We start from the raw sequence: 72089 nt of genomic DNA on the forward strand, positions 1-72089 counted from the left end.
TGATGCCAGTCTACTTATATGGCCCAAAGCCACGAACAGTAGGGGAAGATTCCCTGTTGTTCTGGTTTCTTTCAGAAAGGAAAAAAAAATATGGCTGGCCTTGACTGTAGCATCTGTCAAGCATTTCAGCTCTTCTGTTTTCAGCATTTGTATTTGCAATGCACTTTCAGCCTAGCTGGAAATGCTATTAATAACAAATCGGCAGAGAAACAAAATATAATGAGAATGCAAAAAAATAAAATCAAAAGATAAACCACTCCAACAAACTTCCACCAGAAGGAGATGCTGTTTCAAGCATTGACATGTCTTCTAACACACAGGTTTTATAATCATTCCACATGAAAGGCAATAATAACCAAAGAAATCCTCTATACCTGGTATTTTTGGGAGCCTGGGTTTCCTTATATTAAGGATCTGACTTATAAAAAGTCAGGTATGACTCCAAAAATATGCCTGGATAATGAACCACCATCAAAACAGAAATAACAAAATGAGTGTTGTGTAAATTTAAAGTCAAATATATAGACAATTGTCGAAGTTCGTTTTAATACACCCATGAATTTTAGGCAACAGAAATAAATAATCATGAACTTTGGATCAGCTTTCTCTTCTCTTTAAATATGCAGGCTTATTTGGTCTAAATTTTTGTAGAGAGAGTTTTAAGAAAAAAAAAGGAAAGAAGTGGAAGAGGGGTATAAGTAAATGAGAGAAGATATATTTTAGTCAAAATGTAAAATATGAGGGAAAGTGGGTGAGATGCAGAATAGAGATGTTTGACTTCTGTAAATTTTCAGTTTTTTCAACAAGTCATTCCAAGTTGAGACAGAAGAACCTTTTTTCTCACCAAAATAAAATACTGAAGAAATATTTAATTATGGGTTAAACAATACGTTCAGTCTCGAATAAAATAGGGAGTTCCTCATCCTTTTGCATTAAAAATAAGTTAAGTTCATTTCTAAGCCAAACATCATTTTGAAAATTGAAAACATTTTATTTGGCAAATGTTTAAATGAAATGTTGATATTAAATTAACACCCTTCATAATTGCTTCACTCCTTTCTTCTCCTTTTGTATGGCTGATGTAGACATGGAACAGCAACTATAATTTTTCATTTAAGTGCTTGAGTCAGAGTATTGCATCATGAGCAGTAGAGTGTATCGCTGCTTCTTCTCATGACCTTGGGATACCTCCTTCATATTTGTGGACTGAGCACTGAGTCATTATGTGCTCCCTGTTCTGTTCTGGGTGAGCACGCTTGCACGCTGGAGAGTTTTTAACTTTCTATGTGTGCATCTTTCCTTCCTTCTTGCTAACATATACTTAAGAGCTTCTCATATCCTTTTATATTTACCCCCTTATATCTGTGGTTTTTCCAGGACACTGCCATGAATCTTTACTTCATGTCACCTATTATAATCTAATGTTGCAACCAAGAAAAGAGTGCTTTAAGAAGAACAGTTAACTTTTATATATCGCTTATTGTGTGCATAGGGAGCAAGTATGTTATATCCCATATTTATCCAAATCCAAAATGACTTAAATTTAAGATGGACCTCCCAATAATTAGATTCTAAATATAGAAATCATAAATTTGTTATAATTTTTCATGTATAAAATATAGTGATTGGAGGGTTGTCTTAAATTCGTCCTGTTCCCTCCCCCTTTCTTTGCAGCTGTGGCATAGAAAGCAGTGGCAAGGGGACAAGTAGTGGGCAGGCAGGTAGCCTGACCTCAACCTCTTACTGTCACTCCCAGCTGCTTCTCACCACTTGTTGCGGATTGCCTGCATCCCTCGAAACCTGCCTCCTTCTCACCACCCCTGATTATTTGCCCAGCCTACCACTCACCCCACTACCTGCCCCCTCTAATGTTTACCCTATGTGGTAGTCTGGCTCCAGCTCTGGCTCCTGCTGCAGCCTGGGGCATGGAGCACATGGTGTCTCCAGCCCTGGCCCAAGGCCCAGCCAGGCAACAATGGAGACAGCAGCCCTGACTCTCTTTATATACAACCCACACCACTGGCACCAGACCCACTGCATTGAAGCTGACTCCATGGCTGCTGGCACCAAACAATAGTGATAGTGACAGCTCCAGCCGTGACCCCTGCCCAGGGCAGACAGCAGCTTTGGCCACAGGCATAGGTTTGGGGTAGAAGCCAGAGCCTGACCTAAAGCAACTACCTGCCCCAGACTAGTACTTTAATCAAAGATGAGGCTCCCTGCCCCACTCCCCTGCCAGTTTGCATGTGGGAAAAAGCCTCATCTTGTATTTGAGTAAATATGGGAAGGCAAATAAAATACTATGGCCCATATATGCAGCTGAATATCAGACCTCATTCAGTGGTTAATAGTAGAAGGATAAGGAATATATGAGTTAATAATAATATTCCAGAAGGAATGTCATTGGTAAGCACCAATTTTATTTCTGTTTTAATTTGAAACCTCTCAGATTCATTGAGAGGGTTTTCTGATTCTCAGTCAGTAGTGGCTGCATCTAATACCATTAATATCAATTTCATGATTCCCCTTGGCTTTGCTGAAACAGGGCTGAGCCCCCAAAGGGCCAACCACAGGTATGCTGTTTTGTACACTGCTTTCTGCTTGTCTTTCCTGACTGTGGTAGGGCTGGAGGCAGTTGTCATGGTCCTGAAGAAAAGCTTGCCTAATTTTTCTGTCAACAATGCAGTTGGTCCACTAAATGATATCACCAAAATACCCTTATTGTTTAATCGGAACTTCCTATTGGTTTTTTCCCAACTAGGATCACCAGCCTGAAATGGCTTCGTCTCCTCCAGAATTCATTTCCAGGAAAAACCTTTAAAAAGGTTTTCATGCCTTATTTGTTTTTAACGTATTAACTCTAATTTCACCTCAGCATATTCCTAAACATGCAGGAGTAAATGGGTTTAAATAAATAAACAAACAAACGCATTTGCCAGGTGGGTTTTCCCAGTACTAATTATGATACAATACTGTTGCACAGTCTGCTCAACAACTTGTGCTTGTAAGCAAATGGAAGAAAAATCTGCTTAATTTGCCCTATTGCATTAACTTCGCTCTCTCCTATATTTATTCTTGCTGTATAGACAAAAAAGAACAAGTTTTGCAGATCAATGGAAAATGCAAAACCAACATAGCTTCTCATGTGGAAGGTGCTGCAGGGAAAAAGAACTGGGGGTTCATGGGTAGCATCTACTAATTTGCCTGAGAGAGAAAATCAATTATTTCTCCTTATAGTTTGCACCCTTAGGGAGAGAAAACTGCAGTGTCTGAATGGCATTCTAGTTTCTGTATTCTATTACCTCTTGCATACAAGGCTACTGTTGATTGCACCTCCAACTTTTTGTCTCATGTGTCCAGCTGTTTTGTAACTCTTATCACTGTGTGAAGTGTAGAGAAACCTTTTAAACACAGAAGCTTATTGAACTAGAGCAGGCATAGTTTTTAAAAAACGCTATCTATTTACAAAATACTTTGCCAATCAGTAGAGCTTTTAGGTGTAAAGTATACTCTTAACAAATGCTTCTTGCTGCCCAGTTTCTCATTATATTTTACCATCATTTTTAGTTCTCCAAGAAAGTTTTACTATTTCTCTGTCTGCTCTGTCTTATTCAGATGGCTGTCCTTTTCAATATAGCATTTTACACAGGTCTCATCTCAAGTGATACGTGAACCTCAGAAGATTTGGAAGTTGTTTTCAATCTTTCAATGCCAGTCCAAATTCCCTACCTCTGCAGATTTCAACACAAGAAGCTTTGAATCCTGATTTAGACTCGAAAATATAGGAGGATAACTTTTCTTACAGTAAACTGGTACTTCTGCTTTTCATCCCAGCAAGAACCTGACAATACATACAGTAAACTCCGGTTAATTCACCCATGTCAAAATTTGCCACTATGGTTTAATTTGCAGCGGCTATGATTCTTCTTCCTCCCTCCCCCACCCAGGGTTAGCACCATAGTGAATTCACCAGTATTTCCCTTCCCCTAGGAGCGGTCAGTTAGCCAATTTATTATATATATGCAAAACTGAAAAACAGTGTAAGTGGGAAGTAAGTCAAAAGCTTTCAAGAGGTTAAGAATTTTGGGTTTGTTCAGGAGCTATAAGAGTGAGGATCTAAAGTTTATATTGCTAGCCTAATTCAGTCTTTTCTGATTCTGGCTCCTTTTATTTAATATGATGAGCAACAAAAGTGAGAACACACAATTCTTAAAGCCCTTATCATGCAAAGATAAAACAGTTTTTAAAAACTGATTAATGCAGTAGAGGGGGAGTCAAGAGTAAAATCATATGAGAAGGGGTTGAAATGAGACAATGTGGCTGAGTAAAATCAGATTTTGAACTGGGTGGTTTCACAATGATTAACGTTTTCCTATGTCAGCTAGGTGGATGAGATGGAAAACATGTAACAGTTGTTGCTTTTGACCACTGGAAATTGAAATGTTGATGGGGAGACTAAAATACAATGTGGCCAATAGCATATTACTTGTACAGTATTGTTGTCCGTGGGCAGTGAAGGATGAGACCCGCTAATATTGTAGAATTTTGGAGAAGCATGCAGGATGAAATGATTTCTTTATCGTCAAATATATTTAGTCAAGCAACAAAATGTGTTAGTCCAGTAACAAACTGTCTAGCAACAATAACAAAAAACAGCATAAATGAAGAGTTCTCCTTCCCTGTTTACCCTTTTTGCCTTTACTTTTTCAGCTCTAAGCTGCCTCTATGAGTTCTGGTGTCAGGAGACATCTATGCAGAGATGCACTTATTCAAAGGGGTCTTCCTTTCTAATGCAGACTCATTTAGTATAGTCTGTACCTCTAAGGCTTGTAGAATATATAACACTCTTCCGTATTAATTTGGGTGATATAAATTAAAACACTGAACATTAGCATAAATCAATTTATGGGGTCTCTTCATAAATATGAAGATCTGTCTGGGTGGAGCTAATTGCACAATTTAGGGTTTACACTAATTCAAAGCAGAACATAGAAATGCTGTCAAATAACTAAAGGAATTAGAAGCGACTGGCAGAGGAAGGCTCCGGAAATGTTTTGGCCTGTATTTTTTAAGTATATCCTTTTTTTATTTTTCACTATTTAACTGATGGCCATATATTTTGAGAAGAAATATTACTAACTAGCTGTAAAAATTTACTGTAAGCACTTTATAGGATTATAAGATTTGTATTTCATATTTTAAAAGTTATGGTTGTATATTTGCTTTATTTTTATAGAGAAGAATGGATTAGACCAGAACATAAATCATTACCACATTATGGCTTTAAGATTTTTAGAAGCAATAGGTTGTGATTTGCAAAAGTTGTGATCCAGAGCTAAGCAAGGTCAGGTGTGAGATTATCCCTCATCCCCTGTTAAGAGTGTTAGAAGTCCCTAGAAATTACTTTAAATATTCATTTAAAAAATCTTCCTGGTAGTTGTTCTAGAGGGCAAGTCAAATTGTATATAGGTTCCTGAACTGTTATATAGTAATCTCTACCAAGGGTAATATTTAGAAATGTATAAAAAACTCACCAAAGATTAATTTGCAAAAATCTTCCCTTACACTGGACTCATTAAGAGTGAAAAATATACCATTTGCATCTGGTTATCTTCCTAATCCCACAGTAGAATTACAATCTGGTCTACAGTTTCCAGCAGTGACTGGTATTGAACTACAGTGCCTGTGAACATTGAACAAGTGGGTTCTCTGTTTGAAAAAAGCTTACCCAATGGATGGTTGCCACTGCTGCACTTAGTTGTTGGTTTGGTTAGTCAAGGTAAGTACTAGGGATAAGAATCCTTATGTGAATTGGAAAGATATTTTTGTCTAGGGCTCTGTTGCAGCTTACACTGTGTCCTGCACACGTGTTGATGGGTGTTAGTGCTGGCTTGAGTTTGTCGCAGTCACAGTGCAGGCCAGCAGGGGCCTAGAGCAGTGTAACATCAGTGGCCAGTCCTGACCCAGTGCCCCTGCTGTCCCCCACCCCCAGACCCCCTCGTGTGGGGCACTGGGGATGTTGTGCGGGTCATGGGGGTGGGGAGCCCGCACAGACTAGAACTCTGCCAACCTTCAAGGGATGAGCCACTGTTTCCCCTGTTTTTCTCCTTCAAAGGAGAATCCATTTTTAAAGTTTGTTTGTGACTCTATTAATACATTCTTGCAACCCACTTTGGGCTGTGACCCAAGGTTTGAGATACACTGGCCTAGAGGGCTGAAAAGTAAGAATCCCCACCCCCCACCCCACATTCTAGGCTTCCCCTCTGCTCCGTGGGGTGTTCCCTGCCTCCACCCCTGCCCCCTCCAAGGGTATTACTTGTGGCTGCACATGCTGTCTGTCCCAGGGATCAGGCAGGGAAGCATTAACCTGCATGCCTGGCACCACCACTGCTGCCAGACTGCTGCTCTTCTGGCCTAGAAAGCATCAGTAGTGCCGGTGGCTGGGCAGACAATTTAACCCTTACCTGCCTTCTCCCCTGGGATAGACAGCACGGGCAGCCACAGTAAATGGTATGGGGAGGCAGTGAGTGGAGATTTAGGGTATCAGGAAGGGCAGGGGAGACAGTGGGCCTGAATCGGGCCAGAAGAGAAGGAGGTTGGGTGGCGGTGTTTATATTAAGGTATAGCCTAACATAGCTGCACCTTTAATGCAACATGAGCTGGGTAACATGGATCAAAGATAATCCTACCCGGGAGTGGCATAATTTAGAGCTGCATAACAACTGCTTAAAACTAGCTTCAGGTGTTAATTTGCAGACAATCCAGGAGGTAAGAACTCCAGGGGCCACCCAAAATTACCGTGTAATGAGATTCTTTAGTTTAAAGCCTAATCTAGGCTTATGTCTACTAGGCAAGGAATTATCTGATAACATGGTGATGAGTAAGTATATTAAATGTAAATGGCCCTTGGTGCTCGAAATGTCACCATCCTACCTTCTGAAATATTCCGCAAGCAACTTTATCAGCATCACTACATTGCAGCGATGAATATCCCCTAGACCTACTCATGTTAGAACCAACTCATGTTGCGGTAGGAGCAGATGCGGTACGTAGAGGGAATGACACGCAGATAAATTGTCCGTCAGATGGCATAGTAACATTTTTCAAAAAAAAATTCCAAAATATAACTACAAAGCAGAAAACATCCTACAATTCATCTGCCCAATGTAAAACTGAGGCAACTGTTTGCAGTCCTTCTTGTGCATAGATGTGCTCTTCTGTATATGACAATGATGATCTACTTAATCTGTAGAACAGAGGTGGCCTACCTGTGGCATGGGCATCACAACTGGAATGCAGAGGGGACAGGCAGCACAGTAGCACATTGAGCAGGAAGCAGAAAGCAAAGCAATAAATCATGAAGGGACCACAGGGCAGGGAGAAATTAAAAATAAAGGTAGAGATTTGACAAAGAAGGATACAAAAGGATAAATTAAACAAAGATGTGGGGAAGTACACCTGCATCCCTGTTTAACTGGGCATTGTCTAGCCTACTGGGTTTGGAGTAATGACTCTATCCAGGATGAATTTTGTTATGCCAGCAGGTGACCTACCATTTTCTAGCCACCTTAATAATTTCAACCTGAACATACTCTGAATTACAGCATTCATTCAGTGTATTATGCGAGCCCTCCTTTGCTGTCTGAATAAACACTGAGAACAGGACACTAAGACTTAGGAACTTTAGAGGTTTCTTTTCAGAAATTAACTTTTGTGTGTGTGCTATTTATCACAGAAAATAGTAGTATTTTTCTCTCAGAAACAAGTAATAAAAAGCTTATTTAGATTAGAATAGCAATGCATTTATTAGCTGAGAACTTTGAAGGTACTGCACAGGAATTTACCATGTGGTTTAATGTAATGAATATATATATGCTGTGTTATTACTGGGCTCCTCTAGAATATAGAGACTGCCAGTTGTGCCTAATTCTGGCACAGGATGTGGAACTGTGATGTAGATGAATTTCCATTACAGAGTGGAGTGATGTCAACAGCATTTATTTTACTTGCTCTAAAATAAAATTTTACAGATTTAAATCTAGATTTAAACCCAGTTCTGTATGTTGCCTTTGGAGAATTGGGTCCTTTCTGGTGAAAATAAGCTGCCATACAACTAATTATATTAACTTAATTTTAAGGCAAGGTATGTGTCTCAGTCTCAAAACTGAGACCTACTTTATTCAGGATATTTGGGTTTGATTTTTTTTTCTCTGGTGACTCAAAATATATTAAAATAAAAGTGTTTAATACAACTGTACCCTGGATATCTGCCAAATCTGGTAAAATGATTAATATGTTGGAAATGAAGCTTGCTAAATCAAGGCACATTTGAACCCTTTGATTTAAGTAGATAAACATCAGTCTGGTTATTTGTAGTTAGCTAGTCCATAGGTTGAAACTACAGAAGCCCTTTTCCACCTCTTTTGCTTCCCCCAAATAAATCCATATTTGCCACTGTAATTCATTTTTATTGTACAGTACTACTTGTTACTGCTCTAGGTGAACAACTCAATTCACCTAGGTTCTGTCTTAGAACAGGCCATCCGTGACAACACTAATAAATTGTGCATGAAATTGATTTAATCTATATCAGAGACATAATTTGTCCTGCAGTATGTCCAGTGTATAGTTCACTCACATTTTTATTTCGCTTGCTAGTGTGTATTTTGCTTTAGTATATAACCAAATACTTACTGATATGATTTTATCTTCATTATTTCTGTCCTTCTAAGAGCTCCGACACATGGTATATCACAATTTATTGTGATATTGACTGGCTAATTGCACAATATAGTTAGACATGCTACATGTTCAAAGTAATTATCACACACTAAACATGACCAACTAGTCACAAAGGCCAGGTACAGAAGTTACTCTGATTGTGCAGTAGGTGTGCAGAAAGCGCTCTACAGCTATAACCAAACCAAATGGTCAGGGGACCTAGAATACTGTAAAAATGGTAGATCCTGTTCTAAAGTTAACCCTGGATGGGTGTGGTATCAGACTTCAGTGCTGTAGGTTAAAGCACTGCCAGCAACCCATGGGGCCTTGTAGCATCCTGCTCACCCCACTACCTCCCCAGGTGGTGATCTAGCCTCAGCCAGAGCTTGTGTGGTCTGCCTAAGCTCTGAGCTCGTCCCATCCTCAGGTTGTCACTGACAAGAGCCAGAGAAGCCTCTGCCCTCAAGCCCACCTGTGTCCTCCCCCTGGGCAGCATAGAACCAGCCACAAAAAAACTGCTTATTTCTGAATTTCTGTTACTGCATATTGTCATGGGTGAAAGTGAGCAAGTGCTGCTATTTTGCCTCTGCTCTGTTAACCTGTCTTAAGAACAGAATCATCTGCAGTGATTTCTGGCAATGGGCAAGTTCCCCAATAGAAGTAAAAATGTACTTGAACGTGCCCAAAATGTGCATCAGCCCACCTATACATACTAATATGTAGCATAACAACTTTCCAACTTGTCTGGGGAAACTGCATGTGTAAAAAGTAGATTACGAGAAGCTCTTACATTACATGTGCTTAATACAGGATGCAGGACTAGAAAACTACGAGTCCAACTTACAGACCTGAAGAGCCAGATGTGTTCAATTCAGATGCAGTCCCAGAAGCATCTTGCATGCATTCGGTGACCCATAAAGAAGCAAAGAGTGTTTCTCTGTTCTCGTGTCTTAAAGCCAATTTCTACTAATTCTGGTTATTCAAGTAGTGGTTTGGAGCCATGAGCACATGATAAAAAGCTGCTTCAGGCAGTCTGTTACAGAGTATGAGGTATGCTGCTGGGAGTCTCACAAATACACGAGGCAGCTAGATCCTAGGTCCATTTTTGTCACGTTCCCCCGCTGTTTATTTTATTAGTTATCATTTTTCTGTTGTTGCTGTTCCTGGCTATATGAATAGTAATATCCAGTGGTCTTCCTAACCTTAGTATAGTGTTCATATTTTAGAGGAACACTATATCAGCAATCATGCAAAGACCCACTTGGACATTGTGGATGTGTCTATACATGCACAGTTACTGCACAGTAATTTAGGTTACTGTGCAGTAACCAAAAATTACTGTGTAGTATGGGTATGTATCTACACATGTGCACTCATACTGTGCAATAGGCCTGTGTGAATAGGCAACTATCCGATTTGGATTCAGCCAGTTTCATTTGGAGATTCAAATCGCTTTTTTCTGATTCTAGTCGGCCAAATAGATTTGGAAAAGATTCAGAGCTGATTCAGAGAGATTTGGAACGTGGCCACAGGGTATAATGGGAAATCAATTACATATCTATAATTTTGTAATATTTTGCCTGATTAGGATGAAACTTGAAGGGGTGGTAGTCTCTTTTTAGGGCATGAATTCTGACAAGTTTCAATGTGATAGCTGTAGGGGTTTCAGGGAAACTATACCTCAAATCCTGAAAACAAAATTCATATCACGTGTGTGTGTTAAGCCACAGTGGGGTAAAAATTGCAGGCATGGTAGCTCTTGCTAAGTCCACAAAGCCTGCCAAGTTTCAAGGAGATAGGTGCAAGGATTTGTGAGAAACAGCACCTCAAGCTGCTGACAAGCAAAACTCATGTTACGTGCGTGTTACACCACAGTGGGGTGAATACTGCTGGGGTGGTAGATCTTGCCGAGGCCACAAAACCAAGTTTCAAGGAGACAGGTGCAGGGGTTTCTGGGAAACTGCACCTCAAACTGCTGACAAGCAAAACTCATGACATTAGTGACACTGTGTGTGCGTTAAGGCACGGGGGTGAAAACTGCAGGCCTGATAGGGCCTGCTGTGGCCACAAAGCCTGACAGCTGTCAAGGAGATAGGTGCAGGGGGAGTCTGGGTTCTGGGGCCCTGCACCTCTGGTCACAGGCAGGCGAAACGCATGACGTGTGTGTTTGTGGGACTGTGTATGTTCAAGTGCACCCTTCCTGGTGCTGGGGCCTCTGTACAACATGTCAGTGTGCCCCTGTGAGTCTCCTCCTCCCCTACAGCCTTGGTCCTGTCCACCATTGTAAATGATGGAAGATCAAATAACTTGGCTGGCTCAACACCAATAGCACCAGGTACCCAGATGGAACTGTCACAGAACGTGCCTTTTTATAATGGAATAAAGGAATTGACAGCAAGAAGTAAAGATGTTGTGTTGGATATATGTTACTCGTGCTGTGTGATGGCTTATCTTGTGTTTTTATGCTTATATATTTATTACAAAAAAAACCAAAATAGTTAGAAAAATATAACTTAGGAAGCTTTTGAGTTGAAAAACCCTTCGTCAGGCTGAGGAAATATATGCAGTTGGTGTATCTCCTGGTCGTGGATGGTAGGAATAATAAAGAAGCCAGAGGCTGGCCTGGCATGCAATGCAGGCAAGAAAGCCAGTCAGTGAAAATGGAAATGGAGGTGTCATGGGGTCAGGGACAGGCTGGGGTGGGACAGGGTGGGGGAAAGGGGGATGTAGCAGAACAGGTAAAAGTGCAGAGGTTCCTGGGGTGTCAGATGTCCAGCAGGTTGCAATGTGTCAGAATTCCACTGTGTATTGATCCATAAGTTTCCTAGTGCTATAAGTGTTTAGCCAGCTAAGTTATTTTGACCTGCCGTCATTTACAGTGGTAGACTGGACCAAGGCTGTAGAGGAGGAGGAGGGCACACTGACATGTTGTGCAGAGGCCCCAGCACCAGGAAGGGTGCACCTGAACACACACAGTCCCACAAGCACACATGTCATGCGTTTCGCCTGCCTGTGACCAGAGGTGCAGGGCCCCAGAACCCAGACTCCCCCTGCACCTATCTCCTTGACAGCTGTCAGGCTTTGTGGCCACAGCAGGCCCTATCAGGCCTGCAGTTTTCACCCCCCTGTGCCTTAACACACACACAGTGTCACCTATGTCATGAATTTTGCTTGTCAGCAGTGTGAGGTGCAGTTTTCCAGAAACCCCTGCACCTATCTCCTTGAAACCTGGCAGGCATCATGCCCTCAGAAAGGGATACCATTCTTGCATCTTTCATCCAAATCAGCCAAAACCCAACAAAGTTATAGATATTTCTTTGATTCCCCATTATACCGTATGGCCAAATCTTTTCTGAATCTGTTCTGAATCAATTCACAAGGTCCAAATCAATTCGGAAAGCCTAAAGCTTCTAGTCATTCGATTCAGATTCAAATATTTGGCTTCCAAATTGTCTGAATCATCTCCAAATTTGAATCACAATCCGAAGCTTTGCACAGCCCTACTGCTCAGTATGTGTGGCAACTTATGCCAACTTGAGAATACGTAGGAAGTAGCAAATTTACTCCTGAGTAGTTACTGCACAATAAAACATGTATAGACTGTGCAGTAACCCTGTTTGCATGGACTGACTTGGGACTTACTTTAGTCCCAATTCAGTTCACACACAGTGTTACTGCTCTGTAATACCAGGTAGACACTGGTGTAAAAGCTGTGCAGTAAGTTGTTGAGCAGCAAATACTCATCTAGGAAACACCTCACATTCTTCAATGAGAAGAAAAGAAACTCTTTCCCTGACTTCCCAATTTGATGCCTGAAAAAGAAGCCATGACTTTACTTTCCCTTCTGAACCCAGTAGATTCCCTTAAATCTATATAGTATTTTAGAAGCCAAAAGACAAACAGGGTTACCGTCCTGAAGCCCTAATGAGTGAAGGTAGCTTGTCCCATTTTCCGGCTCTTGCCCCAGCAAAGATGCCTTAGGAACACCAGGTATTTGTTATTGTCAATATTCCATCCATTCTTGTTTAAATGCCAAATTCGCTGGTGCCCTAACATTGCCAGCTGATAGGAAGCATTGTGTGTCTGCAGGGCAGGCAGTGGAGCCCTGACCTGCCTTGCCAGGGCAATACACTGTTTACCAAGAACTTGTTTGAAGCTTTTCAAAGGCATTGTTTGTTTGCACTCAGGGCAATAACACCGCCATTGTGTGTTTTCTGATATGGGCTAATGGTAGTTCAGTGAACTTTGGAGGTGGTTGTTTTGTTTTGTTTTTTAAGCACTTAGTTCCATGAAAGTTGTTGAAATATAGTAACAACACTTAAATCTGAAATTGGGATAATTTTCTCTTGATTTCAAGTGGAACAGGATTGGGTCTTTGTACTGTATTGTTTACTCTATAAGGTACATCTGTAGCATGCCCTTGTTTTGTCTCCTAGCAGTGAATTAGAGAAATTGCCTAAGCTGGGGAAAATCACATCCCCAGCTGGGTAATCATTACGAGCAGTTACAAATATTCAAAAAATCTGCAGGATGGGGGAAGGGGGAGAGAGACTACAACATATTTAGCATTGAACCAACTAAGGCTTATCAGGTGAAGCTGCAGAGCTCTATACAGCTGTAAGGAAAGTATGAATAACAGCCAGGTAGGTATGTGGGTGTAAATTAGGTAGCAACATCTTGCCCAAAGTATTTTAATAGCACTCCACTTTCTTCATCTGAAGGCTTTTGTGGGGGGAAAACTTACCAGAAAGTAAACTGTATTTCTTGTGTTTGGTGTCTACAATCCATAATATCTTCTCTCTCCATCTTGTATTCTCAAAAGTGATTTCAGAGGCATCTGATACAGTAAGTGGCTGTTTATACTTAGAAGTATTTTGTAGTGTTCTGATACAAACAGTGGCTTGTTCAAACCAAGTTTGTGTTTGCCTGAGACATAGGTTTATTTTCAACTCTGAACCAAAAACTCTCTGGACTTCCTTTGTTCATTCAAAAATCACATTCATGTAGAGAAGAGATAAAGTTAGGTGCATAGGGGTGTGTTTGCATTAGTCTTGCATCTGAACTTGGCATATGGTTTTGGTTCCAACACTAGAACAGTTCTGCTTATGTCTGATCTTGAAGGGTTACAGCTCTGGAGGATGGAAAGTAATGAGAGGAAATGATCTCACAATCCCCTGGCCCTGCTTGTACCCCTCGATCCCCCTGACAGCCTCTCACATGGTGCCCCTTGCCCCCCACCCACAGCTACCTGTCCCCCCCAGCCCGGCCAGAGGGCCCCCCAGCTGCCAGGGCTGTGGAGCCAGGGACCCAGGTCCACAGCCCCCTGCCCCCAGCAGGAGGCAATGGCTGCTGCAGCAGACCACAGCCCAGCTCCCCCCACCTACTGCCTTCTGCCTGCCTACTTTCGGCTCAGGTGTGGGGCGGCAGCTCCATGCTGCCGCACACACTCCCAGGAGGAGGGGAGACCTGTGCCCCCCAGATCTGTGTGCAGGGTGGGGGTGGGCATGGCTGCCGGCTGAGGGCTTGGGCTCCCATTCCACTGTCCTTCCCCAGGGCCTCTACAGCCCAGCAAGTGTGACCTGACACTGCTGTGGGGAATCTCCTTGCCACTACAAGCTCTGTGTTGCCCTGGTGACATGTCACTTGCATGTGTGGCGTGGCAGCAGTAGGCATGGTGGTGTGGGGTTGTACCCCTCACTGCTGTTGCATGTGCAAGGTATGTCTCGCCAGGGCAGTGCAGAACTTGCAGCAGCAAGGAGATTCCCTGTTTGGCCCTGCTGTGCCCTGCAGCCCTGGGTCACACAGGGCTACGCAGGTCCTGGAGGAAAGCAGCAGGGTGGGGAGCCTGAGCCCACAGCAGGAAGCCCATGTGTGCCCCTACCCTATGGACAGATGTGGGAGGCACAGGTCCCTCTTCCTCCCCCAGGAGTCTGCACAGTGGCAGGACGCTGGCCCACCCTTTGCCCCACACACAAGCCACCCACAGTCCCACTTTGCTCCTCACCAGGGCCCTGCAGCCGTGCATTGCAGCCCCAGGCCCCAAACCCCATGCACTACCTGGTTGGACAGCAGCCCCAGCCCCTGCCCTAGCCCTGCTCAACTCCCTCCCTCCCCCTCTATAGGGGGCCTCAATCCTCCACCCCCACTTACCTATGGGAGCTGCTCTCCAGGCTTTCTGGTGACCACATGCATATACATGCACATGGCACCCCCTGTTTGACCCTCCCTCCTCCCACTCTCTCCTCACCCTTTCCAGACTGGAACTCTGCCAGCCTGGAGAGAGCTCTTTGCAAAACTGCAAAATCCATGGGTTCCTCTGTTAAAATGAGAAATCCATGTTTTCTTCGGGTAAAGGGGGAAATCCTCATTTTTCTCTGTTTCCCCATGGGAAATAGAAAACCCAGTCCCTGGTCATGATTTTCAAGCCTTCAGTGCTGCTTATTTAAGGAGCCATTAGTACCTCTTACCTGTGCAAAGCAGAATGTAAACAGATACTCCCCATGATTTTTTTTGCTAGCACACGTCTGAGAGAGGGGAAAGGAATTTTTTTAGAAATTACCAGTGAGGGAGGAAACAAAACCACATGCATAAAGGCACCTTATAAGATGCTCTGTCTTGGAGAGTTCCAGCCTTACCACTCTGATACCCCTCCTGCCCCCACCCCCTGCTCTTCGCATGGATCTCTCTGTCCTGAGCAAGGGTTAAAGGAGCAGCTCCACCCCAGGGGAGCTCAGAGCTCATGTCCAGTTAGCAGTACAGCCGAAAGTATGTGGGAAGGTGATTGACAGCCCTTGCCAGCATCTGTCCAGCAACACTTGTCAGCGAGTGGTGGCGGAGCAAGTTCTCAGAGTACTTCCCACCCCCTCTGATAGCTTGCCCTGTGAGTGTAACAGTTTCCATCAAGCAAGGTTACCTGTTGATTGCTGGAAATAATGTCTGCCAGAGGCCTAAGGATTCAAATATCAGAATTCAGGTTTCCTTTGGACTCCTTCCCATTCTGATCATTCAGACTATTTATTCTTCCTTCCACTTAAACTGTGGCTCCAGTGAATAATGCAAATAGTACTTGTAAGGTCCTGGAGTTCATCTAAGTTGCAGTATAATCAATGGAAGGATTCCTTTTGAGATCAGTGTACTTCAAGTCTGACAAGTCACTAACCAGTGAAACAGTTGTGATCTTGGGCCTAAAATAGAGTCTTACACCCCCACCCCCTCCCCACGTGCAGGTAAAGGCACAATGGGATCTAATTCATGATCCTCACAATTGTGCTTCCTGCCATGCCACCAGCATTCCCTTTCAGCTGCCCGACATGCGCAGCTGTACCGGTGCACTCATGCCATGTTGCCAGCTGTGTCTGTGTGGCTGTGCATGCCATGCAGCTTAGAGGGAATACTGCATGCCACACATGCATGGCAGGAGGGATGACTGTGGGATTGCTCATTAGCTCCCATCACACCTTATTGATGGTTCCTGGGTTCCCCCTGCACCGGCAAAAAGCAAACTCCTAAGGCAAGAAGCCCACTCAGTTGAGGGCATCCTAGCTACAGGGGCATCCCACATACCTCCTGGGGCAGGGAGATTATGGCAGCTGCTATCCTCCAGGCTCAGGGCTGTGTTCAACTTATAATGTGTATCTCTATAACCCTCTTAAGGTTCAGAAGATATTACATCTCCAACATCCATAGCTATTGTAAGCTAGAGAATATGAATTCCATACCCTGAGTGGCCATAAAACATTTCTTGAAATGAGAGATATTACTGAGTTGTATCAATATTTCCCATGTTAAACATAAGGATTATCTCTACAGCTGGCACTATCTTCCTTTAAAAATGTAGATATGACGTTCAAACTGCATTAATTCTAAAACAAAATTAATTAAAATAGCATTAGCATTTGAAAGTAAAATATTTATTTTATATGTTGCTTCTCTGCTTGTAATGGAAAATTAAGATCTTTAAAAATATATAGAGGGTTAGTGGGACTGGTACAAACCATGCATATTCAAATATACACACAGCCTTTGGTTCCTGTTGAAAGTCTAAGTATAGCCCACATGAGTAATGCTCAAAAGTCATTAGTGTTGCTGGAGGTTTGGTAATATATGTAAAATGGAAAACTTATTCTAGGCCCTGATGGACAGGAATCCACATATTTGACATTAGGGGTCCCTTAATGTACTAGAAAAAGGTAAAACAAGATTCAATGGATCGGCATTGAAGTTGAGGGAGCAGGGATTGGCAGTGTGATGTAGCTTGCTAACAGCAAGGCTAATGATGGGAACAGATTACCAAGAGATAAACACAGCTTTGGGACTTCAAACAGAGACAGAATATCTTTCTAAAAATATGCTGTAGTTTAGTGGCTTTCAGTTCCTAATATACTATGACTCCAAATTTCAGCAGAAGTTCATTCATATACACACCCCACCCCTGCTTTGGGCTTGATGGTGTTCTGTTATACAGCACGAAGTAAGACTTAGTCTGGAATTAGTAAGAATTATGTAAGGCAGTAAGAATTACTCTGTAAAGCTCCATTATCTGTGTTGCACAAAAAGTCATTCTAGCTGCTCCTATGAGTCTCAAAATCACCACCATGCACTAGCCTTCTTGTTGTTTGTCCTTGCAGTGACTTTCATGGGTATAGGACTCTGAAGGATCCTTGATCCTGTTTGCTTTGTTTAATAAGCAGTCAGTCAGGGAGTCTGACAGAGGTCTGGCTAATTCAGTGACTGAGTTCTAACTCAACAACTGATCAGTACAGTGTGTAACAGGGCCCCCTGCAAAACACAAAAAACAATTCCAACTGTGTTTATAAAGGTACAATTCCTTGAATCTTTCTCCAAGAGAAGAAGGAGCCATATTCATGGGGCAGCCTGGGGAAGTTGGCACATGCACTGCTTTTTCTGTAACTGTTTTGTACATGGAGAACTGCATCTAACTAGCACGCTACTTCAGATTTCCATGTGAATGTATTATTCCTAAAGCAGTTAAAGAAGATTGTGGATACGATATACAAAACCTGAAGTCTGTCACTGTCCTCCTCTATTGTTGATATATTCCAGGCAAAAACAAAACCTAAATGATACATTGAACATCCATATATCTGGCATTTGATTTAATTCTGACATTTTTATAGTGAGAAGCTGGCAGGAAAAGTTCCGGTGCCACTTGTCGCTATCCTCAATCCCATGCACTCAGGCTCTAGACCAGACTAGCTGCACGTACTGCTTTCTTGGATTACTTTTTTCTATCATTACACAAAAAAATCAGCCCTATCTGTACTTATTCTAATAGAACTCCCTGCTCCAGTTAATATGATTGTTTGCAAACATTTCTGCTGCATCTCTAAGGGTTTGTTTTTGCTATGGAATCATAGTGTGTTTGTGCATCATTATGGGAAGTGAAGATGCTGACAATGGTTGACTGATGAATGGGGTGACTAATGGAAAGTCATGTGCAACATGGTTAAAATTCTCCGCTTTTGTTCCTATATGAGGCCATGCAGCAATGGACTGGGACTCCAGTTAGTTCTGTCCCTGATTCTGTCAAAGACTTCCTGAGTAACATTGGTGCAGGTGCTCAAAGGAATTTATGGGCACTTGTACTTTTCTGTCCCACAACATGCCGGAGATCCAGCGCTTTCGAGCAGACTCAATTAATCGCATGTTAGCTGAGATGAACTGCTCTGTGCTGCGTGCAGTTGTATAAGCAGCGAAATGTATGTCATTGCACAGATACTGGCAGCAGTGCACTTTTGAACTAAGGCACCTCCAACGTGTGTTAGTTTAAAAGCACACCACAGCCATTTTCTCAGCACTGACTCACGTTTCCCGCTTATGCAACTGCAAGCATCGAAGCACCAAGCGTTCTTCCAAGCGCCCGGCACTGCCACACTTACATATGTAAAAATGCCCTAAATGCCTGCTGTTTTTTATAGTTATATATGGATTTCAGTGAAAGGTTAGGCACCTAAATGCCTTTGAGGATCTGGCCTAAGGGTCTCAATGCCTTAGTTCCCCAATTGTGGAATGGAAGTGGTAATTTTTCCTCTAACTTTCCAGTATTAAGTTAATTTAAAATATATAAAGGGTTACTCTTTTGGTCCCTGTTATTTGTTTCTTGAATACTTCTTCCCTGAATCTCAGGGAAGGAAAAGGGATGTAGGGCTAGAAGGAAGAAGTCATTATTTTTTCCTATATCATGTGTGCACGTTGGTCTCTGGATGTAGTGTTGCCTATAAACAGTAATTTGCCCCAATAGATCATGGTGGTGGTAGCTGGCATTTTTTTAAGTGAGCATAGCTGTTTTCCTGTAATAGTTTTAATTTAAATATATTTAGGCAATAAATTGTTCCTAGTGGGAACAACTACCTTTTACTTCAAAGAAAATATTGGACTTACTTACAGTAAATGAAAATGAAAAATCTGGTATTACTGGTCACCAAAGTCACTCTCAGGGAATTCTAAAGAAAATGAAAATGTTTAATTATGATCACCAGGAGCTTTGCTGTTTGCTTTGTGAAGCTATTTTTTTTTTCACTTTTTTTTTTTCTCCAAATGAAGTCAAACTTTACAGGAGCTAATGTGACTATCAGATTGTAAAATAAAGGAATAAATCTAATATAGAATATTATGGAGAAGAGATGGAAATATAGTAGCTTCTTGGCAAATAAAGTGATAATAGAAATGACACCCAAAACCCTAACAAAATTAACAGAGTAAAGTTTCCATTCAGTCATATTTTTCCTGCTATAACAAATAAAATTGGCCTCGAAACCATCTCACCTTTTGCTCCCTCCTCTCATATTCACAAAATTGACTCCCAGTCAGGGGGAGAAGGTGGAGAAGGTTTCACTGTGTCTGTTGCTCCTCCAACCTTGCACCCATGTATGTAACCCTTCAAGATCCCAACTGCTGTCTCATTAATACCTTCCATTTCTGTAGCAAATAAAATTTTTATTTGAGAGTGGAGGTACTGAGACCTGCTGCTAGTGAAAAAGCTGCCAGCTGCCTCATGAAAAAGAACAGCAACCAGGAGAGAAAAAGATAACCGTCTAGCTGCCTGCTTCCAAAATGCAGCTGATGGCAAAAGAGAACAGGAGGACCCCATGCTTACCTAGGCAGGAAGCCTCTGCCCAGAGTTAGAGAAGCAAAAAGCATGTGTCCTCCCCAGGTGAGGAAGAGCCATTTGGTCAGAAGAAAAGATTAGTTGTTTGAGGTGCTTTGGGGCTAGAGAAAGCTGGGAGCTCATAAATAAAAATAAAACATTTTGCATTCAATACATCACCACTTTTGAATTTGCAGCTCACTGCTCATTTTACAGGCCAGTAAAATTTGGGAAAACTAAAGGTGCTATACTCTTGTCCACTTACTCTTATCCAGTTACTCTTACTCTGCATTCTCTCTGTGTGTGTCTCTCTCTCTCTTTCTCTCTCAACCTGATACAGCATCAATATTGAACCCTCACAATTCATATTACCTGTGATTAAAGTTTTCAGGATTTGGTCTGTAGAAAATAATGAATATCTGTCTTAGTTCATTATAGCAAGCCTCATAAAGGGCCTAGGAATGTATCAGCTAAACCATAAAGAGATTGTGTAATCATATTTGTGTGTACATATGCACACAAACCATTACCCATTTTACACACACACACACACACACACACGTGCGCGCACACACGCGCACACACACGTGCATTTTATATAAATGTTAAACAGTCGTGACATCCCTCTAGGGCATGCTGCATCAGAATTAGAGATAGTGGAGTGAAGCATGGTCAGTAAAATTGTTCAAGTTTGTTTAAGCTCCATTTAATAAAGAGAATGAAATACAGTAGAGCATTAATTATCCAAACACCATTTATCTTAACTGCTCGGTTATCCAAACACAGGATGTTCTGCCAACATGAATCGGGTATGGCACAAGGGACAGCAGTGATGAGAAAGAAACAGAATTATTTTAACCATTTTTTTTTAAAACGAAATAATCCACAAACTAAAAAAGGTGAATCTGTTAGTGAACTTGCTTCAGAGTGTAAACATTGGAGTATATTTGTTAAATACGTGCCTCACAAACTGAACAGTTGCATGTTTTTGAGCAAGTTTTGGTCCCAAGGACACTCCGGAGTGCTAGGATGTTTTAGCCTTACTCTGTCAAACCCACACTCAAGAGATTTTAAATAGTGAGATCAACAAAAATGAGCTTAAAAATTATATTTCTTCATTTTCTGTTTAAGTCTTTGTTTAAGGTTTGTGTGTTTTGATATTTTGGTCAAGATATTTTAATTATACAACTAACTGTGCAATGTGATAAAAGTTAAAGAAAATTAAAGTAGGTGAAAAATTCAGAAAATTTCTGAGTGGTGAAGAATTTTAATAGACTCCAAAATATCTTTCCATGTAATCCTTAGTGAGGATCCTTTAGTAACTGAGTAGCCACAGCCAGGGACAATATCCAGTTCACTGCTCTGGTCCCTGTGAGTTGTGTGCAGATTTTTTTTTGGTTTTGCCAACAGCCATCAAAACCAGTTCTTGCCAAATTTCTTGCATATAATGTGTACTGTAAATACCAAGCATCTGGTTTGAGGGGGAGTGTGTATTTAATGTGAGAAAGTACAGTAATTCTTAAAGAGAAAGGGAATCTGTGGTTTATAGTTATTAAAGCACTTAACCACAAGCTTCTGTCCTATATACACTAATAAATGGGAATATACACTTCAACTAGTGTTGCACAGCTGTGAGTTGCCACTACCGGGCAATTTAGCTCAGACGGGCAGAGAGTTAATGGGACTGGGGTGGGGAATGAAATGGAAAGTGGGAAGGAAATGGTATGGGTGATAAAATGAAGGAATTTAGCCACTGAAGGATAAAATAAAAAGGAAGAAAAAGAATTCTAAAAGAAATGAAGGGGAAATAAGTTAAAGAAGCTCTCATCTTTCAATAAATTGGGATTTGGAATTGGGGTGTGGGGGGTGTTGGTCATGCCTCCCAAGGTGGCTGAGGGTTGGAAGCAGTGAGGAAAGGCACTATTGGGGGAACTACTGCCCCAGCCCCAGGAAATAAACCCCAGCTCATAGGGACTCAGTCTTCCCCCCTACCTTACTCCTCCCCCTCTCCACCTAGACCCTACTCCTGGACCCTGCAACCTAACTAGCTGGTTTGTCTTCTGCAGGCTGTTTGCATGAGGTTGCACCACTGCAGGAGGGAAGGTCACAACGCCAGGGGAGAGACCGGGGAGTTGGCTTGGTGCCAAAACCTGCCCTTGGGCACTAGAGTTCAGGGGGTGGAAAGTCTGTCCACACAGAACAGGGAGTGATGCTGCATCCTGGGATTCTGGAGGACTGCCACGTGGGTGGCTGATCTGTGAGGACTGGCCACACATTACTGAGACATGACCTGGGTAACACAGATCAGAGATCAATTTGCCCTGGAGTGGTATAACATTAAGCTGCCTAAAGTAAGCTCAAAACTAGTTTCTGGTGTTTGTGTGAACAATCAATGGGTTAAGAGCTCCAGGAGCTTCCTAAAATTAATGTGTAGCAGACCCTTATATAAAATTGCATGGTGCTATGCTAAATTACTATAACTGTGGATTTAGCTGAACCTAAAGGAGTTGGTTTGTAAACTCACCGCAATGCAAACTCTGCAGTGTTTACACAGAATATGAATGTTCAAGTTCTACCTTGAATCTCTGAAATTTAAAAGGAGCCTACACCTCTCAGTTCTGTTTCATTCTTGTTCCTCTTTCATAATTGTGTATTGTAAGCTATAGTTAGGAAGTCCATTTGGGTTTTTAGTTTTAAAGATACTCTGAACAAAGTAAGCTCAAATTTGATCATAAATATTATTATAGACTTCTGGAGCTGTTCCTTAATGACCCTCAAGCTACTACTGATTTTACCCTCTGCTCTCTTTACGCTAAAAAATTAAAGGATTAATTTCTAAATAAAGAAATAGTTCTCTTTTTAAAACAAAAACTTTGAAACTATCCAGAGGTTCAGTAAATTCAGAGGTTTTATTCAGTGAATAAAATTATATTTTAGAATATATTTGATATCTGGTGTATGTATTTGTGTATGCATGTGCGCACATGCATGCACATTATCTGTCCATAAGTTTTCCTTCAGAATTAGTATTGTCCAATAGAAAATTGATGTGTAGGAGGATGGATATTTTTGCATTTCATTTCCGCCTGAATTTTAAGACCCTTCATGCATGCGAGTAATAAAAAATAACCAATGGGGCCCGGTGTTAGATTCAGCTTCATGTTATTCTGCTTTGGTGCTAATTTGCTGTCTCCTCACTACAGTCAAATGTACAGAAAAGTGATATTGTTGTTACTGCTCTCATGCACCACACTGAGCTTTAACATGATCCTCTTTTTCTGCCACTTCATCATGGCATGAGCTGCAGTGGATGCTGCTCTTCTATGGCTGCCCTTTCCTTTCTCTAACAAAGTTATCAGTCCGTTCCTTGGCTTGCCTGAGAATCCAAAATAATGTCATTTGGACCTCGGGAGCTGTTGAGCATTAGCAGTACACTGGAGCTTGGGAAGTCAAAGTAGCATTAATAGTCATGCCTGGCTTTATAATAGTAACGTCCTTCTCCAGGAATTGTCACTTTTGATTTTTCAGTTCAGTCAGTGATGGCATGTGCTCTTTGCCTCCTGTCTATTCTGCAAAATAAAGGGAGTCATTTTCTCTTCCAGGTGACAAGTTTGAAAAGGAAACCTCTACAGCTACTCTGATGCCTTGAGATGCAAGCCTCATTCTTTGTATAGATGGGATGACCTTTTGTTTTTAGGAAAACTCCAAGAACTTGGACAATTTTTATGATCGCCTTAGGCAACTCCCCTTTTAGGGTTTGTATCCTCACAGGTTTTCTTTTTTCCACATAGGAGAATGGGGAGGGTCAAGGAGAGGAAGTAAGGATAATTCTGAATTCTGTGAACTGGGGATAGATAGATGAGAGCAATGAGTTTCAGGGTGCAGGTGGATTCTTGCGAGCTATGTTCCTAATAAATAATTCCATTGACAGGAAAAGAAGCTGAAGGTCCAAAATATACTGCTAATAAAATCAGGAGACGACACCGCGCTTCATCTTAAAGGAAATAATAGATTTCTGAACAAGAGCTTGGGAAGGAAATGGGGTCTAGAAGCATTAACTTTGCATTCTAATTATGAATCTCACAAGTGATGACATACAGTGGCCTACGCTACTGCTGACAGGAGCATACAGACGTTGCTTTATTAAATAGGTCATTTGTGAAATTTGGGAAAACTTATACTACTTAGGTATATTATTTCATCCAAGGCTTTAAATTCCTATCATGTGTACTGAGAGTAAATATGAGCCAAATAGTTTTGGCAGATTTGAGGGTAGTTCAAAGATCAGGTACAGTTTTGTTTGGTTGTAAAGACTTTGGTGTGTGTGCTTTTTTTTCTATAACCCCCCAACCAATTAACCTCAAAACTCTTGCTCCAATGAATGCAAATTGTCATTTCAGTTTGGGGAATGTTTTCATATTCACCAGCTCACAAATTGTGCAGTGACTCATCAAAATGGATTGTGTTAGACATTTGATGCTTCAACTAACAAATATGAGAAAACATGGGTTATTTTAAACATGCTTAAAGGAACATGTATGAGCTTTCCTGTATGAAATGGAAGGGTTTGTTTTTTGTTTTGTTTTTTAAGTATATTCCTGTTGGTTTCCATTTAAAACTAACCCACCCATTTCCATTCAATACATGTAAGCCTCAATTTCATAATGAATTACACTAGAGCAAACCCTTACATCTATAGGGAGCTCTAATGAGCCATGGGAGTAAATGATTTTATTTTTTTCCCCACAATGTGCTTCATACTCTTATTGTGACCCCATATCCTTTATGATGCCTTCTGTTAACATTCTTTGTTGTAGGGTAAAGTTACATGTTACACTTGGACCAGGAAAAATCTGTGAAATGTTAAGCTATGTTAAAATTAGAACATGCTATAGTCAGTTGTACGTTAAGTTTTAATATCATTTCTTGCCTTCACAGTTCTGCCTTGCCACTGGAGGGTTGGCATAGCTAGGAGCTGTAACACCTAGACGCTATCCCTGTTCTTGGGATGGGGGGCAAGGGGTGGATGGAGTTGGAAGAAGTGCATTCTGGGTTTCTAGGACACGACAAATTGCTCATTTGCTCATTTCATCTCTGTGGAGCAGACTGAAGTGAGTTAGGTATCACAGCCCAGAGTTAACCCTAACCTGAAGTGATGCAACTTTGAAAAGTTCAGAAGGCACATAGCACAAGTTAATGAGTTTTAACGTTCAGACACTCATGTTTTAGGTGGCCTTATTATGGTCTAAGTATAACACAACACTTCACCCATAAGCAGTTCAGAGGTAATTTACCAATGTGGAGTACCTTCCTTTGTGGAAGTAATGGGCACAGAATATTTCAGTACCAAAGTTGCCTTTTTAATATTCATAGAATTAGTGTTTTATTTTTTATTAGGTTAGGCATCATTTTTAGTAACAGATTTCTCCTAACTTGTGATACTTTATAGATCCCGGCTGTGCAAACAGAAGGGGAAAAAAAATTGACCAACTACATAAATCAAAAAGTCAGGTCATCTTTGCCAAAATGTTTGAGGCTGGGAGTGAGCCAGAGTTAAATTTCACATCAACCTGAACTCAAGTTTTGTAAAAGCTTAGTCAGAATTTCAAAAAAGCCAAAGCCTGTTTTGTTTCTTTTGGATCAAAACCAGGGTGAATGTCCTGGGGTAGATCTACAGGAGGTGAGACACAGGCTGAAACCCTTTTTGGCTGTGCTTTTGGCACAAGATCCACCCAGAGCCCTTGCTTTTACAGGACTCCAGATCCCAGAACATGAGTACTGTCACTATTGCTCATCCACTCTTCTCCCCTGCTGCTGAATTCAGATATGAGGGGGAGCAACAGGGGGGGTGAACAGTAGCAGCATACACTCCCTGATTTCCAGAGCTATATGAAAGTGAGGGCTCTGGAAAGACCCTGCCCTAATCAGCTGGTGAACTCAGAGCTTACTCTGTGCATGGAGTTCTGGCAGGAGCCCTTGCTTACCAGAAAATGAGCTCAGTTTGCTCTGCATGTGCGGCACAGCCAAAGTGGTGAGGCCTCAATCTCCTTGCCCTGTTCCTGGATCTGTTCCTGTGAATATCAGAAATGTTGTATGACTTTATTTCTAAGTGGAACTTCTGTGATAAGTCTAGTTACCATGTTTAGTAGGGTTTTGAGCCTACGTTCACTCAAAATCCAAGCAGTGTGAACCACAAGAGGTGAAGGAATCACAGAGCTAAAATCCATTCTAAAATTCATTGGTGTAAATCCAGATAAATCTGAAGTTAAGGAAGGTATCGCAGGCTTACAATGACATGTTTCAGAATAGAATTCAGCTCTCTGGTCCAAGGGATGAACATAACCTATTAAGACATCTAATCCATCTTATGCCTAGTATTGAGTTGTTCTCTGTTAGGCTCACATTTTTTTTGTAAACTAAGAGATGTAAGTTCTACATACCTCTACTACACAGAAATCAGTAGAAGAAACTATATTCAGCAAATGTCTCTCTGTGTTAGTTTGTGTAACAATAAAATATCATAATATTCTGACATGCAGATAAAGTATAAATATATCACTGCAGTGTCCAGTTTATTGGTAGATGATACAAAGGTTGTCCAAGCAATTTCTTACAGCTTTATTTTTAAAAGGATCACGTTGACTTAAGATTGTATGCTGAGGACACAAAATCTGTACTGTTGAACAGGAGGCACTATAAAAATGTAAATGTAACTTCAAGCATACTTTATTCATGAATTTCTTAAAGTATTGAATCCTTTAAAAATACAAACCTAAAATAGTTCCCTATTTAAAAAGCTAAAAGATAAAATATGTATTTAAAAGAATAAATTATACATACACATGATATATAATTTATTGCCCATAAAATATTTATCATAAAAACAAGGAGAGTGGGGTTTACATAAATAAAAAACCTCACCCCCCCTGCAAAAAAGAAAAAGAAAAACAGCTTTATACTGTAATATGTATGGCAGAAAAAGAGAGTACACTTTGAAAAATCAGGTTTCTTTTTTTATATGGCTACTAATCAACAGAACCTGTCATGCAATGGTACAGCCTAAGATTGTTCTTATGTACAAAAGAGATTTTTTTTTTCCAGCTCTGGTAGTATTCTGTAATGCTCTCTGAACATACAGCAGTAGTGCTTGTCCAATTCAACAACACTTTATTAGCGTGAGCAACACGTACATTATCTAAAATCGCCATGTTCTGGTTTATTGTACTCAATCAGCTGTGAGGTACTGACTTCACTCTGAGATTTCTCTAATATGCCTACGTCGGTTACATGTTGCATGCTTGATTGTACTGCATATTTAATAGCAACAGGTATCTGAGAGTGACCAAAAATTAAGAGATATTTCAGACTTTCTAGACCAACATATGCTGCCCTACCAGCACTGGTATTTGTGTCATTTAACATCCTCCTCAGTTTTACTGCAATGAAAAATATAGGGTGTTTCTTTTAAGTCTATTAAATATATACATATATATAGTTAGTTAGTTAGAAACTTAATGGGCTGTAGCCTTAGTTCTGATTCTCTCAAGATTAGTTATTAACTGCAAGAAATTGATTATTAGGCTTATGACACTGCAACACATCTTTTTTGGCAATATGTACAGTAAATACACAGAATAGCAAAGCTGTTAATAAATAAAACTATTAGTAATAGTAGTCTAAAAATCTGTTTTCCCCCATATTTTAACTTGAATGTTTGCCATCATCTGGATATTTTCTGTTGAATAATACAAAATAAATAACATTAGTTTGTCTCAAGATTTTTCAACATTGATTTTTTTTTTTTTTCTCCTCCCAAAAGGGGTAAAGGAGGTATGTTCTGATTCCACTGGTTGTTGACATTATGAAAACACATGGATCTTTATTTCTGGCATTTTTGCTTGGTTTTCAAATTATTGATGTCATAAATTAATCAGGGGAACCAAACCCCTGAATTTAGAGCTTGACAGAAGAGAATGAAGTTACTGATATGTAACTATTTTAGTTGCACTTTAGTTCTTCAGCTGTATGTAGAGGTAAAAATTGTACATGTTTGATGTGTTGTATTACAAATGGACTTTTTTGATGAATTGACAAAAATGGGTTTAGGAAGCACAACGTTTTGGTGTATTTGGTTCAAATTCAGAGAATAGGGTTTTTATCAAAAAATAGAATAAAATTGTAAGTATTGCAAATTTTATTTTTGATATTTTAAAAATGAAACATTTCAGTAACAATATTTTGTTTAAAAAGTATGTACTGGCTACTGGGGGGTGACCTAATCAGCGACCTAATCATTGATGGGAAGTTGGGTGACAGCGACCACGAGCTGATCACCTTTGCCATCTGCCGTAAAGCTGGCAAGTCAGTCAGCAACACGGAAGTCCTTGACTTCAGGAAAGCTGACTTTGACAAGCTCAGGAGGTTTGTCAGTGAGGCCCTAAGGGTCCACAACCCCAGGGGGAGGGGAATCCAGAAAGAGTGGTTGCTCCTCAAGGGAGCAATCCTCAATGCACAGGCTAATTAGATTCCATCTCGGAGGAAAGGCAGCAAAACGGCACAGCAGCTCCCCTGGCTCTCCAGGGACCTAGCAGACCTCCTGATGCTAAAAAGAAAGGCCTACAAAGGATGGAGGATGGGATTCACCTCCAAAGAGAAATATTCTGCACTGGTCTGGTCCTGCAGGGAGCAAACCAGGAAAGCCAAGACTGCAACTGAACTCTAACTAGCTTCGAGCATCAAGAACAATAAAAAGTCCTTTTTCAGATATGTGGGGAGCCGGAGGAAAAGCAAGGGCAACGTTGGACCACTGCTGAACCAGATGGAGCAAACTGACAACTGATGTCCAGGAAAAAGCCACCCTATTAAATGGGTACTTTGCATCGGTCTTTCATCAGTCCCATGGGATGCTATGGACAGGGAGGTCCGGGTGAGGGAGATCCCCTGCCCTCCATCAATGCTAACCTCATAAAGGAACACCTTGAGAGATTGGAAACCTTCAAGTCAGCTGGCCCTGACAATCTACACCCTAGTACTCAAGGAGCTGGTGAGTGTCGTAGCCCAGCCCCTGGCATGGATCTTTGAGAACTCCCGGCACTCTGGTATAGTGCCCAAAGACTAGAAGAAGGCCAATGTGGTGCCTATCTTCAAGAAAGGGAGGAAAGTGGATCTGGAAAACTATAGGCCCATCAACCTGACTTCTATCCTGGGGAAGATCTTAGAAAATTTTATTAAAGAGGCCATCCTTAATGGACTGGCTGATGACAACATCCTGAGGGATAGCCAGCATGGGTTTGTTGTGGCTAGGTCTTGCTTGACCAATCTTATTTCCTTTTATAACCAGGTGACCTATCACCATGATCCACTGGCTGAGAAATTGGCTCCGTGGTCAGACCCAGAGAGTAGTAATTGATGGAAGTCACTCATCACGGTGCCCTGTGAGCAGTGGGGTCCCCCAGTGCTCTGTCCTTGGACCCATATTGCTCAGCATCTTCATTAATGATGTGGACATTGGAGTCAGAAGCAGACTAGCCAAGTTTGCCTATGACACCAAACTTTGGGGCAAACCATCCACACCTGAAGACAGGCGAGAGATCCAAGTTGACCTGGACAGGCTCAGCAAATGGGCAGACGAGAACCTGATGGTGTTTGACACTGAAAAATGCAAGGTTCTCCACCTAGGGAGGAAAACCCTGCAGCACCCTTGTAGGCTCGGCAGTGCTACGCTGGCTAGCACTACAGAAGAAAGACTTGAGGGTCATTGTTTACCACAAGATGAACATCAGCCTGCAATGTGATGCTGCGGATAGTAAAGTGACCAAAATACTGGCTTGCATCCATAGATGCTTCTCAAGCAAATCCTGGGACATCATTCTCCCGGCCTTGGTGAGGCCACAGCTGAAGTACTGCATCCAGTTTTTGGCCTCACAATTCAAAAAGGATGTGGAAAAGCTTGAGAGAGTCCAGTGAAGAGCCACATGCATGATCAGAGGTCAGGAAAGCAGACCTCACGATGATGGGCTGAGAGCCATGGGGATCTTTAGCCTGGAAGAGCGCAGGCTCAGGGGTGACCTGATGGCCACCTATAAGTTTATTAGGGGTGACCAGGATCTGGGGGAAAGTTTGTTCACCAGAGTGGCCCATTGGATGATGAGGTTGAACAGTTATAAACTACTGCAAGATCATTTTAGGCTGGACATCAGGAAGAATTTCTTTTCTGTCCAAGCCCCCAAGGACTGGAACAGCCTGCCATTGGACACCTTCAAGAGTAAATTGGATGCTTATCTAGCTGGACTCCTATGACCCCAGCTGAATTCCTGCCCTTTGGGCAGGGGGCTGGACTCGATGATCTTCCCAGGCCTCTTCCAGCCCTAATGTTTATGAAATCTATGTAAAATGTAAAAAACAATAAAAAGAAATGGTTACAGGAGCTGAAAAATGAAGCAAAATATTAAGTATGGCTCAAATTATGTTTCAAATTAACCCTGAATATTTTTGTTTGTTTGCCAAAAGTAAACAAAACCAAAATATTGTTTGCCCTAAAACACTTGTAAAATTATTTTTTGTTCTTTCCTGATGGGAAGTCGGACACTGAACTAAAAAAAAAAAATCATTATTCACCATCTCTAATTAAAAATCATCATGTGTCTCCTTTTTTGAGAGGCATTCTGTATCTTGAAACAGACTATCTACTTGTCCTTCTTTGTCTTCTCTGTCTCTCTTTTATGGTTTGATCCACAAGTTCATTAAACTAAGTAAGATGGGCTTGGTTTTTGTTTCTTTCAATTACTTAAAGAGCCTTGGATTGTGCAGTTGGCAAGAATCAACATACTAGATAAAATACAGCCCTAAGGAGCTAGGACTTGTATTCTGATCCTTTTATTTCAAAGACAACTTTATCACAGGAGAAAAAGGAGGTTTTTCCTATGCTGATCGTTGGAGTATCTTCTCTCTGGGCAACACCTGGAGTGTAATTCTGGCAGCACAAGATCAAACTTGCCACTCCTTCTGCATTTCTTCCTATGTTGGCCTGCCCATTTTCAAAGTTATCTTCTCCTTGCTTGAGTTTTTTTTCTTTCTTCTCTGTTATTAGTTCCTCCTCTCTCATGGAAGACTATGTTTGTTCCCCTTTTCTGAATCAGATGAATGACCAGTTACTGAGTAGATTGCAGCAACAAAATGAAGAGCTGGATATTGGAACTCAAGCCTGTAGTAAACTATGGAACCAATAATAAGAGACCAAAATGCAGCGTAGCTTGGCAGCCAGAGAGCTAGCACGATTTTCAGAAGTGCCAAGCACCAGGTACTTCCCACTGTGTCTGTGCACAAAAGTCTCACCTTTCTCTAGAACAATATTGCATACCCACCAGTGCAAAAACTGGAGGTTTAATCCTGTTTGTCTTACTCACGTGAGTAGTGTTATTGAAGTCTACCATTTTCCCATTTCTTTCTCCCCACCCCTAAACAGTGTTTTCCCGTCAGAGCTTTCCATTTTTAGTTTCTGCCTTATGACTCTGATCCATAGGGAGAGTATTTAACAAACAGCCTGATTTCATGTTGAGCTATATGTAAACTGGACGCTGCTTAACTGCAGTTCATAATTGTGCAAAAAAAGTCATATAGGAAAACCAAAATATATTGTACTGATTCCTGAACAGTCTATTATTTCTGCATCATAATAACAACTTAGCCATTCAGATCATCTATTTTACTTATCAGATTATATGTTCCCTATTTATATCTTGCTTAGCTATCTTCCACATGAACATTGTAATCTTGGTGTTCTGTTGCAGCTGTGCCCCCCACCCTAGCCCCATCTTCTTAAGATGTTATAAGCACAAGCAGAATTTAGCCTTTGGACCAGATTTTCAAGAGTTTAGCATTCAATAGCTCCTATTTAGGTATCTCACCTCAGTGGCCAGATAGCCAAGAGACTGTCACACTCCATAAGAGCAAGACTTCTCAAAGGTCCCTGAGCATTTCTGGCAATATGACTAGTTAACTTAGACTCCCAAATGATAAATGACCTGTTTTGGAACATGGTCTAATAATGCATGATAGTAGTAGTGCTCTCTGCTAGTATGATGTAGTTACTGCATGTTTTTCTTTGAAAGACATTCTAAGCATATATCTACTCCCACTGAAGCATATATCCTAGCTTGCTGAGGTACTAGATGAAGTCTAACTACTCTCACACGTAGCTCCATATTGGCCAATTTTTTCTGCTTCTCAAGGTTGATGCTCAGCTAGATAAATTGGCCTTTATGAAACTCTTTGGTGCCAAAGCTAAACTGATTTTGATACCTGAATTAGGTGCTGGAAGCTGTAAAAATAGAAAGGTGAGCAATAGAAGAGTCTGGGTGGGCCCTGGTTGCATAGTCTCCCCAGGCTTTCTGCTGCTATGGGAGATAGGGTACTGGATACGATGGACTCGTGGTCTGCCCCGGTCTGGTTCTTAAGTATTATGATGCTCCACTGTTATAAATTATATTTCCCATTACTGGAACTGTAATCCCACCATCCTGTGCCCTGAGTGAAACCAGGAGTATGCAGTATCTCATTCCTATATCTCCTGTTTAAATATCTCTATATTCAACAGAAATATTTTGCCATAAAGTCAAAAGTGTCTCTGGAATTTTTAACCAAAAAATGCAAAAAAAAAAATGTTTTAATTTTATCAGAGAAAACCTTTGACATACAAATAAATTCCCCTGTTAGAACCCAGGTAGTGTGGTGAAGAAAGAGGAAGCACGCTGATTCTAATGCACAGGGGTAAGGAATAGAGGGGGACCGGGTACTCAGGACAGGGATGTAGTTGTGAGAGGGTAAAGATAGGAGCTGTGCGTGTTTGGCACCAAGGAGCAAAAGGCACAATCTGGGAGATGACATTAGAAGAGTCTATAGGGCAATATTCAGTCCCTTTAAAACCCTGGAACTGAACCAAGGATTATTTTGTCCAGCAAACATCCTCTGTTGTTTGTTCATTTCCATTGGCTATATGTGTCTCATTACCTTTAGTGTGGCTCTTCCAGGTAGATAATAACTGCCTCGTGCTGCTACTTTTTTATTCTAGTCGCAGTGGTCTGCTTTCTTGACCCAAAAGTTCCAGTCTTACTGATGATCCAAGGAGAAGGGGGAAGAAGGTAGCCAATGATCCATGTTAGAATTTCTGCTTATTTGATTTTTTTTTTTTTTAAATCAAGTAATGTAGTTTGAAATGTATTAAAAGAACAGAATGCTAAGGTTGCAAAGTCAAATGCTCAACAATAAGGAAATGTATAAATTGCAGACTGCCTGTTCTACCTCTACTGGTCCTTTGCCTTTATTCCCAATGAAATAATCTTTAATTAGGTAATTCCATACAGTCCTTCCATTGGACCCCAGTCTATCATCCAAACCCAACTACACAATATTCATTTCCTCCTGATCTTTATGTGAAACTTCACTACACAATCCAAATTTTTCACAGTCATGAATTAATTTATCTCCATATCACTCCTCTCATTTCATTTGGTATTATCACCATTTTACAGCTGGGAAACTGAAGCACACAAAGACCATCTTAAACAGACAAGTCTACTTATTTAGTTGCTGGGCATGATTTTTCAAAGTATTTAGCACATTATATTCAGAGCATGGGTCTGATTGACTTCAGTTACAGTGCTCAGCTCTTCTGCAAATTAGTCCCCAGGTGTCTCGCATCAGACACCCAGAAAATGGGAAATGCAGAGTCAGTGATGACCTGTGAAAAGTTTGTGTTAAGTGACTTGACCACCATCAGACAGGAATGTTGGGAGAGTTACAGACTGAATCCAGGGCAGAATTTAGCTGCCATAACTCTATCATCCTTTACATTTTTACCATTTCCTGTATCATCCAGCGAAAAATTCCAGCTTCTGTAACAAATGGAGTTAGGTGTCCTCCAAATAACATTTTCAGTACAATCCTGTTTCACACTGAGTACTGAATGAAGTGTTTATAGGGTGGGGAGATGAGGGGTGTGGGGGCATGTGGTCATATAACTAAATACTGCAAAATAATGTATATGAATGGGTGTAGTAAAATCTCCCAGGCTGCCTTGATTCCTAAATGTGGAATGCTTGACTAGCAGCTTTGTTGTTGTTGTTGCTAGGGAATATATGTGTATTTATTTCCCTCTGTTTCTTTTTAATATATCTTACAAATATATGTTCCTCATAATGTTTAACATCATTTTGATGATCATCTTGCTGTTTTCTGGTTGACCTATTTTACGGACTCTCACAGTTTGATGAAAATCATTTACAGGTTGATGTTTGCTAGTACTCTCGCAGCTCTGGATTGCATTTCACCTACACCTGCAGATACCTGTATATTTTGCGTTGTCATATACTTTCAGCAGATCTCTACTCTTTGCCTCTAGTATCAATATCTCTAATACTTTTCCTTCTTCCTGTATACCTTTTGTCTGTAAGAGTTTCACTTGTTCCTGCCTGAGGATCTCTCATTTCCCTTATCTTCTGTTTCTGTTGAAAAATGAGTGGAAGCAGCTATTTAAAAATTGTTTATTTTGTATGTATATTTTTTCTAAGTTTTCCCTTTTTCTGGAAAGCTCTCTGTTCAATCTTCTTATGTTGCTCAGACCCTTTACTAACCATTACACTGCTTTTTAGCATCCCTTATTTTTGTCTGCATTTCTTGATAGTTTTGATTCTTCATTTCAATCTTCCCGTCCTGTGCCATTTCCTTTACAATTCTTTCTGCTCTTTAATTGTCTTAATAACTTCCCTTTTTTATCCACATGTTTATATCCTGATCCGTCAGATGTAGTAAGCCAGAGTTATACTGGAATTTAGCTTCAGGAGTTCCAGGTTGCATCTATATGTGGAATCTGTATGATGCAATTTTTCTGCCCTTCTGAACTAAATGTGTCTGTACTAGATTATAATGTTTGAGGATTCATTTATCAGTAGGGTTTTCTAATAACATTTTCAGTGAGTGCTATAGCCAGAAAATCTAAGATTGTGGTACCTGATTGATAAACACTTTTTTCAGTAATGCAAGATCAAGTAATCTTTGGCCTATGTCATCATATGCAAACCACCCCTTTTTTCTCTTACTTAAAATGTACTGTACTTTGACTGGAGTCAACTATTTTCAAAATTACCAGTGTAACTAATCATGTTAAACTATGCATGCATACAGTTTGCTAGGTAATCACAGTTAAAACTATTATTTCAAGATTGTTCCCTTTACCTTTCTCCTAAAAAAGATCTCCCTGGAGAGCTGATGATTTCAACCAAAAGTCTAAGCAAGTACAAAACTCATTATTGAAAATAGGCAATAGGCAGGATAGATTTGCATCTTATAAACTAACTAAATCAGAGATGTGTAGTACGAGCTTTTGTGAAACTGAGCTCATTTCATCAGATGCTCTGAAAGGACATGCATAGATCAGTGTATGAAATAGAAAGTGATCTGAATACAAAGGACAGGAAAGGGGAGGGAGGGAGGGGAGAGGCAGAAGGAAGGCATTGCTGAGAGGCAAAGGGGTGATAAACCTACAGGGGTCACAAAACCTAATTCAACTAACAGGATGAGAATCCGCAGTACCTGTTTAGACCATACTTAATGCAGTCCAGCCTGTGAATTATTTCTCTTTCACACTGTCATATTTAAGTTTTGTTGTCTAAGAACAGCTACTCTGAGATCAGCAATGGAAAATCCGTGGAGTTTAAAGCATTCTGTTGCAGGTTTGTGCCTCTTTTTGGAAATGATGTCAAATCAATGTTCATTAATTCTTGCCCATAAGGATTTTCCAATCTGCCCAAGGTAGACAGCAAAGGGACACTATAAGCAGGTGATAGTGCATATTACATTGGTAAAGGTTCAGGTGAAATTCAGATGTTGTAGTCCACGTTATTTGGTTCAGTGATGATGTAGTCTGTACTGAGGAATCTCGGTCTCTTTCAAGGCCTGATGCCTCAGTGAGTATAGGAGTTAGGTAGACTGTTGCTTTAACGATGCCACTTGAAGTTTCAAGGCTGTCTGTAAACCAAGATGGGTTTGTCCCCCATGACTACCTTGAGATGTTCATTCTTGTCCAGGTGGGGCTAGAGGCTGTTGGTGTCCAAAGTGTGCAAGCAGGGGTATGACAACCAGAGGGATTCTGCTGTCCTTGTCTTGGATTTGTTATTTTAGCAGGTTGGAGTAAGTTTGAGTCAGTGTTGTTGATTTTAGTGGCTAAATTTTGGGATTGTAAGGTAATTGTAGGAATCCCTGCTTTGGATCCTTAAGGCATACATCCTGGTTGGTAGAATCAGAGCTGATATGGTTGTGACACAGAGATTGGCTGTAGACAATGGATTTAGTAATGTGCTTAGGATGGAAGCTGGTGGCATGAAGGTAGTTGTTGTGGTTGGTTTCCAATACAATATAATGTCGTGGCCATTGCAAACCTTCCCTGTGGTGTCTAGGAAATGAATCTGCAAGTGTAGTATTCCAGAGTTAGTTTCATGGAGCAGTGGAAGTTATTTAAACTCCTAGTGACATTTCTTTAGAGATTCCCTTCCATGTATTCGTATCAATGTACCTTAGGGGGAATGTATCGGGGGGGGAGAGGGGGGGAAGGGAAGCTGGGGAAAATGAACAAGGTCTGTCATAAATATATTGGCATATTGGAGAGTCATACATGTGCCCATGGCTGTGCTATTAATTTGTAGCTATAGGGAGTTCCCAAGTCTGAAATAGCTGTGTGAGAGAACAAAGTGGGGGTATACAGTGGAAACAGAAGCAATGTCCTTATCAGAAATAATGTCCTTTATGGCTTGTAATTCATCCAGATTGAGGATGTTGATAAAGAGAGATGGGTGCATGGTAACTACTATTGTAGTAGCTGAAGCTCAGTGGACCCCAGTTTTTTAAAGAAATCAATGGTGCCTTTCAAATAGCTGGTGGCTCCAGTGGTATATGGGGATAGTCAACATAGCTAGAAACTCCCTCTGTAAAGATGGCAATGGCAGAAATAATGGGGCATCTTGGGTTACCAACTTTGTGGATCTTGAGTCATAAGTAAAAGTTGCATGGCCTAGGTTCCTGGCAGTTGGAAGTATCCATTCTCTCCTATCTTTCCAGTCTTGTCTTTCCAGAGGTATTGTTAAGAGTTCATTTAATTCATCCTGGTATTGTGCCATGGGGTTGGTCAGGAGTAGGAGTATGTAAAACTCAGTGTTGAAAGACATCTCTGCATTTGCTGTTTGAGTTGGGCACTAAGAATGGCACACACATACCATGCTTTAAAATCAAACATTTTAAGTATGCCTATACTGAGGCTGACTCTCATCTAATTCACGCTGGCATAATACACCTTGAAGTCACTAGAATTACACTGTTGTAATGAGACTGGAATCAGGCCAATTAAATGCATGTTAATTGACACTAATAGGCTTTAAGAAATTGAAGTGGATCAAGTTCTTTAATAACCATATACTTGTCAATGTATATGAGTAATTTAAGATCCTACAGCCTGATCCAAAACCTGCTGGTGTCATTGAGAGTCTTTCCACAATATGGCATACAGATAACTGTCACCCTAATTATTTAAGCTGCTTTTAAAAGGGTGCCCTCTGAAGGGTCTGCCTAGAGTAAACACTTAGAATGTCAAGTGTCATGCTCTGTTTTATATTGCCTAAAACTTTTGCTCTTAACTCAGACTTAAGTTGGAGTCTTTACATCTCCATTTTGCATATGTAAAATTTAAAGTGCAATTAATCATGGATTGGATTTCACACTTGCAGTTTTGAACAGTTTAAACATCTACATTCCTGAATCTGCCCATTCAACATGGGATTTGGATTTGTGATAAAACTCTACGCACAGTGTTTGTACCTCAAAATAGGGAGCATTTCTTGAAGATGTGGCCCTTAATATAATCGATCGGTGCTCTGAGCATTTCCTCCAAAGGGCTGAAGAGGTTGATAATAATATATATAATTGTAATGTGCAGAAGGAAGCCTTCTGACCCCTTTTCTCTGATTGTTTAGTTATGAATAAGAGCAGAAATACCTTATGTGTCTTGATCATATTAACACAAATATTTCCTGAACAGTTTTTAATGTAACATTTATTCACAAGCAATTTTATGCATTTCTGAAATTTAAATTCATGAAAATAATGATTAACAAGAAAGTCCTGACACATACATACTTACTTGCAGTGGCATGCATATGCTGTTGTAATAATAAAATTCCACAGCTTTCTTAATAAGTGAACATTCATCATTCTAATTCAGTATGTTATACACAGAGGATCTGTGCTAATGGTAACCACAGAAAAGAAAGACCTGCAGAAAGCGCATATATCTTTTTCTCATGCAGTTCCTGACTTTCAAATATTTTACTATTCAGAAACACTGAAGCAATCTCTCCCCAGTGAGATCTTCAGCTTCATCCTCTGTAAAATCTGTATCAAGCAACCAGATAGCAAGAAGACTCAGTAATTCATATTATTATTCTGCACCAAATAGTTCTGCACAAAATATAGGGAAACGTATTGCTTTTCGGAGTAGGCAGATACAGGGTAATAAGAAGCTTTGATTTGCCTGAATCTGATGCAGATATATATGCATGCCTCACTCTATCTCTACCACTATTCCACCTATTCTTTCAGCCCCTGTGGATCATGCTTTGCTCATCAGGAAATTCTATACATAGGATATGTGGGGGTGTCAAGTCAGATTAATACATGCACTATTTACTTTCACCATTCTCTAGCACTTGGCAAATACTCTACCAAAAATGCGACACAGGGGATGGCTACATTATAAGCTATCTGTGTATTCAGGCTAGCAAATATGCACATTTCTCCCTATTATGCACACTTAAAGTCCTTTACTCGTGCCTAAAGATGAAGCTGAAGATCTTTTGCAATCCCTACTTTAGTTGGCAGCTTACACCTGAACTAGCAACCTGGACCTTTACTCGTATGCTTTTCAGTGTTGATATAGCATATCCATAAGTAATATGGTTCTTACTTACAGGCCATCTTCTACTGATTCCCCAGAATTCTCCATATCTGTGTCTTTCAACCCAAGTGTGATCAAGATGTAGCCACGTGATCTTACCTGTAAGGTTCCAGGGCCAGAAATTTAGTAGCAAAACAAGAAGTGGCAGCTCCCAACTAATCGCTGCTTAATACTGCTCATCCTACTGCTAAATTTTGGACCTCTTAAGGAACCCCACAGACCAGATGACATGGCCCCATACACTGGATCAGGCCCCCATACAAACTCTGTGCCAAGTATCTGGCCCTCAGGCCAGACTGCCAGGGAATGGCTATTGCTCTAGCCCTTCTGCATGCTTCCCTTTACTCTGTACCCAGGACCAATAAAGTACTTCATATTATCTGGTTTCATCTGTTTATACTTTTGTTTTACTCACAGACCATTACAAACTGCCAAGACGTGGGTGACTTCTATGCTGCCAAGCCCAAGGTGTTCTTCTGATCTGTAGCCAGCCAGCCAGAAAAATACCATGGAGTGAATATTCTCAGGAACATGAATTAAACTATAGCATAAGGAAGATACACTGTTACAATGCCATTTGGAGGATGTGTTGCTGTTGGACATCCACCAGACTTCACTATGATACTGGGAGCTGGTTCAAGCCAGTATCTTATATTAAGGGCCACATCTTCAAACAAATGGTGCTGCAAGTTAACTAAAGTTCCAGCAATGTGCCTGCTATAAATATCCATGTGCTATAAAGCTCACAGAGATACTTTTCTTGAGCAGTTAGACCACTATCTTCCACGGTACCCTTTTTCTAGAAGTAAACCTGGCCTATAAAGACGAAAAGAGGCTCTCAAGGAGGGGTTATAGGATATGACAAAGGGCAATCTGCAAAAATCTATGGTCAAGCAGAAACAACTTGCTGAATAAGTATTTACAACAGATGGGCTCAAAGAAGTCTTCATGAAGCTTCTCGTGGTGAAACCAGTTCTGAAGAGAGAAAAACAAGAACCCTAGATTCAGACTGGGTAAGTAAGCTTACCATGTTTGGTATTGCTGTACAGGAGATTCAGTGGGATGTAACTGGTGTTCGTTAAGGACATAAGCTTTATAATGAATTTCCACTGGTAACTTTCTTATTCCTTTAACCTCTTCCCTGAAGCCCTCCCCTCTTGCTGCAGAGGACAGGATACAAGGCAATAAGGTTAAACTGCATCAAAAGCACATGCATCAAAGTGGTTACTGCAGCTCCGACTCTGGCCCCAACCCAAGCTCATGGTTGGGGTTAGAGATGAAGTCATAGCCAGTGGTGCCTGTGCTTGTGCCTCCGTCTCTGGACATAAGCAGTAGCATGGAGGGGCAGGGGAGAAGCAGAAGCAGTGGCAGAAGGAAAGGTAAGGGACAGAGGTGGCAGGGGTCAGGCAGCAGAAAGAGCATGCGGGAGTCGGCACAAGTCAGGAAGGACAGATGCCAGGGTGCGCTTTACCATGGGCAGGGGTGCAAGCAGTGAAAAACGGTAGGCTCCAGAGTCCTGGTGGGGGGAGGGGGCAGGCAGCGGGGAAGAGAACAGACAGCAGGGGGTAAAGGGTAGGGGTCAGGCCACTTGACTCCCCTACTGCTGCTTGCCCTGCTGCAGTGGGAGGGAGGATAAATTTAAGAAGACCCACCAATAATTAGATTCTATAAATAGAAAAATCTAACAAATGTATACATTTTCCATGTATAGAGTTGAGATCATCTTAAATTCAAAGTTATCTTGGATTTGGGTAAATCGAGTAATTTTCAAGAGGAGGCTGGAAAGGAATCTGTCTGGGGTGATTTAAGAATTATGAATTTGTGCTGTGGAGTCAAACTAGATGACTCAAGAGGCCCTTCTAGCCTTTTGAATGTGTTTTTCAATGGCTCTAAACTTTTAGTGTACAATCGAAGCAGTAGCTGTTTCATAGTTCTTTCAAAAATTTTAACTTTTTGTAAATAGGTTACATTGATGTACTGTTTATTATTTATACCTTGATTTCAAAAGCATTCACTATGAATTGCAGTTCTAGAAGAGTAGTTAATAATGAAGTTTTAATATTACCACTGAATTACTTTGCCTTTTTGTGGGCATTAGTTCAGAACGTTGGTGTTTCCTTCCAATTTAAGATATTATGCAATGGTGGAATGGGTGCCGCTGGTCAATTTCTTTTTAAATGCAAGACCTATTATTAAATCTTTAAAGCCCCTGCAAATTGAAAATGTTCCCATAAGGCAATTTCACAAAATATGCTTTTTTGTGCTCTTTTACATCCAGGGAACTAATGGTACTTTTGAGATGGTAAGAGAGAGCCAATACTTGGCTATTAGTCACCAGCCACTTAAGTCAGTGTTTTATCAGTGTTCTTCCTTACTTTTTTTTTCCATTCCTGGTAGGTGATGCTTGCAAACTTGTCATTATAGCTGGAAATTTAGTGAGGCTGACAAGTTAGATGATCTGGCAAACTCTGCAAGTCCACATTTATAACTGAAGAGAGTGCTTCATTCAGTGATACGCTGTGTTATCACCAAGCTCATAAGAAATATCTTTGCATTCACTGAGGTAACCTCTCCACTGAAAGATAACCTCTCATCCATTGAGAAATGTGAAATATTTATCTTTAAAGGGCCTTCCAACCTGGAAAGAAATAGGACTTCATGTTAGTAACAGAAGCTCTTTAGAAACACTTTACCTGAGCTTGTGGCATTGACGAGCAATTTTACTGAAATTAAAATAAATGTATTGTGGGATCTAGGCTCAATTAAAATCAAGTGAACTTCAACAGAGTACTTTCCCTATCTTATCTGTTAGAATTGTGATCACTTGCCTGTATATTGTAGTGGTGGTCCCAACTCTTGGCTGCTACATCTTGTTGTTTAAAGATGATCGCAATCAGGAGGTAGTAATGATACCCATCACTGGACAACGTTATCTTGAGATAGGTCTCTTCTCGGGCTCTGGTCTCCCCTGCACCCTGGCCTAGTGCCACCAAGGTATTATGCCACTAGTCATTTGTGTCAGTCTTAACTGGTGACTTTTTTCTTTTCTACTTCAGGGACTCACACATCTCAACAACCATCTTGACAAATTGGAATTAGAGTGAAATATAAGAATTCTTCTTATATTTCAGGTAAGTCCAACATTATATCTCAAGAGAGAAAGTTAAACCCTCTATTAGTACCAGTACTCAAAGGAAAATAGCATAACAAAATAGAAAATAAGCCCATCCAGGCTGGTACCCTAAGTCTGCCCCTATTCCCAGGGTATATCACAAAGTCTGGGTAAAATTTCCTTTCTAAGTGTGTCAGGGCCTTTCTAGTTTCCTGACCAAATAACACACCAGCCTGCAGAGGCATGGCAAATCAAAATAAAAGGTGGAAAAAGAAAATAACTCAAAGTCTGGACCTTATACTGAGGCTTAGCCATTCTCCTTATGGCAAGCCCCGTTCTTCTCAGCAGTTTCCCTGCTGCTTACACTGCTCAGTTCAGTGATGCCTCTTCCGCCAGTATCTCCCAGCTCAGCTGAGCTCTTTTGAGCTCCCCAGCTAGTTGGCCACTAACTTGCCACCACTGTGGCCATCCTGCCTGTTTTCTTGGATCTCAGGACTCCAGAACTCTGCCAACAGCTCCGCACATCCTTCCCTCTCCTTCACTTCTGGGTCTCCACTTTTGTTGTCTTTTCCCCAGGGCTGCTCTAGCTTCATGAAGCAGCTGCCCCAGAACCATGGCTCCTGGGGAACTCCTCTCTCCATCATCAGCTCCTGCCAGCTCTTGGTAAGTATCTTCAGAGTTTCTTTTTCCTCTTCACATGTATTAAAAACAAAAACAAAAAAACGCTGTAGAGTAACTATATCCTGATGTCTATGGCTGTTCCTTGCTAAATTGTCCATATGTAGTCTTCATCTAGTGCACTTTGAGTAGCTGATGTTACAATGAGATAGAGCAGGGCTGTCCCAGGTGAGGGGGAATCGGGGCAACTGCCCCTGACCCTGCACTTTGGGGGGTTCCACAGAGCCAGGCAGAGCATTTCCAGTGACTCCATTCTGCCACCAGCTACACGTCCAGTCGCTCAGACCCCTCTCCCCCCCAATCTGCTGCTGGCTTGCTTGCATCTCGGGGCAGGGCCCTGCACAGGCTGATTTGCCTTGGCCTCCACACCCTGCTTGGATCATCTCTGAAACAGAAACACAACACAACTGCCAATAGTTGCAAACTGTCAATGTTTTCATGTGAAAATTAGGTAGGGTTCCCCCCCCCCCAAATTTGTTTAAAAGGGGTTAGAAAAGATAACTGTCTTACCCTGAAGCTTGATTACAGAGACAGCAGCTGAGAGGGAAATAAGTGTGTCGTGGATAACATTAACACACATATTAAGGTACTGAGGAGACACAACAGATCTAAGATTTGTGGGACAAGAGACTCTTTGAGAGGTTCTGTAAACAGGAATGGGACTGGGAACTTGCATAACATTCATTTACCATGATCCTGAATAGGTTGCAGCATACACGTTATCCATTTCTTGTGCAAGTACAAACATGATCCCCTCAACAAGTGTCTGCTCTTTCAGCCTCTCCAAGGGACTTTCACATCCTTCAGCCTCTTCCAGAATTGGAAATAGTGTTTATTAATTGATACACAATCCCAGGGATTGGGCCTGCATACACACATTCAAATAATCTGGTAGAATTCTCCCAAGTTTGTTCTCCTGATAGAAATTTACTTAGAGCCACATGTATACATTTACCAAGAGCCACGTGTGCAAATTAAAATACTGAGGCCCTAAAGAGCAGAGACAGTGCTGACGGCATACAACGGGGGGGGCGGAGCACCCGTGCAATTATCATAATGTGCTCTGCAAGCTTTCTTAGTCTGTATGGTGACACATTGCAGCAGTGCACAGTAGTGACATATGGCAACAGAGGAGCCCTGATTGGCTGTCCCAGATTGCCCATGGTAACCTGTGTTTCCCTGCAGTACAATATACAGAGTATGAAGGGGCATGCTCTAGAGCAGCAGAGTGTAGCAAGCAAGATGCTGTCTCCCTGGGTAGAGGGGTAAGGGTAGGAAGAGGATGTTAAAGGACTATGTTCTTTTCTGCGAGAAGCCACGGCATGTACAGACATTCACTGTCCCAAGAGAAACACTCCAGCACATGATTTAACCCTCCCAGGCTTCCAGGTTATTTTTCTGATGGAGTAGGCATTTTTACTCTGGGAGAAAAAGCCTGAACATCTATACATTTGTGACTTCTCCTGGGAGAGCAGCAATTCTGAATGTTTATACTATACTAGGGTGGGTGCACAGAAGAAGATGCCTATTCACTCAACTACCATGCATCTGTAAACAACATATACATGGAATCAGAGGGGAAATAAAAATGAAGAGGACACCATTGAAGCTGCTTCTGCTTTTTTCTCTGTTGCAATTTATTTTCACAACTTGCTTCGCTTTTTACACACTTTTAAAAAAGAAGGCAGCTCATTTGACTTTTTTTTTTTTCCTTCATTTTGAAGGGTTAATTTTCAGTTACTTGCAAGGAAGTGAAAACCCATGTTTATGCAGAAAGGGTTTACAAAAATTTTTCAGAAATCACAAATTGATTTGCAAAATTAAATTGTATGGTACTTGAGTCACAACTTACGAATAAAGAGGCTTGCATTCACAATGGAAAGATAACATCTTTAGCTAATGCAGGACATAATATTAATCATGTACATACACTGCCTAAAACTGGAGTAGTCTCCTTATCCAAGGCACTCCACCTTCTTTGAAAAATTAATAGGAAATGAAGAAACTTAAAATTATACCAGGTCCGACATAGTAAAGCATAGTATATCAAGAAAATGATACCTATTTAAAATCGGTTACAGTTACTCTACCCTATATAGTCAGGATGTAAACACCTAAGTCACCTCTAATTTCCTTGCTCTCTTGAACCGGCACCAGTTTCAGTGGGTACACTTCATTGCACTGGGAAAGACGGAATGAAAAATATGAGTTCCAGAGACAGGCACCAGGAGCAAGAGTATGCACACATTTCAAACTTTCAACATCATAATTCCACTGGTTGAAATCCTCTGTGAAAAAGTGTTCACAGTGATTCAACTGTTTAAAAAAGAGCCAATGCAGTGGAAATCTCCACTGTATCAGACAAGGTCAAAGTGTTAATAGATTGGGGTTCAAGCACTTGAGTGAACACTTGTACAGAACCCCCGTTCACTGGGGTGGACTGTTACGCCTACTTCTGAACTGGGGGAAAGAATCTGATTTCCCAGTTGCTGCATAAATCTCTTTTATTTAAGCTTTTCCATGGAACCTTAATGTCACACTGGTCTAAAATTCATAGTTTTTCTTCATATGTGCCTTATAACTGACTTCAGTGTGTATAGCTGATTCTCACTGCAAGACAGATTTTTGACTGTAGGTGTTTTATATCCTAATTACCAGTAAGAAGGACCTTTGATTCTAAGCCATTATATTAAGTTGCTCCTATACTTTTCTCTAATAGTTATTTTTGGAGCTGATTCATATGTAGCATCCCTAATTCCAACCATGTATTTTTGTTTAGGTAGGCATAGATTTTATTCCCATATGTAACTATTTAGAGAAACACCCAAGTTGTTTACAAGGATTAAACCACTTGAAAAGTTAAGGGTGTTTATGACAAAATACATGAGGACAGATTTCAGACATGCCCATTATTTCTGGGCAGACATAGTATGGTGAGCTGAAAGAATATACTGTGCATGGAAGGTTGCTGTGTGTATTTCAGCTATAACTGCTTAGTGGGAAATGGTGTATGGAGTTAAAGTATGGTAGTAATATTTTCCTTTGCAGGTTAAAAATATGTCCATAATACCTGGAGGCTAGACCCAAGTCCTGGCCTGCCTTGCAAGGCACATAGCACCTGTCTAATCCTTATCGGGATCTGGAAACTAGGTGGAATGGTACCTAAATTCCCCTGAGCATGCTTAACACATATCAGCAAGTTTGTGTCTTTTAGAAAATGTAATATTTAATTATAGAACACAGCCAAAAGGGATGGAGATTTCCACCTTTTGTATATTAGCCTAGTGCTTAGAGATTTAGAGAATGCACTCAGGAAATGGAAGACAGGTTCAATTCCATGCTCAGGCTTAGAGGAAGTCAACTCTCATCTCCCTGTAGGCAGGAGCCTTGTTTCTAGTTTATGAAGCACACCTATGAAAATCAATAAAGAGCTTACTTTGCAAATCCTCCATGACTGAAATTACAGAGAAAAACTGGATGCAGGAGCTGGATGTGAAAATGGCATGTTCCACAATATTGTGCATACCTAAATAGCAGTTAGAAAACCTGCATGTGGTAGCGGTGGGGCAGTGTTGGAGCAATGGTCTTGTTCTTCCATTTTTCCCATTCTGTTGCATTTATCTTATCTGTTAACTATACTGTCTCTTATATTCTATTTTTATTTACATCTGGAGTTTTACAAAAGACTTTGTTTTCTCTGCTCTTTAGCTGTGCTGTGTATGCTTTTTTCTCTCTCTGAGACCTGGGGAGAAGGGTACAGTGGTACTCAAAAGCTTTGCTGCCCCTCTGTCAGCCCAATAAAAGGTACCACCACCAAAAATCAGAACCATTTTGAAAAAATAACAGTCATTTAGGGGGAATGAAAAGGAAGTAGAAAGGAACATCTGAGATTCTGCCATTCAACCACAAAATTATTTTGTTTTGCAGTATTGCTACTTGCACTTATTTAGGAGACATTTCTATAAAGAAAGAGAATCTGGCCTGCTTGCATTGTAATGAATATGGTATTTATATTGACTTACTGCACAAATTAACACCCCCCCCCCAAAAAAAAAAACCAACCAAGCCCTCCATTCATTATGTGAAAACAGTAATTTTCTAAAGAGATGCCAACACTGACTAGTTAAAAGAAGGTAGCAGTGCTTGAGGTCAGCACTCTTTCTTTTGCTTTTGTGTGACTTTTCACTGTTAATATAGTTCAGTCTGCTCTTCCTTTGGCTGTTACTGCATAATAGTCATTTCTACAAAAGAAACAGATACCCAGGTGCAAACCAAGAGAATTTAAACCTAAGTGGTTAGTCCCACAAGCATTATAAATTGGTAGGCAGTAAAGGTGCACGGATACTTTGGTCCCATACTGGATCAGCGCCAATATAAAGAAAATTGATAGTCTTAGCAATTGGCTTTTTTTGGCTGATGTAGGCGATAGATGCCTGGTGCTTGTGCACAGCCACAGCACAGCACATAGGTGGCCAGGAGCACAACCCCGCAGTGTGGAGAGCAGCCAGGTCTGGCTGGTAAGTCTGTTGTGGTGGAAGGGGGAGCAAGAGGAAAGGAGCATGTTAGGGGGTGAGGGGTGCAGATCGAGGCCCCTGTGGTGCGGGAGGGAGTAAGGCGCCATGCCACTGGGGCAGTGGCAGTTACTGCCAAGCTGGGGTGGGCCAGGGCACAAGACAGAGCCACGAGCAACTCATCTGTGGCAAATTTTGGGGTGCAGTCCCAGCATAGCTCCTCTCCCAGTGCTGCTGCCACCCGACCCAAGTGCAGCCCAGCTCAGCCCCCTCCAGGAAGAGCCCCTACCCCCAGCCTGCAGCACCAGTCCACCCTCACACAAATCCAGGTGCACATGCCCCCATGCCTTCCCTGGGTGCATGCATCACACCAACCCCCACACACACACCTCCCAGATGTGCTCTGTCCCATGCCTCACCCCAGCTGAGCAGACCCTGCCTCATCCCCATCCCCACTCCCACTCCCTCCTTTACCACAGGGACCTCGATCTGCCTCCCCACACTCCCTCCTCCCCCCCACCCCTCCCATCACAACAGACTTACCAGCTGGATGGTGCTCTCCATGCTGCAGGGCTGCGTATTGGTAATTGGATTGGTATCAGCCTATATGCCTCATTAAAAATCAGCCATTGGTATCAGTCCAAAAAACTCTATCAGTGCACCCCTAGCGGGCAGGTCATTTCACTGATGCATTCATTTATTTAGGGTTGAAAGTACACTTAATGCTGTATCCAAGACAGGTCAAAGAAAAGGCAGGTATGTGGGTCTCATCAGTGGCTCCTGTGAAGTTCAGGAAACGCAATACCTCAAACCCAGAAATTACCTCCTGCAGGTCCCTGAACTAGAGGAGCCAAGGCCACAGCTCTTCCAAAATGTCTGCATACCCCTTGTGCATTGCCATGGTTGCTATTGTCAATCCCACACCACACTGGTTGGCCACACAGCAGAGGTTGTTAGGGTTTGCCATCTTCTAGTTCATCATGGCCATGTGTATCTCAATGGATAGGGGACGTTGGAGCCCAATGCTGAAGTTGTGGCACTGAAGCAAGTAGGCCAACTGAGTGCGAATGTCTATGAATGTGCAAGAGGACACCCTAAAGTTCTGCCCCCACTGATCATTGTCCCAGGTTCTGAGCATTAGCCGCAAAGTGGCAGTCAATACCTGAACCACCACAGCCTCTATATCATTCTCTTCTGCCTCATGCATCAGGATCAGCACAATGCCCACAGCAATGTTCTCATCCTCAAGGGCAAGAAGTCCCTTAGCACTGGCAATTACAATCTCCACAATCCAATCCCACAGTCCTATCCAATCCCAGCAGTCAGATCCTATGCTGTGCTGGGCTATGCCTGGCCATGGAAGGCATTTGAATTCCCTGTATGCTCAGCTGGCTGGCTGTTGGTGCAAGGTAGGTGGGAGAATACCAATTAATTGCTAATGAGCATGGGCAGTTTGCTTTTAGCACTGGGCAGCCATCTCTTCTTCCACCTACCATACCTCTCCCCACTGCTGCTGGCCATGGCACCATGCCTTAGTTTCTCCTCTCCCATGCTATTCATTTGAAAATGAACTCTATTTAAAATGGCTCTATCAATACCTCCATTACCCAACCCATGCAGCAAATGTGCTGGTTCTCATCCCTGTGCCCTATCTTTGTCTCTCCTCCCCCATGCCAGCCAGACTACATGGGGGTCTCCTTGGAGCAGGCCTGCAGCATCCCGGTCCACGACTGCTCCCCCATCCTTGCTGCCCCTAGCCCCCCATCCCCATTCGCTTCAAACGTATTTCTCCCCTCCCACCTGTGGTACCAGCTTTTGCTGTTGCTGGAGTGGAGGGGGAAGCCATAGCCCATGCTGGTTTCTCTGTTTCCAAGCTATAAGTCACTCTCTACCCTATCCTCCTATAACCTGTAAGCTCACCCTTTTAGGTCCTAATTTACGTGTAAACATATATGGTAATCACCTTGCTTTTGTTTCAGTCCGATATATAGCGGAACAGTGAAATCATGTGGATCTGCCCTTTGATGTCAAGCCAACAATTAGGTGTGTTGCACTAGTAAGCTCACAGAGTCTTATAAATGGACCTATGCCAGCATGTTAGAGATGGTGATTCTGTGACCTTGTAGTTTACTTTATCTGCAAATGAGCGCAGAAAGCCAGGGACAATGAATTAGTGACTTCACTGGGCCTGTCATTAACCAGGAAAGATTGAGATGCTGACTAGTAGTTAAAGAGAAAACTTAAGAAAAAAAATCCTTTTATTCTGCTGACAGCTAAGTGACAGTTCCCCTCCTGGGCATAGCTCTTCATATTTCCTTCTGCTCAACCTGTTTTACTTCAGTGAGTGGAGAAATATAGGCATATCTAGGAAACATGAGGTGGGAGTAGAAGGTACTTTGCTGAAATCTTTAAGGGCTTTCTCTCAGTAGGTACAGAACCACCAGCATCTGATGTGAGTGGAATTGTTCAGCTTGGGAATCACTCTTCCCCTTCTATTTTTTTTTTTTCTTTTGCTTTACAGGTAGCCCTACTCCTTTATTAGAATCTGGCACCTGCATCTCTCCCTTCCCTCCATGAAATAGTATCCCCATCTTTAAAGAAAATATAGATGACATTGAATGCCCCACTTAATTTATTATTTAGTGGCCCTTTTGCCCTCCAGAGTGTATCACTGGGAGCACAGGGGCTATGTGCTGCATGTTTTGTGAATGCGCACTCTTTTGTGTGTTCTGTTCCAGCAGGCACCCACACACACACTTGTTTTTACAAAAATTCAGAAAAGTCTTTAAGGGAGGAAAAGACCTATTTAAAAATGCTAAATTATTCCTGCTTTATACTAAGTTTTCAGTTCATATATCCATTTAGAACACCTGAATACATCCATATGAATTTGAATATCAATTTCACCTCTTCCCTTCAACTTTCTCTAGCTCTACTCACTACCTAACCCTTACGTTTGCTAAGTCACTGGGTAAAAAAAAATGTTGCCAAAGGCCAGATGTCACAAAGATCAGAATGCCTCCTGCACAGTACAAAGCTCGCTTAGCTCACATATTCATAAATAAAAAGAATAATTAGGAATCACCTACCGTCTTATAGTTTCAGGGCACAAATTACTATCTGCAGCTAATTTTCATTTTTCCCATTTGCTAATCTATCTTTATGTATAAAGTTCACCCACTTCAGTCTGCTTTTAATATCCTACACCGTATTAGATATTCATGTCTATGTTCTGTTAAGAATCTTTAGATATGAATGTAGATTGTCCTTCTATAATGCTTTGGTGATCACAATTCCCCCTTTCTTTCCCACTTCTCTTTAATAGAGTGGGCATGCAGTCTTTAATTTTAAATGGGTGAACATCCAAAATCTTAGTCATCAATTGAAGAAACTAACAGCAGAGCTGGTGAAATGTACCTGTGTCACATATGTGGCTTTGGTCTACTAAGTCTTTTTTTAAACAATTACTGAGCTAATTCCCAACAAAACAACAGACATCTGGTCTACTATCAAGAAAAGATCATAGAAATTGCCAAACTGGAACAGACTCTATTATGCAGGTGGTCTAACCCTATTTTTTCAGTAAAAGACAAACATGATCTTCGTATTACAGGCAATAACCCCTATGCTTCCTGAGAAATGATTATTTATGATGGAAGTTGTATAGTTAGAGCTTGTTGAACTATTTATTCACAGAATTTTGACCTTAAGTATTTGTGAATTCCTGAAGATGCATTGAATAATTACAATTAGTGAACAAAAGGAACTGAAGCACTGCCTGTGCAAGAGAAACTGTGGGTTGCTCATGCATTGTATTTTTTTCTGGAAGTATTTGCCATTTAGTTTTGTAACAGGGCAAGGAACAACCTTCTTCCTTTGGTGCTACAAAGTTGTGAGTGTGGGGGAGCATCGGGTCAGGAACAGGGCAGGGATAATTACTTACTAGACAAAGTTGGGGAGAGGGATCACACCTGGGGTGAATGTTGCCTGATTAAGAGCCAGAGGCTATTAAAGTCCACAGCAGGGGGATTTTCTTCGTGACCTGGGGCATGGCATGAAGAGAGTCAGTGGGAAAAGCCAGGACTGGCAAACCCAGCACTAGAACAAATCTCTAACAAGATAGGCTGACTGGGTGAAGGTAACCATGGTGACCAGCAAAGCAAAGAGATGAGAGAGAGAGGAGATACTTGCCAGATTGATCCTCAGGCAGAGAGAAGGTCCCATGGAGGAAGAATCTGCTGATACCTGTGAAGGAAGGAAAGACAGTGAGACTGGAGGCAAGCTGACAGGCTTAGGGGAGTGGGTTGCACGGCAGTGCAGGGCGAAGGAAGACCACACCCTGTGAGAACAGCTAGGGCTATACACAACCCATGGGGAGTTCACTAATACATGAATTTACTTTTATCCTGCTTCTAGGGTGATTTACTACACCCTCTCTCACTGGGGAGTTAACGTCTTATTTTTCCATCACTTCAAGGCATGGCAGGCAAGCCCCAGGAAGAGAGTTTTTGTTATTCACCCCCACATGGCCACAAGTTTAATCACTGTATAGCTGTTACTATTTCTCTATAGAGATGGGGGAGTGTAGCTGTAATAAGAGAAAAGGTGTGATTATATCACCATACCTTTAATAGTCTTTGGAAGCAGTATAGCAGTATGAGACACTAGACTGCCATTCTTAGAATATTTTCAGGTGGGGGTGGTCAACCTGTGCACATATGCCACAAGTTTCATGGGCAGCCTCTGTCTGTGGCCTGCAGAAGATCAGTGAGAGAACAGGTAGCACAGTAGCAGATAAGGCAGGAAGAAAATGGAGCAGCAGATCAGTAGGGGAAGGTGTACACAGGGAGAGTGCAAGACTAAGGTTTGGCACACGTGCCAGAAATGTTGCTCCTGCCTTGTTTTAAAGTGTGTATTTCCTTGGTCATCTGAATTAGACCTTTCCTGATATACTAGAAAAATAAGGCTAGTGTTGTAGAATGGAATCAGAACGAAAGCTTATTTTGCCACATTCACAAATGATGTGCTTTAGGCAGTGTGTTTGCATAGTTCTGGCTACCAAAATTATGCACAGATCTGTGACTACTTGTGCACTTTTGTACCAAGGTTCTGAGCATGAGTTTTGGTCGGTCCCATATGTGAACAGTACCATGAGTTTCATATGCTTTGACTTCATTAGTGCTATGGCATTTGGGGAACAGAGTCTCCATAGTGCTGTGGTGGTGTAACTTACTATGCCACATAAGAGAGAAAGTACTTAGCTCCAGTCATATGAATATACCTGGTTTCATTATTCTGTTGCCTCTCTTCCTGCTATTGCCCTGCAGTGGGAGTAACTGAGCCTAATGAACCCAGCAACACCAATTGAGCCTTAGCTGTGAAGTGTGACAGTTCTGAGGAAGAGGAACCAAAGCACCTGTGTAGCACTGTTCTGTAACCCATCTACACTCAACTCATGTATCATGTAACAGTAGGATTGCAGAGCAGTGGATAAGGGAGTGTAAGCTGGTTCTACACTTGGGACAAATTGCTGCGCAGAGACTGTGCCTGACATCACAAAACAGATCCCTGGCAGAATCGCTAAACACAATTCAAATGTTCTGACATTTAGGCCTATGCTTCCTAATTGCTAGACAATGTTCCCTCAGATATGCTTTGTGGGTTTTTTCCCGTATACAAAATAAAATGAAAATCAATAATTTAAACTACTTTTTCTAATGTGAAACTATGTGATATGGTTCTGTAATGCTTGGGAATTGTTGCAGTAAGCACTGAATGCTGTGAAATGAAGTACCCCCACCCACAGCACAGAGAATGTCAACTAACTTTTGGAATTGCCATTGTGCTGTGTATAGCATTACAAATACACTATGGTAAAATATATCCCCATGGGTTATATATTTTGCCATAGTGTATTTGTAACCCTATACACAGCACAGTGGCAATTCTAAAAGTTAGTGTTATAATACAAAGGAGAAAAAAGACAAAAAAACAAAAAGAAGAAAGGCTATACTGTTAAATTTTTCTTTGACATTTAATTTATAAAATGTGTTCACTGTCCCTCAAAGCTGTTAGATATGTAATTTTAGGCTCATTTAATGTATACCCATGTCCACGTGTGATTTGTTTGTTTGTTTTTGTATGACTGTTTTAGTGCATGTATCTCATTTACAAAGGGATACTTGATGCAGAATTCTTGTTGATTTCCGTTTCTGTGCATGAATATTAAAGATATGAAATGATCCACAATTAATCTAATACAGACAGTCGATCAATAGTGTCCCTTGTTTCTTTTCTAATTTTATTGGAGCTCAAGAGAAGTATCTTATCTGGTAATTAACATTTTTTCTCTCTGCCTTCTTTACCCTCTCAATCCATGCCATGTTCACTCTGAATCCCACAAGCCTAAGAAATAAGAGTTTTTAAAAAGTGTGTCTTCCCCAGTATCCTTTCACCCTCAGCTTCCTACTCCTCAAACATTATGATACCTTTCATGATGACCATTTTGTTCAACATATGTTTGTAAGGTTCTGATTATTTGTGTTCCTTCAGGTTTCAGCGGCATCTTGGGCTCCATCTTTAGAGGGGTTTATTTTTCCCATTGGCATGCTTTTGAGAAGATTTTAAGGTTTGCTTTTTATTATTGGTCTAATGTATTACTTATAGGGAGATAAAGAGGAGGATATTTCAATCCCAGATGTGTGTGCTATTGACAACTTTTCTATCCGTATTTTCTGTAAAATAAGAAAAATTGTGCTGTTCTTTTTGCAATAAATTGATTAGAATTATTCTGTAGTTTGAAAGGTTAAAAAAAAGGGTAAGAAATCTTTCACTAGTGTATGTACAGTACATCATTCCAAACAGTTAATTGTACCAATTATCTGCGATTAGCTGCAGTTAATCTCAACTCCTTTAAATTGCAGAGTAAAATCTATATGTATATCCACACACCAACAAAATTATGTGCATTGTCAAAGTATATATAGATTTTACTCCTACTTTCAAAGCGATCGACTGAGCATTAACAGCAGCAGGCAATTTTTTTTAACTTTGTGGAAGAGCCTGTGAACGGAAGAAAAAGATCATATAACAAAATAAAGTATTAATAAAGCACTACAAATACAGAATACCCGTCTCATCACACCACACGTATCCTCCTGGCCCACACATTACTCAACATAATGGAAAAAGACTAGAGGAATATAAAACAGGGGAAAAAAAGAAAGAAAAATTGAAAAACAACCTGAGGCAGCCACTGAAGCAGTAGTAGTTGTGGATAGCAAGTGTATAGTTCATTCACCAGTGTCATTGCAGTGGGGCTTTAGCACCAAGTCAATTGTCACTGGAAAGGAAAACAGTTTCAGTTAATGAGGATCAAGGATCTAGGCTGTGATTCAGAAAATGTTCCTTTTTAAAGAAGGCTTGAGCACAAGTTTAAGTCTCACTGAAATCCCTTTCAGTATCCACTTCTGCCTGTTCCCTACCACTGCTATCTTCATAAGGACTTAAGCGTCTGCTGAAATGTTCTGAATCACATGCTTTTTAAAGATAAAGTGTGTTGTACTTCAAAAAGCAAGGACAATCAATAATTACCACTCTAAGGTCAAATAGACTGCTTCTGTACTGTAGCCTGTGACCAAAAGTGAACAGTTCTGCATATTACTAAACAAAGTAATATTGAAAACTCCTTAATATTGAACTTCGTGGATATATCACCGTCTATCATTTATAGTAGCACTTTCATCAGCATTGCCTGGTCCCAATAGATCTTTTATTTCCTTCAAATAAGCAGAATTCATCCTTTACCACTCCTTAGCTACATATCCTTTTGGCAATGAAAGTGGCTACAATATTTGTGTGTCAATAGCCTGCCTCGTGTAAACCAGCCAGGTCTTTTAGGCCACGATCCATTTAGTGATATAACAATTCTTCAACAAAATTATGCATCCTTCTGCATTTACTCTGACATAACTCATAACAGAACTTGTGCCTGCTCTCACAATCACTTCTATGTTGCTTTTTTTTTTTTTTTTTGCTTTTCCCTGTAAATATAAAAAAATCAAGGTTGTTTGAAATGCAGTTTCCATATTTTGTTTGTTGTGGGCAGCTGTCCTGTATAATAGCTAAATTTTGTTTTAATATTCTGCATCAGCTAAGAGTCAGGGTTTTTTTGTTTCTCGACCTGGATTCCAGTATGGCTCAGACAACTAACACCTGTATGCTGTATATATGGGTGTATGTAGATATCATAATTCGCTGAATGCTCAAAACATTCACTGCTCTAATTTATACCATAGGAACAAATTCCTCAGCAGCAATTAATTCTGGACAGAGTTTAATCATACTTTCATCTTCAGCTCATCTCTAGGTGATTAATGCATTCTTGTTTGGTATGTTTAAACAGTGTAGAAAGCCTGAATTGTTTAGTCAGGTCAGCTCTTTGTCTTAGGTCTTCACCATCTTTCAAATTTTAAAGCCTCCTAATATGTTCTGTCTTTTGTGTATTCAGCTTGTGCTTCTTCAACAAAAGTTCCAACTGTTATTTTTGTAAGGCTACTCAATTAAACTTCAGTACAGAAACTAAAAGTCATAAGATCCTTCCCTGCATCTCATTTGCATGGCAAAAAGGAACTCACGGCACAGGTAGACAAATCTAAAAGCAATAAGCTTTAAAAGTGTTCAGGAAGTTGATAAGTAAATATCCAGTGTGATCATTTGCATGTCAGTTCCCAGAATAGCTCTTAAACACCTCTTGGACATTTCATAAAAGTCCAGGAGGTTTGAGCTCTGGGAGATATTGTAAGTTTTAGGCATGTTTATGTGTAAAATGGATTTTAATGACCTTTAATCATGTTAAGACAATAATGAAAACAATAATAGGAGGGCAAATATTTCTTTCAGCTATCCTTTGCAAATGTGTGATTTTGCAGCCTGTCTTCATCAGGGATTTTTTTGTTGAAGGAAATTATAGTCCACACTGTTTATTGTTTTTTCTCTTTGTAAAAACAAAGCTTTCCACAGCAGGCACTGTGGGGGAATATCTTGTGGGGTCTTTGTCATATTCACAGATCTTGAAGTGTGTGTAGGTATCTCTAGGTTCACAGAGAATCTATATTTATCTCACTAATGAGCTGTCAACACTCTCTGTTCTTGTAATAAATATTTGGGTGCTCATCTTTGCAGCTTATCCCAAGATATAGTTTAACCAACAAACACATCTGAAAGACTTTGCAGAAGATGTATTACTCCATGTTTCATACAGTATTGGTAGCAGATCAATTAACAAGTGATTACCTGTTGTACACGGTTCTTGTTGGCTCATTAATTTTTTGAGGAATGTTCGGGGAAGGTAATATCTCTTTCCATTTGTTGCTGTTATAAAACTAGTCAATTAACATTTAAATCACTCATTAGAATTAATTTGATGTTATCACCCTGGGATTGTATTAGCATTGCTAGTTAGTGTTTTTCACTTTACTAGTTGAGCTGTACAGCAGAACACCAAACAGGTTATGTAGCACTTATTATAAATAGTTCAAATTGCCAGGAAACACATAATTTTGCATCGGGCAAATGTAGTTTGAATTTTAAAAAGGGCATTTTGTGCATTTAAATAGATTTTTCCTAGCATTTAAAATAATATATATGTTATATTAGTGTTATATGTTAAATTTAGATGATATATGGATTTGCCAAATGTGAAGTGGGTCAAACCTGGAAATGAATACCAATAGGTGTCTATTGTTAGATCCCAAAAAGTAGATGTTGCCATGCCACCAGTGTGGCTTCATTATTTCAGAGGGTTTGCATGCATGAAATTAAGATTGAATTTGGCTCTGTTATTATAAGACAAAGATTTTTCAAAAGTGACAAGTGAACTTGGGTGGCACCATTTCCTGGTTTCCACCCTGACTTACCATCTGTAGCAGCTGATATGCAAAGGCAGATGCACAGCATGTTTTGAAAACCAGATCAAAATGTGTCACATTGGGCAGCCAGAAATTAGTAGCAACAATCACAGAATCATAGAAATATATAACTATGGAGAGATTTCATACCACTGCTCTGAAGCTGATCATGTCTTATCCTGAACATCCCTTAGTGACTTTTTGTTTCCAATTTGCTCTTTCAGACCTAGAGTGATGGACTCTGCAACTTTCCCAAGTAGCCTTTTTCCATTGCAGCCTATCATTATAGTTAAAAATTCTTTTTAAGAGCCAACCTAATATCTTGCACCAAATTATGATATAACTTTTTGTCCTATAGAAAGCAATAGATTACTGTCCTCTTTATAACTTCCTTTTAAGTATTTGAAGACTATTATCACAATCCCTTGCCTCCCTTCTTTTCACTTGTCTAAATAAACTCAGCCCTTATACCCTTCTATTACAGGTCGTAATTTCTAAACTTGTCATTACCTCTAATTTCTCCACTAGTCTTTAGTTGCTAACCACTAAGAATTGTAAAACAATGTTGTCCCAGTTTGGTCTAAAATCATAAGAGCAGTATCTGAAAAACTCCCAGAAAAGTCTGGACTTCCTACACTCACTGAAATTGGAAAAAGGTCATATAAGATGGCATAAATTTATAAGTAATCACATACCACAGAACTGCAGTAAATTTTGAAATTCAAATACAGTAGTAGCTGCAATGAATACCCTCAGTGTGATATATTACAGCATAGGTGACTCTTATAAAACTGTTATGGGTGGGATACAAACTAATTCTGCTTCAAAATGACCATTTTGTATCACTCTGCTGTAAATTGCTCATGACCCAAAGAAACACTTTGCTCTTTTTCCAGGTCTTGCAGTGTATGCCTACTAAGCTAGAATGTCAATTACTAGGAAATGCCATTTATGCCTAAAAAACCACCAAGCAAAATTCTAAATGAAATCAAATAGCAAGAAGTTACATAAAAATGTTGGTGTTTTGATTGTCATAAATATGGGCCCATTTGAAAATAATTTATTATGCATCTAAGCTCAATACTAAAGCTATGTCTACACTACAGGGGCTGTTACCAGTGTAGAAGGAACTTTTCCAGTGCAGGACTATCATGTTTTCCCTAACTGGTAGCAGCTCAACTGGCCAAAGATAGATTCTGCTGGTGGAAATGCATGATCACTTGTGGTTTTGCCAGCAAAGCTACTGGTGCGACTTTTTTTCTTCCACCACTACTTGACATAGTTCTACAAACTTTGTAATGTTGACAAGGCTTAGGATTCTAGAGGTCTGTATATATCCAGCTTTGACACTGAGGGTGCATCCACACATGCAGGCATGTGCATTTGCAGCAACTCAAATAGAAGCAGTGCAAATTTGAGGGGGGGCTTTTTTGAGTGCCGGGGACATGCACTTTGGTGTGGTGCAAGTTGTGCTACTTGGGGCAAAATAACCCTTCCTGGCTCCTCCCAGGATCTGCAGCCAGGGGGAACTACATCCACCTATGCTGGCCCCAGCAGTGTAACAAGTTACCCTGTCCTGGCCCTATCAGTATAAAAAGCTGCCCTGGCAAGTAGTTCAGGGCTGCTCACTCTCAGGAGCTTCTGCAAGGTTGATCCTGGCTGGTGTTACCCGTATTGGAGACCTCCTAGACTAGGCGGGATTGGGTGAACCCTGCTGCACTGGCCCAACACATAGGTCTACCCATGACACAAGCAACCTGCTGGTCCAGGAAGTAAAATTGTCCCCATCTCTCAATGCCCTTGCCTTTGTTGACCAGGTCTTGCATGGTTGCAGTCCATGCCCCTCCGTGTCCTCCGGTCCACAGGACTTTGTCATGGGGCCAGTGCCTCATCCAGCATCACAGTGCTCCTCGTTCTACCACCTGAACCAGTGGGAGAACACCAGACCAGTCCACTTTTCCACTTTACCTAGGGGACACTAACCCTTGTGCCAGCTGGACTGCCGAAGCAGCCCGGAGAGTTTCCTTCACCCTCTACCCACTGCAGCATTCTGGCAGTGGGGGCTGCTGCCTGGCTGTGACCTGCTGCACACCTGCTAGACCCAGATGGGGACTGCACAGACAGTAGAGGCGTCTGTCCCTCTCGGCCAGCTGCCAGTGGGCCATGGCTGAAGAACTGGCCTTTGTGCAGTACTTCTGCCATGTGTGCCCAGCCATCTGGGCAGCTATTGCCTGGAAGATGTTCCCAGTGTAGTGGCCTGCTTTGAAATGTCAAAACATGTCCTCCTGGCCCCAAGTGGCTGGGAGGTCAGCCACCTACAGCTGGGTCCAAGGTGCCAGCCCTGAGCAAGCTCCTCTGCCTGGGTCCTGCCACTTGCCTCCCTGGCAGAAATTCAGGTGTTACCTATTTGAAAACTGAAAAATCCCTGATAAAAAAAAAAATCCCAAAGTCACTGAAAAATACCTGGAAATCCATGTTCCTCCACAATTAAAACAAAAGACCACTATATATAGAGAGAGAGAGACAGTGATCACTTGGGCAATGTTTTATTGATATTCTACAATGTTAAAGCAATTTGGAAGCCTGCCAGTGTCTCTATCATCATAGTAAAGTGAATTCTAAATACCTATATGTTTTGCTGTTTGCCTTTGGTTTTCTTACCATAGAGCAGTTAGAGTTCCTCCTGACCCCTTCACTAATCAGGATGTGGAGACAGCTGCCCCTGCAGCCACAGCTCCTGCCAGAAGGTCTCATCCTGTCTGGCACTGGGCATGTGGGGTATGTGCTGGGGGGATGAGGGGTTTGAAGAAGTGGGGGTGGGAAGAGGGATGTGGAGTTGTAGGTGGCTGTGGAGGAATGTGGGTGGCCATGAGGTGTGTGGGTGTGGGGGGAGGGCTGCTCAGAAGGAGTGGGTCCCCTGTTCCCCACAGGGCACAGTTTCTACCACACAGCTCATGGACTGCCCCCCACAGGGCTAGAGCCCCTCCACAGGGGCCACAACCTCCCAACAGGGACTACAGCTCCCCCAAAGGGGCCACATGGCCCCCACAGGGGTACCACCCACCCTGAAGAGCCCACATGCCCCACCCCTCCTTGCTCCCCTAGCCCCCTGGATTGCTGCCCCACCTGGCCCCATCCCCAGTGGCTCCTGCAACTGCCCTCTAATGGCTATCCCATCCAGCCACACCTCCTGCTTGCATCCCCAGACCCTCCAATGGCTGCTTTGTCCCATCCCCCACCTGTCCCCAAGACCCCCGATTGCTGCCTCACCCCACCTCATTCCCCACCTGCCCCCCCAAGTCCTCCCATTGCTGCTCTGCCCAGCCCCAGAATCCTGACAAAAAAAAAAAAGCCCCGCATTCACCAGCAGTAGCAGCTGCTATAGGGGTCACTTGGGCCCTCTCCCTGTGCAGCATGGAGCAGCAGGGGGAAGTGGGGACCAACCCTGGCCACCTGGCACCTGCACTGCCACTGCCCCATCACGCAGGTGTGGCTGGGGTCAGCGGAGTGCTGTATGACTCCGTGTGCTGTTGGGTAGCTGGGGCCACTGCAGCTGGCACCCAGAGCCTGCACTGCTCAGCCCAAAAGGCCCTAACTGCCCAACAGTGCACAGAGGCGTGCAGCACCCTGCCATCCCCAGCCACACCTGTGCGATGGGGCTGTGGCAGTGTGGGTACCAGGCACAGCTGTGGTCCCACTGCCCCACACTGTGTGGGGGTCTCTGCCACAAGTCCCCAGTGACCCTAACAGCAGCTGCTCCAGCTGGTGATTACGGGGCTTTTTTCTTTTTTCTTCTTTTTTCTGGGATGCCGGGGCTGGGCAGCAATGGGGTGTGGGGGCTCAGGAGGCAAGCAAGGGATGGGGCTGGGGGAGCTGGAGGAGGATGGGGCTGAGTGGGGCAGCCATTGGGGTGACTCGGGCGTAGGCGGGGGATAAGGCCAGGTGAGGCAGCAATCCAAGGTGCTTGGGGTGCAGGCCGGGGGTGGAGCCAGAGGTGGTCCCCACATGGTCCTGCCCCCCCTTCTCCAGCCCCCCCACTCCCTACTTACTGGCACAGAGCCTGGGTCCAGCTCCCTGGGGCTGGCACACTGCCTGCCCTGCACTGACAGGCAGCATACTTCAGCACTCGGGTGAGGCCCAACCATAGAGATGCTCTGGCTGGCTACCAGAGCATCTCTGTGTAGGACCTGAGCCTCTGGTTGCTTCTGGGCACAGTCCTGGAACATGCTCAGCCCCACTTTTTTGCCCAGAGTACTTTTTGACCCCTGGATAGCCAAGGTTCTAATTCTGCCCCCACACTGCAAATTTGCATTTTTTGTTCCCATATGTGCCTCTTGCAGCATCTCAAAAGGCTTTGAGACGCTGCGAGAGGCATGCGCGTGTTCATCTGGACATGCCCGGAGCGCTCGTGAGAACTTAGCCACAATTGTCTTGTGTCTCAGGTTCTTCGTATGTAAAATAAAGACCTCATTAGTATACCTTAAAGGACTAAATTCCAGTAAATTAATTTTACAAAGCACGTTAAAATGTTTTGAGGGAAGGTACAATGTATAGTTCAATATATGTATTATTATGCACTGTATGACAATGTAATAAATCAATTATTGCCACTATCACAGCTTACTTCCCAGCTAATATCCAATGCAAATTAAATAAATTCAGTTTTCTAAGTTATGCTTGTGAAGGACATATGTTACTTGTACTTTAAAGCCATGGCATTTTGGTGTTTTTTGAGACAAACCATTAAATGGATAATACAAAAAATAGACAGGTTGGAAATCCTATTTAGAATTTTATCTTTGGATAGCTGCCTTTTGTTAAAATGCCAATAAAAGTAAAACAGTGTAAAGTGAATATTGTTGGTTAGTAACTTACAGGTGTAAAAATGCAAGTTAACTATTTTAATTTATAAGACTATATCTTAAATGGTGGATCTACCGTAAAAACACAGTTTAAGCAAAAACCTTCCAAATACTTTTTCTTACTCTGAGTCAAGGTACATAAAATTAACATTACAATGACATTGCAAGGTAGAAAATCACCTCTCTAGTGTATAAAATAACTCCAAACTAATGTGGCAAGATAATAAAACTAGATAATTTCAGTAATGCAGAGATATGAATATGCCTTACAAATTATCATAGTTAGGCCTGTTCTGGAAAGTACAAGGATTGCTGTCAGCTTGCATAGCACAATAATTGAATTAAACTTTATCCTTGGAGAGGTGAGGTAAGGCTGCAGTATGTGTGTCCATTATGGATTTGCTGATTAAATGTCCACTTTGTTATACCAAAAGATCAGATTATAAATTGTTCTAAGCCTCCAATTAAATATATGCTGCATTTGATAATTGATAATGTAATAATTGTATATTTAGGAATCTGGAGGACACATTTATTTTTCCTTTCATGTGTATTGTGAACATTTGGAAATTAAATGTTTCTATTTAAAGAACAATGATTTTTCTATCAGTTTCCCTTTAGTAATACTTGGGTCACCTTGCACTTTGGAAACTCAGAACTCTGTATCTTCTGAGGCTAAAACATTTAAACTACCATGAAGGCACTGGAAACAACAGAAGTTTAGATCAGAGCTTGAAAGCTTGCTGGACTGAAAAAAAAAGGGTACATCGGTTCACTCAAAAGAAGAGAGAGTTACAATTGAGGGGCTTCCTCATCACATACCTACCATCACAAGTTTTCTTGTATAAATCAGTGAGTAGGGAAAAAAGAAAAAAAACTCAACCAAAGAAACAATCCTCATTATATCACATGCACATCCACTTTTTTTTTTCCCTTTTCAGAGTAAGCTTAGAAATAACAAAGGGCTTAGAACTGTTCAATGATATTATTCTGGGGAAGTACTGTACTTGGGGTTCCATTTTGCCACCTCAAAGAGGATTTAAATCATCTGTCAGCAAGTGCTTTTTAGCCTGTAGACAGAGTTTGAACAGGGAGAATTCTGTTTGTTCTTTAAAAATAATCCAAAACATTCCACTCTTTGTGAGAAATTCTTGAAGTTTAAATAGGAAATAAATTCAAAGTCAAATTCCCTATAAAGTCATCCATGATGCTTGTTTCTTATTCCACAGAGAACAGTATATCATAGTTCTGCTGAGGCTAAAAATAAGCTTAATATAAAAATGAGAGTTCAGTCTATAGAAGTCTTTTGATTATACTTGAAAGTCAATCAGGTCTTAAAGTCATACAAGGTTACTTATTTTTAATTGTATTTTATTAGTACTATAGGTTTTGGTTTAACTTGGACTTAAGTTAGTAACGTGTATTGTGATGTGGCGTGTAGATATAATCTACATGTGATTATACTCTTTGTTTTCTGTTCAAAACAATGTGAAGCAAACTCAGCTAAAATAAGTGTTGACCCTCCTTTTTTCCTCTTTCAATTGGAAGCAATTTGTCAGAAGCAATTTCTAAAGGCCACATCCAAGACATGAGACTCGACTAGATACTGTAGATACACTGATCTGATCTGATCTATTCTAGCATTCTCTCTGATTTTAAACCTAACACTTCCTACCTTTAGCAGATCTTATTTTCAGTTTGATCCATACCTTCTGAAAGTAATAGCATTTACCTTTTAGCACTTGCATCTCCTATGTCAGGAAAAACTTCCTTAGTGTTAGAATAGTGAGGGAATGGAACAGACTGTCTAGGGAAATCATGGACTTTCCATCACTGGAAATGTTCAAGAAGAGGTTGGATACCACTGATCAAGGATGACCTAAGTGTACCTATGCCTCTGTCCTGTGGTTATTTCCCATGATTCTGTGTTTTTCTGGTTGCTGCATGGGGTTGGGAGAGAATTATTTCCCCCGCTGCTACATGTATGGGGGGAGGGGGGGGGGCTGGGTGCAGCCAAGGCTGGGGATTTTGACAAGGGTGTGCCAGTGCTCCTGCTGGGATTTAGACAATAGGTTCCTGTCTAGTCAGTCTTGGCCCTCCCATCAGGGTCAGACTGACCACCATATCTGGGGGCAAGAAGGAATTCTACCTTATGGTCAGATTGGTATGGACTATGGGAGTTTTTGCCTTCCTCTGTAGCGGGGCCATGGCCTTCTTCCAACAATTTCTCAAGCATATATTAATGACCTTTGTAGCAACAGGGTGTTGGCTACCATCATACCCCTGCTTTTCCAGTGGCAGGTTGCATTTTTATGTCTTGAGTTTTGTGTCAGGGTTGACTGGGTAGTTTTGCTAAAAGATTAGACAATAGTTTCGTGTAGGATGGTTTGTATAGACAGGGATTTTGTCTCAAGAAGCAGGGTTGGATGAGATCATCACTTGAGGTCCCTTCCAGCCCTATTTCTCTATGAGTCTATGCTTCTATAATTATTTTATTTTCTGGTATTAATTGAAAAACCTGTATATGGTTGAGCTCATAAAGGGATCCCCAATTTTAATTCATGCAGGGCTATATAGTAAACTTGAATCAAATTCAGCAAGATCTTAATTCCACCATTAAGATGGATATATATTCTCAGTGCTATTAGCAATAACCAGCCAAATCAAACTTATCTGATGTCCTCTTGGGCAGCTGCCTTCTGCAGGCTGATTCCCAACACATTTCTGAGCACTCACAGAATGTAATTGAAGCTGCCTGCTGCTGCTGTTGAAGTCATCTCTGTTGGGATGTGTAGGGGTACCTCTCAGTATCCAGCCATTATGACTGTGGCCCCATGAACTTTGGGGTCTTTCAAAAGAGGAATGTTTCAAAAGGGCGGCAGCAGTTACATTCTAATTGTTATGTGTGGACAAGTCAGGAAGGATACAAACAGCAGAACTGCTCACACAACTGCATCACTTTTTGCTACATTTGTATCACTTCCCCAGCTTGTCCACAGTTACCAACTAGAAGATAATAGCTGTTACTCTTTTAAATCATTCACCTTTTGAAATGACTCCAAATGTATGCATGCCCATTACCCTAATTGTCTGCTCTATTGAACAAACTCACTAATTCCTGAATGCGGTCATGAGTAAAGCCCCTGGATTGTAATTGTGATACACAGCTATATCAGGGTAGAATAAAACACATTACTCTGCAGAGTAAACAAGTAGACAAGAAGGATAACATTTTGTTCTCTCACTCAAAAGTCACAAAAATTATGTTCTCTCACTCAAAGATGTCACAAAGAACTGACCTTGGCACACACTAAGTTGGGATTTAGGGAGGTTGGTTATCTACCATAGGAAGAACAGAGCTTTTTATACAATTGCTTTTTCTGTAGTTGTTTGGTTTGGTTTTGAGGGCTTTTGTTGCTTATGTTTGTGAAACTGTTAGTCTTCTAGTCTGACAGCAGCAGACCAAAGAGACTTAATTAAAACAAAGACATTTCCAGTCACTGGTTTTCTTTGTCTGATGGTTTGGAGCCAAACAATAATATGCTTACTAAATACTAAAACCCTTTACAAAGGCCCCTGACACACATTCATTTAGTATCGCAATGGGATCTCATCACTGATTCCCAACTGTCCTGTCTCCTGCCAGGCACATGTGAAATGACAGGTGGTATGATTGTTGGGAATTGGGGATCAGATCCTATTGTGAAATGTTACTTGCCAGTGCTGGATGGTGGAGGGGTGGGGGCACAGAATTATCCCAGGCTTTCACTGCAACGAAAAGCTGAAAGGCCCATGGCTGGCAGTTGGGTCCAGCCTCCAGGACCAAACCAGGCACTCAAATCAGCTGATTGTTGGCTCTGGCCTCAGACCACACTGGAGCCATTTCAAGTCCTTGGTTTGGTGAGCTGACAGTTAGCTGATTCTCAGTCCCAGCTGGGACAGCCCTGGGTCCTGTTTGAGACTAGAGCTGTCCAGTCAGTGCCAACAATCAGCTGATTGTCAAAACCCATGTCTAGGATCTCTGTCCAGTTGCCACTTCTGCAAGTGCCCCAGGAACTTTTTAAAAAGCAGCCATGTAGTTGAGGCTCCCAGCTATGCCTGCTTTTTAAAGGTCCAGGATGCAGCGAGCCCAATATTAAGGAGACACTCCCTGATATCATGCTCATGGAGCCCCCTCCCTTCTGCCTCTGGGACTCAGGCAAGAGTGTCAGGTGCAGGACTCAACCTGATCCCAGTAATCCCAGCTGTGTTATGGACCCTGGGGCTACTCTGTGCCATATCCCTAGGCTCAAATGAGCATCAGGAACTGACATGGGTCAGCCCCAACATGCCACATGTTCAGTTTAAAGCTTGATGTAAACAAGCCACAAAGATGTTATACATTATCCGTACAATATCTTTGGGGTGCACTTGCTATATTATTATGCCATAAATTGGTTTTAACCTGTGGCTAGGGTACTATTTTAAATGTGATTAATACATTAATCCTGTCCTAAATGTAATGTATGCAAGGGCCCTAAGTAAGATTCACTTGTTTCTTGAGAGCGTAATGTTCTTCTGCAAGGAAAGAAGGGAGAAAGATGCATCTTTTAAAAGGGAAGCCCCAGACTGCAAGGCTTCTATAGGGATCTAAGGATGAAGTGCAGAAATGCTCAAGCAGCAAAGGAAAGCAGAGCTCTTGTAAGAAAATGCCAAACTCAAGAAATAGATAGCCAGGCTTGAACTGGAAAAAAACCTGATTAAGACCAAGCAGGCTGGAAATAATTACTTGTCTTGTGAAACCTTATAAAAAGGACTGTGTAGAGGCCCAAGGTCAAGCCCATACTGGGAGAAGTCCAGAAGAAACTGGAGTACACCTTATAAACTGAAATAAACCCTGAGAGGACTGGCTGTATCCCCAAAGGATGTCGTGAGGGACAAGCCACCTGTTAAGAAGCCATAGGACATTGCACACAAAGGGACCCAGATGACGTTTGGCCATGGAAAGTGCTACTCTGTTCCAGCAGTTTGCTCACTGAGTTGTGTTGAGGTATGGCAGGTGACTCGAGTGGAGGAATGGAGAGAGAGACCAGTTTTGTGTTGGGACCATATAAACACTATAAAACCCCTGAAAAAGGTAATATTGCTGAGCAGTCACAGGATAGAAGAAGTTGTCCCTCCCCCCTCCTCCGTGGTTCTTTTTGAAAATGTTGCCTATAGGAAGAGGTAGATTCTATTTTGAAAGGATTTTGAGATTTTCATGCATATTCCTTCTGTCTAGCAATGCCATGTATAAATTTAGAAATTGTCTGCAAAGAAAAATACTGGAGAAAATATTTCCAGTTCAGCAAAATATTCAGATTCTGTTTTATTTAAATTACAACATATAATGCACAATTAAAAAAACCAGAAAGGAAAAGTCATTTCAAATGAGAAATCAAAACACTTCATTCTTAAAATGTCAAAATTGATTGCTTAGACACTGATAAAACATTTTTCACTTTTTTTCCTCAACTTTTTTTGGCAAAATTGACATGCTTACATGAAGCATTTGGCTTTGATGAAACTGCAAGACTCCATGAGAAAGTGGTTTTGTCAAGGTTTTTGTTTTCTGACCAACTGTAATTATTAACAACTTTGATTTGTCCTTTCTCTTTCTAAAACATTTATTATAGTAGCAGAATTGCTAAACTGCTGACAGTGAAGGACTGAAGGGCCTGTTGGTTCCACCACTAACTTTTTGAACTTGGACTACAGAAAGTCAGTGCAGATAAAAGTATTCTTCTCTTAGACCTGTATATAGTATTCTTAATAAAGCCCCATTTGTCCACCAGCAAAACTAGTTCATATTTGTACCTTTCACCAAATCTGCACTGTGTTAGGGGCAACAAGATGCACCCAAGACTCCAGTGGATGATTTTTAGGAAGGTGTTGAAGGGTGTATTTTTTCTGTATATACTCAAATGAAGAAGTAATTATTTAGCCTGTTGCTAGCATCAAGTATGAGTCTTCTGCAGTGGTTCTCAACCAGGGTGCCACGAGATCTTTTAAGGGTGTTACAGAATATTAGCTCTGACAGGTGTGGAAGCACCTACACATTATTTAAAGGATAATCGCAGAGGCTGCAAATAGGAATCCATAGTGACAAAAATATTCTGACCTGTTGTCGGTTTGGTTTGCAGGGAGGTGGGGGGAGGTTGAGTTTTTGCCAAAAATAATTTGCTCTGTTCTTTTTTTTTTATATGAATTGTTCTTCCATACTCAAAAAACAAGTGAAAACTAAGAGCTGGCATTTTTTGAGGGGTGCCTTGAATCTGAAAAGACTGAGAACTATTGGTCTACTGTGACAAGACTGTGACCTCTATCTGTTTTTCATAGGCCTGTACACAAGAGATTTATTCTCTGTAACCTGTGCTTACACTGCATAAACAAGGAAGTGATGCACTGGCCAGGTACAGACATAACACTTTTACTCATAACAGCACAGAAGTTTGGCATACATAGAGTGATTTAACAATGGTGGAACCTGGACTAAGAAATGCCACCCCTCACTAAAGAGCAAATATGTATTCTGTTCACTACCAGTCTAAACTATGCCACTTACGGAAAACCATATACCTGAGATCACTTCTGCCTCGAGCTTTTTTAATGTCTGTACCTAGGTACTATGTACAGCCTTAGTGACACTTGCTGGAATCATATGCAAAATTATTCTGAGAAGAATCCGGGGGAAATAACACCAGTTTAAATAATACCTGTGCAGCTGTTATGTTCACTTTTATCCCTGAGTAGCAAGAGGTCTGCTACTGGCTCTCTGTCACCCAGCAGTGAGGCTCTGCAGAAGCTAGAAGCTACCTGGAACAGCTGGTTGTATGTCCACTCCAAACGCCAGAGTAACTTATATCAGCATACAAAACCTTTGTACGTTAAACAAGCACTACCATATTTATGTCCAAACCCCTAAAATTTGCTCCATATCTTTGTTCAGAGTCATGTTTGTTTACAATAGTAATAATAATAGTAATCATAGTAGTAGTAATAATAATGATAATACAGGGTTTAATTAATATTTATTTTCTTCAGCTCTGCAGAACCAAAGCATCCACTAGACAAATTGAGGAGAATTGTGTTTGATCTTTTGTGTGTTATCAACAAAATTATTTGTCAGGTTCCAATTAGTTACATCTGTGAAGGCCCACTAACAACAATTGGCTTGCTCAGGTCAGTGGGGAAATAATTTGAAAACAATGGCATTGCTAATTTTGACTCAAAAATCCTTTTGACTAGCGATGAAACACACAAAGAAAGAATCCAACCAGACTTTGGGATCTCAGTATGTGTGTGCAGAGTTGGCTAGCTAGAAATCTCAGAAACAAACAGGGACTTTGCATGGTGCCACTTTACAGTTTTGTCTGAAAAAGCCTCTACATAGTGCAGACCCTTTTAATATAGATATGAATTGAATAGCTCTAAGCCTGTCAGTATAGCCTCATTTACCACAATAAAAGGAAAATACTAAAAGTGTTTGCGTAGGTGGTTTGAAACAGGATATTTTCCTCATTGGTACTACTTTTTTATCTTTATTCTTTACTGCATACCTTAATGAAAAAATTAAATTTGCTACACAAAGTTTTCACTGGCTCCCTGTTAGATAGATAGGAACTGGAATCAGGAATTGAGATATTCATTGTAGAGAAGCAAGGTGAAGTAGCAAGGAATGATTTATTACTCCTTGAGTGCATCTATTGTAAATGCATGTACCTTACTGCAGAGTTCACTAATTAGCTTTGCAGTAAAGCACTATCTACACATGCGCCTATATTAGGGTGCAGTAAATTAATGAAGTCTGCTGCAGCATAGTAATGTCTGAACCAAGCATTATCATATGGCAGAGTAATTTATGCCACTGCAACACATGTGTAATTGGTGACCAGGGCTGGCTGGGGCATGAGGATGCTACAGTGCAGGGGCTGCCTGCCATGGCCCAGCTAGCCCCTGTCACCATCACTCTGACAGTACAATCTTACAGCAGAGTTAGTTAATTTACTGCACCCCAATACTGGACCATACATAGATGGTGACACTTTATTGTGAAGCTAATTAGTCTACTCCACAGTAAAATGCATGTGTAGATGCACCTAATGTATGTGAAGATGTGTGTTCATGTGGAACTTTTAAAATCACAAAATATATTAAATGGGATGTAGGAGATGCACACACTTGTGTGTCTGTCTATCTATGTATCTATCTTTCTATTTATCTATCTCCCTCCACAGGATATATAGATATCTATATCAACACATAAGCACATGTGTGTATGTATAACTTTGTAGATATCTATATAGCTATATATCTTGATATAGATATATATAGACATATATTATCTGAATGATATCACATTGGCATTTTATATGTATGTAAAGGTGTATAGAAATATATATAAAATCTAGCTCTAGTTCTGAAAGTTTGGGCTAGATTTTAGTGTATTTATAGTTGAAGTTAAGTGTGGATTTAAACCACCTTAGCTGAAAGTAAAACTCAGCCCCAAATCTGCTAATGCTGATGTAAATTGTTATAGCTCTTCTGACCTCTATGGAGTGGCATTAATTTATGTCAGCGGAGGGCCCAGTCCTTGATTTCATTGTTGAATTCTTTTTCCACTGAAGGACTAAAATCTTGTTTGTTTGGTGTTTTTTAACCTTATGGCTGAGTGATATATTTCTGTTTATCAGCCACCTGCATCTTCTCATTGCATTTTGAGGCAAAAATCAAGGAATAAAAAAGTCCAATTTTAAATTCAATCAGTTCACAAGTTGTTTGATGCAATGGATTCCATTTCAACAGCTGCCTGTGTCTACCTCACCCACATGAAGGAACCAGCTTCCTCTGGAGATCTGAAAATATACATTTGGTGGCTAAAATTCAATTTAAGTCTGACCAGGTATAAGATTATTGGCACTAGTCCCAGGCCTTGAGACTGACTTTTAACCCCCTCAAAGCTTTCCTTGTGTTTCTAAGAAAGCTGTGTAACAAGTTCAGTGAAGTCCAGCTATTTTGCCTCCTGCTACTTTGTGCAGCAAACTAGGTCAGGTTTTTGTTCTTGCAGGCTTATTTTACTGATCCTGCTCTTTAACTGCCTTCACAGAGAAATTATAAGCAATACATGCTATTTAAGAGGAGAAGCAAATCTTCCAACTCCTTAAAATTTATCCTGGAGACTTGAGAAGTAATTTTCACTTTTTTTTCTCTGAATTCTCAGCAGCCATAGATTTCTCTCTCTCTCTTTTTTTTCATTTCTGCTTTTGAAATCCCTTACCGGCTTTACAGACAAAATGAGGTACCATCCTGAGCCCTGGTAATCTCTTGGCCATGTAGGAGAATGTAGCCCTTAATTAGCACAGGAAACTAGTAGACTGACCCCTTCTATTGTTAGATGTGGCTGTTCAAACAGGCACCAAGCTCTTTTGGTTCTGCTGGTACATGAAGTATGATAAAATACCTTCTCAACTTCCTTTTAATAGGGCCCAGCTTGTCATAAGCTAAAGGAAATGCTCAATCAAATACAGACTAAAAAAATTCACTTAAAAGAAGACAACCCTATCCACTTGTACACTGACTAAAATGTTCATTTATAAAAAGCTAAGCAGTACCCTAGTGTACTCTCTAGAACCTTATTTGTCATTTTCCTCCAACTTATCTCCTTTTGTGCAAAAGATTGCAGAAGAAAAAACAGTCTTACAGTACCATTATGGTAGACTTCTAATCGAATCTTAAGCTGCTGACAAGTTTGATTAATTTTGAATTTCACAAATATTTCATAGGTTATTCAGTCTTGCTTCCTGGCTAGCATTAAAAAAAAGAAACTCTGATAAGTTATTGAAAAGTTTTAGGATCCTAATGTTTCTTGTTTAGTTGGAATCAATATGTGCCAAAAACTGCACAAAGTCAAGTTCTTGTGGCCTACCTGGAACATTTTGCATCACGGAGATTAGAGTAGTCCAGGTCCATGGATCTGAAAAGTTGGGTGCTTATTGAAACTTCAGTGTCTTAGCCTTCCAAACTTCTACCTACAGATACTTTAAAGCTTTGCTTCCAGACTACTGAGCTCCATAAGAGGGTGGGTTTTTGTTTTCCTTTGTATTTGTCAAGTAATTTTATAGAAGCAGGTTTTCAGTCAAGCTACCTAAACGGAGTGGAGTACGAGCAATGGCATT

Source organism: Crocodylus porosus, unplaced genomic scaffold (genome assembly GCF_001723895.1).
Source record: "Crocodylus porosus isolate Cpor-Errol unplaced genomic scaffold, CroPor_comp1, whole genome shotgun sequence".
Lineage (NCBI taxonomy): Eukaryota > Metazoa > Chordata > Crocodylia > Crocodylidae > Crocodylus > Crocodylus porosus.